General features: G+C 43.3%; 4 protein-coding genes across 8 annotated transcripts in view; 3 read left to right on the top strand and 1 right to left on the bottom strand.

The window, feature by feature from the left end:
• wwc1 (WW and C2 domain containing 1) overlaps positions 1-12868 on the top strand; it is a 28582-nt gene extending 15714 nt beyond the window's left edge. The window contains exons 9-22 of the mRNA XM_017492205.3: positions 626-868; positions 1643-1732; positions 2610-3130; positions 3378-3495; positions 5058-5225; positions 5732-5924; positions 7419-7559; positions 7702-7760; positions 9315-9510; positions 9654-9821; positions 9922-10014; positions 10865-11095; positions 11987-12105; positions 12648-12868. Of these exons, the coding sequence (XP_017347694.1) occupies positions 626-868; positions 1643-1732; positions 2610-3130; positions 3378-3495; positions 5058-5225; positions 5732-5924; positions 7419-7559; positions 7702-7760; positions 9315-9510; positions 9654-9821; positions 9922-10014; positions 10865-11095; positions 11987-12105; positions 12648-12714 (2407 nt within the window). The 3' untranslated portion in view covers positions 12715-12868. The remainder of the gene's footprint in view (positions 1-625; positions 869-1642; positions 1733-2609; positions 3131-3377; positions 3496-5057; positions 5226-5731; positions 5925-7418; positions 7560-7701; positions 7761-9314; positions 9511-9653; positions 9822-9921; positions 10015-10864; positions 11096-11986; positions 12106-12647) is intronic.
• Positions 12869-18183: 5315 nt separating this feature from the next.
• On the top strand, positions 18184-24509 carry cnot8 (CCR4-NOT transcription complex, subunit 8). 4 transcript variants are annotated; one of them, XM_017491795.3, is made up of 7 exons: positions 18184-18279; positions 18912-19109; positions 20470-20663; positions 20847-21008; positions 21302-21446; positions 23003-23113; positions 23615-24509. In XM_017491795.3, the coding sequence occupies exons 2-7, from the start codon at positions 18993-18995 to the stop codon at positions 23741-23743; spliced, it is 858 nt and encodes a 285-aa protein (XP_017347284.1). In that variant the 5' UTR covers positions 18184-18279; positions 18912-18992; the 3' UTR covers positions 23744-24509.
• Positions 24510-26370: 1861 nt separating this feature from the next.
• On the bottom strand, positions 26371-42776 carry gemin5 (gem (nuclear organelle) associated protein 5). Its single transcript, XM_017492204.3, has 28 exons — positions 42491-42776; positions 42247-42401; positions 41049-41230; positions 40723-40874; positions 40519-40617; positions 39112-39244; positions 38220-38382; positions 37271-37483; positions 36823-36908; positions 36639-36721; positions 35826-35959; positions 35487-35560; positions 34130-34311; positions 33782-33921; positions 33281-33452; positions 32944-33159; positions 32707-32817; positions 32080-32202; positions 31781-31876; positions 31025-31162; positions 30417-30564; positions 30209-30328; positions 29209-29419; positions 28809-29066; positions 28546-28708; positions 28045-28456; positions 27373-27463; positions 26371-26701 (listed from the first exon to the last, which is right to left on the bottom strand). Exons 1-28 carry the CDS (start codon positions 42630-42632, stop codon positions 26519-26521), a joined length of 4380 nt encoding a protein of 1459 aa, XP_017347693.1. The 5' UTR covers positions 42633-42776; the 3' UTR covers positions 26371-26518.
• Positions 42777-43146: 370 nt separating this feature from the next.
• On the top strand, positions 43147-45352 carry mrpl22 (mitochondrial ribosomal protein L22). 2 transcript variants are annotated; one of them, XM_017492210.3, is made up of 7 exons: positions 43147-43217; positions 43330-43372; positions 43781-43907; positions 44050-44115; positions 44622-44699; positions 44807-44876; positions 45077-45352. In XM_017492210.3, the coding sequence occupies exons 1-7, from the start codon at positions 43190-43192 to the stop codon at positions 45283-45285; spliced, it is 621 nt and encodes a 206-aa protein (XP_017347699.1). In that variant the 5' UTR covers positions 43147-43189; the 3' UTR covers positions 45286-45352. The 2 variants fall into 2 exon arrangements, with proteins under 2 accessions (XP_017347699.1, XP_017347698.1); XM_017492209.1 differs by having other exon boundaries at positions 43175-43238.
• The last annotated feature ends 25022 nt before the right edge of the window (positions 45353-70374 follow it).

Raw genomic sequence — 70374 nt, 5'->3', positions numbered from 1 at the left:
TGTTTTCCTGACCCATTCTAACTCTGTATGGCCAAAAGTATGTGGACACCTGACCATCACACCCATATGTGGTTCTTCCTTAAACCGTCGCCCCAAAATTGAAAGCGCACAGTTGTATAGTCTGTCTGTAGTAACGCTGTCGCGTCACCATTTCCCTAAGAACCCAAAAGACGCCCAAACACTGCTCCAGCACCACAATGCCCCTGTGCACAAAGCGAGCTCCATGAAGACATGGATTGAAGACAAGGTTGGAGTGGAAGAACTCGAGGGTTCTGCACTTGAACACCTTTGGGATGAACTGGAAGTGGAGCCTCCTCACATCGACATCAGCGCCTGACCTCAACCTCGCTAACGCTCTTGTAGCTGAATGAACTCGAATCCCCGCAACCACGCTCCAAAATCTAGTAGACAGCCTTCCCGGAAGAGTGGAGCGCATTATAGCGGCAAAAAAAGGAGGAGTAAATCTGGAACGCGATCTTTGACAAGAACATATACTAAGCGTGACGGTCAGGTGTCCACAAACTTTTGTCCACGTAGTGTGTTTTTGCAATCATTGCAGAATTATTCTTGTTTTTGTTGTTGTTGCTTCTTTCCTTATACGCGTCCGTCTCGCCGCTCGTTTCAGGATCGCAAACATTAAAGTCCAGATCGCCAAGTTGGACAGCGAGTCGTGGCCCGGTTTGCTGGATCCCGAGCGAGACCGGCTCATCCTCATCAGCGAGAAAGAGGAGCTGCTGAAGGAACTACAGTACGTCAAACCCTGCAAGCGCGCTCCCAGCGACGCCGAGAAGATCGAAACGGAGAAAAAGCGTCTGGAGCAGGACCTGCAGGCGGCACGCGACAGCCAGAGCAAAGCTCTGACGGAAAGGTGAGGGGAGCCCACCCGTACCCCGGAGAGGATAGATAAAAACGCAGAGGCGCAGGAAAAACTCCTCGAGGGTGATGCGTGACACTTCGGTATTCGGGATTGAGTAGAACGCTACAGCGAGGGTTGCGTTAAAGCCGGTTATGGATTCTTAACCCTATGGGGCGGTAGGACGGAGCAGCTGTTATGGAAGACTGAACTCATTTGGGAATGCTGCTGATGTCGCCTGGGGAAGTAGGACATTCGCTTTCAAAAACAAGGTCAACTATCGCAAAAATACGTCGAATTATCCGCTCCTTTAATAACCGAAGCGTGCCGGATCGCAGTCGTCTCCCCACGGCTTCCCGAGAGCGCAGACGCCTGCACCGTCGGGTCAGGTTTCCGTAATGAGAACGCCAATTAAGCGCTCTTTGTTCTTTTCCTTCTTTGTATCTTTCCGTTCCTTCTGTTTTTTTTTTTTTTTCCCCTCGCTCCTCCTCCTGGATTATTTGAACAGGCCGCTTGTTCTGCACACTAGATCCCGTATCCTCGTCCAGCGCCCTCTCTCTCTCTCTCTCTCTCTCTCGGTCTCTTCCTGTAACCCGAGCCGTAGAGGAGATGTAGGTTAAACACAACGGCCGCCTTTTCTTCTTCTTCCAGGCCTTCCGCTCTGCGGCATTCCACCGTAACTTCACCCAAACGTGAAGGAAGGACAGAATACAAACGCACCAGCGGAACGAATGTCTTCTGGAATATTATCACGGACAAATAACGCTTTCTTATCCGCTTTTGCCGCAGGTTGACGTTACACTGCAAGAGGAACAAATTGGTGAAGGAGCTGGAAGATGTCGTGAGGCAGGCGTCCTCGCTGCACACCCAGCTGAAGAGGTTTATACCGTTCCATTATGCACACAAAAATACAACAACCCTGAATATCCAGAAACGTACACTACCGGTCAAAAGTTTAGACACACTCGTTCTTTATTATTATTTATTTCCCCACATTTTAGAATAATAATAAAGACATGAAAATTTGTGGAGTAACACAAATGGAACTATGAGAATTATGCCGTGATAAAAAAAAAAAATCCAAAATAAATCAAAATAATTTGAGTATTTTCGCATCTTCGAAGTCGACGCCCTTTTCGACGAGAATTCCCAGAAACGTATTCTCGGCGTTTTCTCGCCCGATCTCTTGAGGAATTTCCCCGAGATGCTTTTTAAACAGTATTAAAGGAGTTCACACCGACGCCGGACACTTATCGGCTGCTTTTCGGAATGTTTCGCTCCGAGTCGTCCGTTTAAAAACAATATTTTTCTGTAAATAAAATGTTAGTTTTCTAATAAAAGAAACGAATACGTCGGCACGGTTATATTTTTGTCTACGACACCGATTTCAAACATTTACTCCTACACCTTCAGATCAAAAGGTTTTTAACATCATGAGAAGCAGTTCAGTCGAGTGTCCACAAACCTTTGACCGGTAGAGAGAGAGTGAGTGTGTGTGTGTTTTTAAGATATGTAAATAAGCACAGCGTTGGCTTGAATGAGGTTTTGTTGCTATGGTTCGTTCTCAGGTTCTCTGCTCGTTCTCTAAAGCAGAGACACACCTGTGTGCATGCGGCTAATGAGCCTGCCGCGCTTTAACGAGCTTGTTTTCACACCGAACGCATTTTAAGTTATGGAGCCAAAAATAGAGTCGTATCCCTGCTACGCTTTCCGAACTGACGCCGCTGTTTCTTCTCCGCTCTGATTTCTGTCTTAGCCTGTCTGCTAGCACGCTGTCCTGTTCGTCGGGCAGTAGCCGAGGGTCTCTGACGTCCAGCCGTGGCTCTCTGGCCGCCTCCAGCCTCGGCTCGCTGTCGTCCCTCAGCTTCACCGACGCCTACTTCGAGCACCAGAGCGAGCTGAGCGACCCGGATTTCCAGGTCAAGTTGGACTCGCTGCTCCAAGAGAGCATCTCGTCTACCTACAGGCCCTCCAGCTCCATCCCCACCATCCACGAGAACGAGGTGACGTCGGGGCCGGCCGCCGGCGCCGCAGGTCAGGGCGCAGGCTTACGCGCTCACGCTCTACGTCTGTCCGAGACGCCGCGCTCCATGAGCTCGCTGTCTCCACGCTCGTCGCTCTCCTCGCTCTCTCCGCCCTGCTCGCCCCTCGTTCCCGACGCCTCGTCGCTGGCCGGAGAGACCTTTTCAGGATCGGCGTCCCAGCTTGATCTGGAGCTGCAGGCCCGGCTCAGCGAGCTCAGCCTGCAGGGGGACGCCAAACAGGACGCCTCTAAAGGTATGCATCACCAACAAGCGTAAATGTACGGTAAATATATACACGTTCAGAATGGGCTACAGTGAACAAACATTGATGGATGTGATGACGGCGGGAAGGGGGCGGGGCTTCCATGTGGTGTTGTTTAATATTGGAGAACTCGGCACAGTAACTCAACACCGAGCCAGTAAAGTGTCAGAGACCGTACCGGCAGTGTCACATTTCTACTCTTCTCTCCGTGTGTGTGTGTGTGTGTGTGTGTGTGTAGATCTCGATTCCCAAACAAGGGTCCCCGGTTCCGGCTCAAAGAAAGCGGGCGTGACGTCGGCCGTGTCGGACGAATCGGTGGCGGGAGACAGCGGCGTGTACGAGGCTTCAGAAAAAAGGTTAGTGTTCAGTTTTGAAAAATTTCTTAAGAACCACGGACGCTTCTATAATCGATGGTAGACGAGTCAGCCGGAGAATTATCGCCACCCTTGGTAAAGACGGGTCTAAATCTTAATGGTGTTGCCGTGGATTTGGATGGATGGAGAAAAAAAAAAAAAAAAAAACGAGCTTAATATTACATACAACCCCAATTCCAAAAAAGTTGGGACGCTGTGTAAAATGTAAAGAAAAACAGAATGCAACTATTTGAAAATCTCATCAACCCATATGTTATTTGCAAAAGAACCTAGAAAACACATCACATGTTTAAACTGAGGAAATTTACCGTTTTAATAAAAAAAAAAAAAAAAAAAAAAAAATTTGCATTCGATGGCCGCAACACATGTCAAAAAAGTTGGGACGGGCGCAACAAAAGGCTGGAAAAGTAAGTGTTCGTGAAAAGAAACAGCTGGAGGAACATGTTGCAGCGAATCGGGTTAACTGGCGACAGGTCAGTAACGTGATCGGGTATAAAAAGAGTATTTTAGAGATACAGAGTCTTTCAGAAGTAAAGATGGGTACATTTTCCTCAGTTTAAACATTTGATATGTTTGCTGTGTTCTATTGGGTTTATAGGATTTGCGAATCAGTGGGACAGCGTCCCGACTCTTTTGGAATCGGGTTGTACATGAGGGAACGCAAGCCTACTTTCCTGTTGACTGACCCCATTTTCTCTCTCTCATGAATAATTTTTATGGACTACTTCTTAAAATTAACAATCCGAAAATAACCCCTTATTAATATTTACTCGGGTAGCAGTGGTGGATAAAACACACACACACACACACACACACACACACACACACACCTGCTCCGGGTTCCTGAGACAAGCAGATCATATTTCTTTAGCAAAAACGAAAGTTTCTGTTTAAACTAAACGAGCGAGGTTCGCCACGTCCATGCTAATCGTTCTGCGTCCGATGCTGGACGGACGTTTTTAATTTATATCAAAAGATTTATAAATAAAACTCCTGAAGCAGATTCGATCGAAGTTTTCTACTCATCTGAATCTTTTAAAATTGTAAAAACAGCGTTCATTTAAAACAGCTTTTGTTTTCAGCATTAATTACATTGCCCCCCCCCCCCCCCCCCCCCCCCGAAATAAATGACTGGTTTTATTAAATGTTTTGTTGTTGTTTTTTTTTCCGTTTTTTTTTTTAAATGGAAAAATGTACGCCGTGATGCGTACCGTGCGTCGTAGAAACGCCTCGAAAATATCGTGATATGACGCTGGTAAAATCATTTAGAAAAGCGAGATGATTAAAGCGGGCCGATTAAAGGAGCCGTTATAGCGCCAGCTGCAGGTATAAAGCGTTACGTTACATCCGTATGCGCACGATATCACAACTTTTTACTTTTCTATAAATAATGACTAATCGCCGAGAGTTCCTTTAAATATCTAATGACGGACGTGATGTAAATTCCCCTTGATGAACTAATCCAATCCGAATAGGGCTTTAGACACAGTACTGTTTCTGTAACTTTGTGCGTTAAGTGTTAAACTGTTCTGCTGACCGAACAGGCCCGGAGTCCCTGCCGAGCAGACGTCGGGCGACGAGGACGGGGGATTAGTCAGCTGCGCTCAGATCAGACTGGGCTTGAAGTACGAGGCTAAAGAGAAGCGCTTTGCCATCTTCGTCATGCAGCTGACCAACTGCAGCACGCTGTCTGTTCCTGCCAGCCAGAACATGTACGTTCCCTTTCTATCGTTTCAGCTTCTTTCCGTTTTTAAGTCTCGCCTCCACGTGGTACGGTAACAGCTCAGCTGTAATGAGGAGCCGGACAGTAGCTTTCAGATCTTCCGCCACCTAAAGCACTCGAACCCTGTTGTAGTTTATAAACCGCACTATGTGTAAAGTTGATCTATTGTTCAAGTTACAATTCAATAAATAAATAAATGATCATTTCCCTAAATCGTACTCCGTACTAATGCAGTACTCGTAGTATTCTAGATCTGAACTAGCGCTCTTCAGACGACGCCGCTACAGTCGCTCTTCCTATTTACCTCCTTCGTTAAACCTGTTCTAGATTTACTCTGAGTAAGCGAATACGTGTGTACTGTATGTTTATGGATCTAAAGTAAATACTTGTGTGTGTGATGTTTACCGTGAGCGGCCGTTTTGATTCGACCTCGCTTGCCGAACCCGAGGGCGTGTCGAGTATCTCGCGTGAACGCCACCTCGTTCCTGTGCGCAGGTACGTCCGGGTGGTGGTGCTGCCCTGTCCGGAGGCCACCCGCTGCCTGTTCCGCACACGCAGCTCACAGGCCCACGACGTGCTGGAGCTCAACGAGGTGTTCGCCATGCAGCTTTCCCCCTCCGCCTTCAGACAGAAGACGCTCCGCGTCGACGTCTGCTCCACCACCGAGTCCAGAAGAGAGGAGTGTCTGGTAGGTGTCCTGAAGACCACAGGTTACCTCGCTGAGAAACGCATGCAGGACTGTTAAGTGTTGGTGTTTGGGGGTCAGTAAACCTGAAAATACCTAAAGTTCAACTCACGTTGTGAGGTAAAGGGTGCGGCGATACGATTAACAATATCATGATGCGCAGGTTTGCCTGCAAAACAGTGCAGCCTTAAACATTCATGATACTTTATTTAATGTCTAGGTTATTTTTTTTTCTTGTATAAATATTTTTAAAAAAGTTTTAAATGTAAGCAATTTTAAATATTTGAACTAATATAATGTTAACATCAAATCAGCTTCGAATTAATTTAGTTTTAAAAAATTATATATAATATCTCACGATATACGCGATGTTTCAGAAAAGCGTGTCACGACATTGTTTAGCGTGATATCGATGTCATATGGTGAAGTCGTTCGGTTCTAATAACAGCCTGACTAAGAGTGAGGCCCAGGGCTGGGGCGATATGATGGTGTAATATCCATATTGTGATAAATTATGTCACGATACACTTTATATCGTAGGTAATATCGAGATATCGTAGGTACATTTTTTTTTTTTTTTTTTTTTTTTTTTTTTTTTTAAGAGCAGTGACAAACAGCTGATCTGATTTTTTTTTTTTTTTTGCATGATTAGACTGTAAAATAATTTTTTCTAACTGTTATTTAAAGAATTCATTAAAAGTATTTGCATTTTTTTAATTAAACTTTTTAAGACAGTTTATTTTCATAGATTTTTAAAAAAATATTTTTTTTTACAAAACCTCCTGTGATGCTGTTTTTCAGTTACCAAACCTAAATATCGTGTATCAGAAAAAAGCATCGTGATACAATATTTTTGTCATATCGCTCACCCTTAGTAAGAACGTACGTACGCAGGTACGTAGCTAGGTGAGCTGCTAGTTAACCGATATCATCGTCGCAAATTCCCACAGTGTGTGTCTATATATATATATATATATATATATATATATATATATATATATATATATATATATATACGTTTTTCTTTGTTTTCTTTATGGTTGTTATTTTATCTTCACCATTTTTTAAAATGGCTCAGTTTTAAAATCTGAGCGGAACTGTCATTCGGCATTTTACACAGATTCCACGATTCGCGAGTGGCGTTCCGATCCGGGAAAATCTCGCCGCGTGCTGGGTTTAAAATCCGCGTGAAACGTTCGGAACTCTATCCGTTAGATCTCCACGATAGGACCCGATAGTTCTTCAAATCAATTCCATATAGCTTGTGATCATTTTAAAAAAATATTAAACCGTTATAAAAACGTATCGCGATGCCACGACGTACCGTGACGCGATTTATCATGATCCCGATATCATATCGTCGTATTGCCCAGCCCTAATATCTACAGTCTCTCTCTCTCTCTCAAAAAAAAAAAGAAAAGAAAGGAAACCCAAATTTAGTTAACGGTGACTGTACATTTATTTTTTTGTCCTTTTTTTTTTTTTTCTTTATTAAAGGCCGGTGCTCAGATCAGTTTGGCTGACATGGAGTGTTCGGAGGAATGGTATACCAAGTGGTACAACCTCCTCAACTACATGCTCATCCCAGACATGAATGGCAAGAACAAAGAGCTCAAGGCTCCCACGCAGTCCGACAAGGTGGCGCACACACACACACACACACACACACACACACACACACAAACAGGGACCTTTCAGACTACATTTCAAGCTACAATCTGTCTTTAATGCTCAATGATATAATATATGTGTGTGTATTTGTGTCTGTCGCATATTTTAGACAATAGACGGCTCCTCAGAAATCCAAGCAGCTAACGTGAAGACGGCGGAGACAGACTGGTGAGTGGACGCGTGATCACTGATAAAACCGAGACGTCTCATAGAGAATAAACGAACGACCCGACAAACCTGGAGTCCCTGCTGAGCAGATAAAGCATGCGAATTAATCATCTGCAGTCAAATCGGTGCGAACCTGAAGCACAAAACTAAAGACAATAATAATCATTAAAAAATAATAATAAAGTGGATTAGGTAGTAGCAAGCGAGGAGTTAGTTCCCCAGAGCGCAGGAGAACAACGAGCGCTTGTCCGTGCCGAAGCGGTCGATGGATGGAGAGTCCGTGCTACAGCCACTTCCTGTCTCACGTCACGTAACGTCATCTGTCTGGTCGCCCCGATCACGAAGACGCGAGACAGGCCGGGTGAATTTCAGCCCGCACTTCCTCTCGTTCCTCTCTTTCCTCTCATCCTTCATGCTGCCTTTAATACCCGTCGTTCACAGGAACACCGTCGTTCTAAAGCACAAGCATTTGTCTCTTTTTATCCATCTACGAGACAATCTCAAAGCGCCACTCGCCATTACGGAACAGGGCGCGTAACCGACTTTAGGCAAAGCCGTGAATAAATAAAGGAAGGTTTAGGTTTAGGATTAACGATGTCACTATTCAGATTATATATTCAAGGCGTATGTTGTGTGCTTCTCTACAACCCCGTTACGAGCATCATGAACTTCTCAAGTCGGACCTTAATATCAGATCAGCTGCTTCTGTTCGGTTCGGTTTGGCTTGTAATAATTAAATATTAAAAAGTTATTCAGAACGTATATGATACCAAAGAGGAAAAATCTCAGCGTACTAGATTTAACAACGAACGCGTCGAAGCAGTGGTGTTTAAGGCTCTGGGTTACTGATCGGAAGGTCGGGGGTTCAAGCCCCAGCACTGCTAAGCTGCCACTGTTGGGCCCTTGAGCAAGGACCTTAACCCTTTCTGCTCCAGGGGCTCTGACCCAAACTTCCTGACATGCTGGGGTATGCAAAGAAAAGAATTTCACTGTGCATATGTATATGTGATAAATTGTCATTATAAACTCGTTTAAAGTGTCCGAGCGGCCACGCCTTCCCGACTTTCCTGATCGGAGGGCGAGTTTTATTCCGCCAATCAGCGTGTTTCTTTGGGAGGAAAAAAAGGAGTGGGGAGGGAAATTCCTCATTTGAGAGACGCATCTCAGTAAATAAAATACCTTTTTTTTTTTTTTTTTTTTTTTTTAAATTGAAAAACGCCTGGAATAATATTGAGATAAACGGATATAACGCGCTAAGGGAATGTTGGATGAAGACAAAATTTCATTTGGAATTCTAAAACATCCAGGTATAACTTTCTAAAGAAAAAAAAATCCTAACTTCAGGAGGTTTTGTTTGAGTTCACAGTTAAAAAAAAAAAAAAAAAAAGAAAACCCAACTTGTTTCTGGAGTTTTTCTAAAAATTCTAGATAATTTATCCACTCTCAGACCAAAAAAAGAATAAAAATTGGGCCTTTAAATTAGCTAGGTTGAATAAAAGTTCTCCTGTTTAAAATGATGTATGGCACTTGATGCTGTGGATCGTGTATCGACAGGCGAACGGAGCCTCTAGAGGGCGACGTGTTTGTGGACGGTCTGGGCAGCGACGTGGAAGGGGAGGAGTTTAACTCGGAAGGCTGCCAGTGGGAAGTGGAGGAGGAGGACGAAGAAGAAGAAGTGGTGGAGGAGGAGAAGCAGCAAGCGGCGCCAACCAAGCCTCCTTCAAGAACAGCGGCGGCTATTCCCGAAAAGGTTTTAATTTTCCCCTTAATTTATCAGGATTACTCTTTCTTACAAAAAGATGTCTTCGAGATACATTAAAGAGACTTCAGTTTCACGTTCGATCTATTTGCAGTCGTTTTGTCTGAACGCAGCATCTCACGGTCCTTCCACAGGTGAATAAAGAGACGAGCATGGAGGGCCTCCCTCACGCCGCCGCCTCTGTGGTCCGGCCCAAAGAGCGACGGCTTGAGCTGAACCAGCAGAACCTTTTTGTCAGGGGTAACACTATAATCCGCTCCAAGACCTTTTCTCCTGGTCCACAGAGCCAGTACATCTGCAGGGTAAATGCACGCACACACACACGCACACACACTTGGAAGCACAGGATTTCAACTTCCTGTACATTTGCGCTCACTCCATCTCCTTTACCCGCGTCGTTAGATCAACCGCAGCGACAGCGACAGCTCCACTCTTTCCAAGAAGTCTCCTTTCGTCCGGAACGCCTCCGAGAGGCGCAGTGTCCGTATTAAAAAGGTAAGCCTTCCGAGAAGCTCGGTTAAATATTCGACGAATGCTGACGCTCCCTCAGAAGACGTACAGGTTCCACCCCTGAGGGCTACCTGTCCTCGTACCTGAGCGCAGTCATACAGAAAAGCATTAGCGCCGAAAGGTAAGATTTATCGACAGTGCACACGTCTCCTGCTGACTCACGTCTCCCCGGCAGTGCTGCACGTGAACACACTGCAAAGACGCCCGGAGATCTCGTCCTCGCCGCGGTTTCTCTTCCGTATTGCACGCGTACGGATATTTTTGATATGGTGAATCTTGTAATAGGAAACCGCTTAACGTTTTATCATCTTTATGCCGATTCTTCTGATCTGTGAGCATTTTCTCGGTAGCAGGGTGTTCCGACCCGATACGTCATGCCGTTAGATAAGAATATACGTGAGGACCCTTTTTGTCAAACGATGAGCTCAGCCTCTCCGGGACGCGTTATCGCGTTAAATAATATAAAAACGTCTACGTCGGGTAGAAGAGTTGCTCGCGTAGGCATGACATCATCCATCTTTTTTTTTTTTTTGTTTCGCTTTTCTCGTCGTCTTGCCATTTTTGAAATAACACAAGAAATTAAGGCAAAGTTTTTACCCCTTATGGCGAATATTAAACACCGAAATGTACCGAGGTCAGTTCCCATCATGCACCTGCCTCAAAATGTTAATTGATGCTCATCACATCTCCCATCCAGCTCCAACCTCACAGTTATAGAAATAAATAAATGAAATCTAGAGCATGATGGTTTTTTTTTTTTTTTTCCACACTTGGAGCGGAAATGAATCGGACTGGCGTCGGTCGGTTTACGATTTCTATTGATTGTATTCCCCAGCCTCCGACGCAGACGCACGGCTCAGACGGTGTGATGCGCACTCCTATGGACCTGGAACTGGAGCTTCAGGCGTCTCGGACGCGCCACAGCCGGCTGAACGAGGAGCTGCGGGTGCTGCGGCAGCTGAAGGAGCAGATGGAGAGCGCGAGGCAGCAGGGCCAGCGCAGCCTTCCCGCATGGGTTCAAGAGGACGAGCGCTTCCGATTGCTGCTCACGCAGGCCGAGAAACAGGTCTGTCACGTTTACACGTCTTCACGAATCACGTGCTCCACCAAGGGGTTATTGTAAAAGAATTATACAGTATATTCTCCAATACTGCACCATGTTTGTTCGCATTACTTTCTATTTAAAGGAGTACTAATTTTTAGTAAAGATTTTTTCCCACTGTCTAAAGTTATCGTTGGTAATAAAACACAATAATCTGCATTGTTTGTTTGTTCAGTGTCCTAACGGGGTTAGTAATAAAACAAAGCAATTCCAGCAATTTTTATAATGCTACTTTCTTTTAAATGCAACAGTTATAAGCTTATCACGCTTGGTGTTTAGCTTCGCGGGCGTGTAACGATACACAGATTTCACTTATGATACGATACGATATGATAAAACGTTATCGACGTTATAGAAGTACAATAATAAAAACTGTTCCAAATGAAATATTGGCTCTGTAGCCAGGTTTTCGCTGCCGTACAGGGTTGCCAGGTCTAAGCAAAATTTCCACCACAAGGATATTGGACCAGAAACGTTCAGGCATTGGAAAATCTTTTTTCCAGTCTTTGTGCCTTATCCAATTTTAATTCGTCCTCCTCGTTTATGATGAAACTATTAGGAACCCCCCCCGCCAAATTTATTCGTATAATCCGTATACTAGTGTGATAGTGTGCGAGGTTGTTCCGACGAGGGAGCGTGAGCTCGATTAAGTTTAAAAGTTGACATGACCGACAGCTCACTTTATTCAGAGTCTGGTACCGTACGAAACGATACACGACATCGTTACGCCTCAAAAGGTTTGAAGACACGAACAAAAAAAACAAACGAAAGTGCCGTTAAACGATCGATTAAATATTTACGGACCGCTTTCCACACAGTGAAAGTTTCGACTTGTGTCACCGTTGTTTACCGTAGACTCAGGAGGAACAGCTGCAGGAGCAGAGAGTGGAGAAGATGATGCGAGCGGCAGCTAAGGAGGTGCACAAGATCCGAGGACAGAGCCGCAAAGAAGGTCCCGAAGTCCAATCCTTCAGGTGACGCTTCCACGCCCATTTCTGCAGTTTTACTTTCACGCTTTTTAACCAGGAATTCCATGGCATCTTGTATTGTGTAATAGTTTATTGGGCCGCCTATGTTACCTAGCGTATTTTACCTAGCGTATGACCGCATGGCACGTGCACTCGCCGGACGCTTCGTTCGTTCTCCGCGATTCTCCAGACAGCCAATCATGTTGCAGCAGGTTCCTGTTAATGTTCACGTCAAACATCAGGACGAGGAAAAATTCTCAGTGATGTCAGCCGTTCGATTGGTTCAGGAACGGCTGGCTTCTTTGGATTTTCACTCACGACAGTAATGTAATGGCGCGTGAAACAAAAAACAGCAGTTCTGCATTAAAGACGACGGACAGACTGGTTCGAGCTGACCGGTAACTCGAATAAATAGCTACTCTTTACAGCCGTGCTGAGCAGAAAAGTACGTCAAGATGTTGAAAGCATGAGTTGTATGAAGTTCAGGTGAGTGTATATCTCGATCCACATCTCTATTAACACCTGTGCTTCTCCACCCCCCCCCGCAGAGAGAAGATGGCCTTCTTCACACGAGTAAAGATAAACGTTCCTGACCTACCAGCTGACGACGTATAGACCGCAAGCAAGAGTCTAATCTGCTGTTTCACTGAAGAAGAACCTGACCTCTGGTGGTATTATGAAGAATGAAGAATTATTACTGCAGAAAATTATTAAGTGTATACTCCGTAGGAAAAATGTCCATTTTAATACACTGGGTTTTTAGCTCTCAGTTGAAAATCTGTAGATTATTTCTCCTTTTTTTTCTTTTCTTAAATTGTACCAACAACCACATTTTTTTTTTTTTTTGTATCCGTAGCAATATTTTGTTTTTCTTTTACTACTAAAAATTGTATATTAGTATCTGTATTAGTTTCTTTTTTTTTTTCTTTTTTTTCTTTTTTTTTTTTGATAGTCGATCATTCCAAAAACACCAGAGTGTTGTTGTTGTGTTTTTTTTTTTTTTATATATATATATATAAAAATAACACAACTAGAGGGAGAAAAAAACTCGTCGAGTCGGCTTGCTATAACTCGATTATGTGAATACAGATCCTTGAGGTACTTTTATGATTGATAGCACAAGGTTTTGGAAATCACTGTTTAGATGTATGTTGGTTTGGGTAAATTAGGTAAACAGAAACAACAACAACAACAAAAAAGTAAAACCGATACGCCAGTGATGTCTCAATACGAGACCGGGGCGTGTTTAGTCGCGCACACGCGTTCAACAAGGCGCGTTCTTTTTAAACATTTAACACTATTTACAAGAAAGGGAAAAAAATTTCAAAAACGATCGAAAGTACAAACTAACGGTAGGCGAAATCGGTTTTTAATGCGTAGTTAGCTCAGTGATAGCTAGCTGTAACTCATGATCAGCGTCACTACGTGCTGGTTCTGAGCGTTTGTTTGTTTGTTCTTAGAAGTATAAAACTTTTTTTTTTTTTTTTTTTTTTTTGTCCACAAGGCACAGCACACAACGCAGCGTCCATAATCCCAGCAATTATATTTAATCTGCACTTAGACGTCCCACAGCCTCTCAGGTAGAATTTGGCTAGTTCATGCACTTTAATAGCTAGTAATCAGAGAGTGAGGAACGCAATCACGGCACGTTGTAACTATCAAGCACAAAAAAAAAAAAAAACGGAAAAGAAGGCGGCCTGATGCGTGCTCTCTCTGATCTTGAAACGAGAACGGAGAGAGTCGTTTCCGATTGACGTTTCGTAATAGAAAAATGTTTTCATTTTTGAAGTCCCTGAATTTCTTTCTTTTTCTTGAAAAAAAAAAAAAATTTTTTTTTTTTTTATTAAAGGCCAGATTGCTTCTAAGACACTCGTCTACTCCCTCTTCAGCTTCTCCTCATCCGAAGCTGTCGCTCGACTTTAGGAGCAGATCACGTTTCTCCCCGCTTCATTTCTGTGCTCTGTCGTGCAGAAGGCTGTGATCGCACAGCTAGTGAAATATACCCTCACCGTCACCGGCCAATCGTGTGGTAGCAGCGCAATGCATCAAACCGTGCAGCTTCAGTTAACGTCCATGTCGAATTTCATGACGGGGGGCCACATCTGGTACCAACACCCATGCCACGGTTAAACTCGCAGAGATCAGATTTTCCCCCATTCTGATGTTTGACGTGAAGATTTTATGACTTGTGCTACTGCCACATGTTTGAAGGATCGGATAATCGCATAAGCGAGCAGGTGTACAGGTGTTCCTATTAAAGTGGACAGTGAGTGTAGATCAATTTGATTGTATTCAAGGTTTTTTTTTTTGTTTGTTTTTTGCAGTGCTTCCTTATATTCTTGCGTTTTGAGTTTTTCCCCACACTACTAGACTATGAATGTTTTTTTTTTTCCTCAACCTGCTGTCCTTCCAGCTCTTAAAGACCAAGATGCTTGTTTAAAGCACTTCCATCACATCATCTCCGTCTAAAGTGAGCACTTTTCGAGTACTTGCGCCGCAATCCGCCGGACCCGGAACACGATTTTTCACCCGGGTTCGGATCTAAACGCGCCTGAGGCTCAGAGCGACGTCGTATTCGCGTGCCTAATCTCTGAATTCGCTTAACGGATCGATCGAGATGTGTGTGAAACGATTTCTCCGTGATCGGAAACGTGGAAACGACCTGGCGTCTTCCGGAGGCGTCCAAATCGACGGAACCGCGTTACAAATCTAAACGTCCGAAGTGTCTCCCAACACGTTTTCGCCACACAGAAGCCGCACGTCAAGTTAAAAACCAAATTCTTTCACGTAGAAAACGACGCAAAGGGAAAAGGTCGCGACGTCAGCCGCGTTTATGTCCGACGTGGAGATGTTGCCCGAGTTTCGTTGCACTTTTCCGTAGGTCAGGGTTTTTTTTTTTTTTTTTTTTCTTTTTCTTTTCTCCTGGAATTCCCAGTATGACGGATTGCACCATTAGGAACGTTTGTGATGCCTGTGCTGCACTGTGACCTTTTTAGGAAGTGGGGAAACTTAGTAATCGCGATCGCGGCATTTTTTTCGACGTGCGTACGAGTTACGGAAAAATCGGGAATAAAAACTTCTCGCTCGCTGAACTCAGTAGGAATTCGGATATGATGGGGGGGGGTGTTTTCTTTGTTTTGTGTTTGTTTGTTTGTTTTTTTTCCTAGCTTCATTCGAACAAGACGGATCCAAAAAAATAACCTCCCCACACACACACACACACACACACACACACACACACACACACGATGAAGACGTGATGATTGTTACATTCAGGACTGGACGGTTTAGATGTAGCGCTGAACGACGTGCCTTGATCCCAAACGAACTCTGAACTTCTTACTTATTAACCGAACTAAGTACCGCCCCCCCCCCCCCCACCGCGGTCTTCCGTCGCTCTGCTTTGCACCTTGAGATAAACGACAAACCAGCAACGACCGTCTCGTCAGCACCTTTCTATTCCAAATAACAGCAACCCCGGCACGTCCCGCACGAAGCCCCGACAGCGAATCGATTCTGAAAAGCTTTACATATAACCAAATATCTCGTAGTTTGCGACACCCCTCCTCCGCCGCGTGTTACGCATTTCATCCCGCGACTCAGTGTTTCGCTTTCCGAATGCTCCGTTAATCCGTTCCGTTCCATCCTGCGCCCCGTTTCGTGCGGTTCTCTCCGCGATCGGCCCGAGTTCTAGCGCACCGAGGCCGCTCGTGGATCGCCGCGGTACAAAAACCTACGAAACAAACAGCGTAAACTGGAGTCTTTTATATACGTGTTTTAAACTCCCGTGTGTTTCGGTTGAAGACTGGAATCTGAATGTGTGGAAAAGCAAACGCTTTCCTTTCAACAGCGTGCACTGTATCTGTAGCTGAGTTGTGAATTGTTACATGGAAACACTAAGGTATCTCGAATTTTTTTTTTTTTTTTTTTTTTTTATAAATAAACTCAACTGGAAGTCTTACCTTGTAGAAGAGCCGGTCTGGAGGAGCGCCACGCTACACAGGATGTAATCCAGACATCGGCCGTGATGGATTTACCTCCTCGGTGCTCTTTTGCTGTCCGAGACTCTGACGCGAGGCGCTTCTCTAACGTTCTGATCGTTCTAACTGTTGGAATCACGTCAAAACATGTAGAACTTTTTTTTTTTTTTTTTTTTTAAAGAGAGAAATAAAAGAAAATCACGACATGAATGAGTTGTTATCAATATAGACTTACGATAGGATTCCTGTTTTGATGCGTTTGATGTTTGTTTGATTTTTGTTTTTTGTTTTTGAATCCAGCAACGATGGAAAAAGAACCGGGTCTTTCCACTAAAGGCGAGGCGATTTTTGAGAAACGCAGCATGTATTTATTGCACTTTTGTGATTTGGGTGTGCTATTTTTATTTGTATTTTTTTTTTTTCCTCCTCCTTTCCTTGTGAGACTTATGAAAGCTGTGAATTTTTCCCATCGACACTGTACTGTCAACGAAAAATTGTAAATATGTCACCAGCACAAGAACATGTTTTGTAGTTTCACAACAAATATAAAAAAAAAATGGTTCTTTGCCCTACGTCTCTTTCTTTCTTTCTTTCTTTCTTTTTTATTGTTCACTATACTATAGATATACAACAGCGGTGTCGAATTCTCGAATCTGATTGGTCAGAAGGTGTGGATCGATTGTAATGACGGGTTTGAATAGGTTATCGTTTCTATAGTAACAGCTCGTCCACAGAGATTTGTATGGAAAATGGGCGACACGATCTAAGATATAATGATCAACGTCTTATTTAACGAACAAAAAACATAATCGGCGACGTGGTGTTTTTGGAAGGAGTCTCCAGTGTCAATGCTTTGTAACACAGCTGCGAGGACGTTTTCCGGATGGACGGTTTTCCGCGCTTTGTTTCCACGATGAGGTTTTTTTTCTTTTTCCTTCATAAATAAATTACAAATAATAATCAGCAAATTGTGTGGACACTGGATCATCGCACCCATATGAGGTTGTTCTCCAAACTGTTGCCATAAAGTTTGAAGCACACAATTGTAGGACATGTCTTTGTATGCTGTAGTATCACCGTTTCTCTTCACGGGAACTAAGAATCCCAAAACATTTGGATTCCAGCATGACGATGCTCCTGTGCACAAAGTGAGCTCCATGAACACATGGAAGAAGAAGGTGGAAGAACTCGAGCGTCCTGCACCCCGACCCTACTGAACAGCATTGTGATGAACTGGAACTAGAGCTTCCTCTCAATCCCGACATCAGTGCCGGACCTCGACCTCGACCTCGGTGACGCTCTTGTAGCTGAACGAACACAAATCCCTACGGCCACGCCCCAAAAATCTAGTGGAAATCCTTCCCGGAAGAGTGGAGCGCATTATAACAGTGAAGAAGAGAATAAATCTGTAATAGGATGTTCAAGAAAAACACACACTCACCGTCCACTTTAATAGGAACACTTGTACACCTGCTCATTGATGCAGTTATACAATCAGCCAATCATGTTGCAGCAGTGCATGAATTCATGCAGATACAGGTCAAGAGCTCAAACATCATGCTTTCTGTTTTTCACAGCATCTTATGTAAACTCTAGAGATCAGGAGATCAGCAGGTTCTGAAATAATCAAATCGGCCCATCTGATACCAACATCCATGTCACGGTTAAAGACACAGAGATCTTCACACTTCACACTTCTCCCCCATTCTGATGTAGACATATATGTGTGTGTGTGTGTATATATATATATAAATATATATATATATATATATATATATATATATATATATATATATATATATATATATATATACACACACACATATATATATATATATATTCATACATATACATGTATGCATATATATATATATATATATATATATATATATATATATATATATATATATATATATATATAAAAGATTTATTTAATATATGAACAAATTCACTACATATTCATTATATATAGTATATATTAAAGAGTCCTTATCAGTTCGTGCTTTTTAAATTGATAAACTTGTTTGTCGGTTTCATTAAAGATTAGCTTTATTTATTTATTTATTTTTAATAATTAGCGTTAGCGGTGGTGTTTTTTTTTTCCCACAATCCTCCATTCCCGGAAGTGCGCGCTGAGCTTTTATTGAACCAGACGCTGCTGAGCTTTTATTGAGCGTCGCTACAGCAGGACTCCTGCCAGGTAACTAACACCGCTCTTTATTATTTAACGTGAATTTAAAAACAAAAACAAACTCTGTGCTAATCACGTGCTTGTGTATACGATTATATGTGTTTAGCTAGCTAGCTAGCTGCTCAGCTTTGGGTGGACGAGTTGAGTTTAGCGGACTGGTTAGCATCAGCTTAGCTGCCCGTGAACGATGAGGCTGAATCCCAAATGGCTTCCTAGTTTCTCTTTAAAGTGCACTGTATCAGGTAAGAAACAGCACGTGCGCCCTATGCAGTGCACTCCCTTAGTGTGGAGGCAGTTTGGGATTTAACCCGGAAACTGAACGCAGGCCCCTTTTTGCGCTCGAGCGGTATCACCAAAAGAGCTATTGTCACATTATACTTAATTTTTGTTTGTTTGTTTGTTTTATCCTGTTAAAACTGTCCAAATGTGCAAACCCGAATGATGTATGGAGAGTAAAGATGTCTATCTAGTAACGCACTTAAACTAGCTGGGTTTGTTTTGGGTTTAGAAACCTCAGGAGCTTGTTTGGTCTCCACCACGCTTCTTCTGGACTTTTTGGTACTACATTGGTGTTTGTTTGTTTGTTTGTTTGTTTGTGTTTTTGTTTACCCAGTCTGACTGACCATCTTATCTAATTCCAGTGCTCTTGATTACAGAGTTCCCTCCTATTACCTGCTGCCTGCTTGCCACCTCCTGTGCTTTGGTCTTCGTCCTGAACCAAGATGCCAGCTGCACTTGCAGACACCAGTCAGATCATCTGCGAGGTCTGGGCCAGCAACGTGGACGAGGAGATGAGGAAAATCCGCCAGATCGTTCAGAATTACAACTACATCGCTATGGTGGGTATATTTGTTTTGTCTTCTGAGGCGCAACGAGACCGCGTGCGGTATCGTACCGCCCGATACGAAGCTCGCGATTTAATACGTCCGTTAAATCGAGCGTTCGTGGAAGGCCGTCCGTCGTTTTTTGCCGGAAACAAACGTTCGATCTAGGTGAACGCTGTATCGGAAGAAAGGTACGCCCATCGTACGCAGGTTAATACAGTAAACAATCGTTCGATCGGCAAATTTAAATAAATAAACGCAATAAAACGTGAACGCTGGACTCGGACGGAATTTTAAAAGCCAAATCTGTAAGCGCGCCGGATAACGATTTCCTTTAACGCGAACTCTTACGCCGGTGCTGTCATACCGAGTATTATAATTGATTGTGAGAGCGACGTCGCTTTTATACGACGGCTCTTATCTATCCACGCAAAATATTAATTAATATCTCGTAAGTGACGTTTCGGACGCGATACCGCCAGACGTTTCGTTTATTTTCCCGCCGCTAGTGAAATAGATCCTGAAGAAGCTCTGCTCGTTTTACGGAACGTCGATTTTGTACGTTCCCGTTAAAGGTGCTTCCGGTAAAATCGGCGTCCATTTTTTTTTTCCCCCCATCTTGTCATCGTTCATATTTTACGGCAAAAGACGTCCCTGAAAAAAGTGCCGTTCGGCGTGTCCGCCGTCGCTGTCTCTACCGTAGAAACCTTTCCGGACTAGGAAGTGGTATCTTGCTTGGCGGACACGGAGGAGCGGAGCGATACACACGCGGTGAAACGTCCCGGCGCGGTTATATTACATATAAACACTCTCGGAACGCCGCTCGACCGATCGGATTAGTGAACTGTCGTGTAATGAACGTTTTAGTCATCGATTTCCCTTTTCGTTAACTCTGGAGTAACACAGATGGAACTATGGGAATTATGTCGTGATAAAAAAAAAACCCCAAATAAATCAAAATAATTTTGTGTTTTAGCATCTTCAAAGTCGACGCCCTTTTTGCCGAGAATTCCCAGAAACGTATTCTTGGCGTTTTCTCACCCGATTTCTTGAGGAATTTCCCTGAGGTGATTTTTTTTTAAACAGTATTAAAGGAGTTCCCGCCTGCGCCGGACTCTTATCGGCTGCTTTTCGGAATATTCCGCTCCGAGTCGCCCGTTTATTAAAAAAAAAAAAAATAAATAAAAAAAATATTATAATATATATATATATATATATTTTTGTAGATAAAATGTTAGTTTTCTAATGAAAGAAACTAATACGTCGGTACGGTTATATTTCAAAGATTCCAAACATTTAATCACACACCTTCAGATCAAAAGGGTTTTAAAGCTCATGAGAAACGTTTAGTCGAGTGTCCCCCAACTTCTGATAGGACACGGAGTTCCCCGGCGTGGTGGTTCGACCCATCGGAGAATTTCGCAGCACTGTCGATTATCAGTATCAGCTCCTGCGCTGCAACGTGGACCTGCTGAAGATTATTCAGCTCGGCCTGACTTTCATGAACGAAGACGGCGACTATCCACCCGGGACCACCACCTGGCAGTTCAACTTCAAGTTCAATTTAACGTAGGTTCTTGCGATTAAGTTATGATCAGGTGATGGACAGTGTACTGAGGCACATTTATTATTATTATTATCAATATTATTGCAGAACACAATATTCCAACATCTCAAGTCATCTTTAGTCGTGTAATGACTGTCTACCGAAGTTTCTTTCTCTGTCCCCCATCCCCCCCCTTCCTTTTCCAGAGAGGACATGTACTCCCAGGACTCCATAGACCTTCTGCAGAACTCGGGCCTTCAGTTCAAGAAGCACGAGGAAGAAGGGATCGATACTCTGTACTTCGCCGAGCTCCTCATGACCTCGGGTTTGGTGCTGTGTGAAAACGTGCGGTGGCTCTCCTTTCATAGGTAACGAAAACGAAAAAAACAAATCTTTCAAATCAAAGACGTTGAGGTCCAGGGGGTGGATCTGGTGCTGGATCTGATCCAACTCCTCCTCCTCCTCTAAGCTTAACCCCTAACTCCTAACCCCCTGAAACACACTCCACTCCTCGGACTTTTGGCTCCACACAAAAAAGGTAGGAGGAGCTGGATCAGGTCCGACTCCACCCATCCCCCCCCCGTTCTGCGGCAAATCTTCATTCTACGTTATCTAGTTTTTGAGAACGGTTCACTAATATCTTCTGGCGTGTTCCGGGCAGTGGATACGACTTCGGCTACCTGGTGAAGCTCCTCACGGACGCTCGGCTCCCGGAAGAGGAGCACGAGTTCTTTCAGATCCTGAACCTCTTCTTTCCTGCCATCTACGATGTGAAATATCTCATGAAGAGCTGCAAAAACCTGAAGGTAAACAGAACCAAAAAAAAATAGGTTCTTCTGTAAATTTCTTCCAGAACACTGTCTGGAAATACGTGCTTCATGATACCTTTATAAGGAGGGAAAAGTTTATATAAACACTTTATTATTACTCGCTGTACATAATATACCTTTCAATAAGTGTAGTAGATTTCTGAACCTGGATCAGTCCACCCGCTCGTCTAAATTACATCTGGTATCAATTTAGTCCGTATTTCACGGCGAGCAACGCGGTGACGTCTGTGTTTACTCTCTGTACATTGTGTGTTTTGTCTTTTTGTCCAATAAACGCTTTTATTACGTTAACCCTGAATATTCAGTAGTTCTTCTGCAAGAACGTACGGTGCATTAAGAGTGCGCGATTTGTATTTGTAGAAATTGTTTTCTAGCTAAAGGTTTAGTACCTTAGACACGTTTGACACGAGGAAACTGCACAATATCCGGAGGAGCTCGCGATCTTTCAAAATCATTTCCCACAGATTCGGGCCGAGACGCGTCACATGACGTCATCACGACGCGCGTACGGCCAAAACCGTCTCCGGTTCACGTGCGTCGAACACGGATACGGCTAGAACGTCTCGTTTACCGGCAGACATCGCCGCGAAAGGACGAACATTTCTCGGTCGAACATAGGATATGTGCATGGTTGAACAAACCAACAAACATCACTGCGAAAGAACAATTCCGTGCGAATGCGATTTCGCCGATTCGAGTAGTTTTCCGCGAGGAGAAAAAAAAAACGCAAAAATCTCCAATGTTCCATCAATATAAATAAATAAATAAATAAATAAATAAATAAAAAAAAAGCCGCAGCAAAGTCCAGCGTTTTTGTTGCAGTGATCACCAAAAAAAATCAAATCAAATCCTGCGAAATCCCGTACGGACTGAATAATACCGGCGAGCTGAAATAACGTCCGACGAGTAAAAGGAAAGGCCTGGGGTTGCATGTGGATCTAACCTCTGATCTAACAGAATAACTGTTTAATAAATAGGTTTTATATAAAAGCCTCTGCTGTAGGAACGTCACTTCGTTACAACGAAAGCTTTCGTACGAAACCGTTGTAGCTTCTAGCGCTAGCTAACGAAAAGCTCATCCTCCGGGATCGGTTCCGTCAAATGAAGCCGTTCAATTGGAGTCGGATCGTTTTATCATAGTCGTAAAGTTAACACGCGCGTTTATCCTCCGTCAGGATCTGTTTCTGCCGTCGGTCTCAGCAGAGCAGAGGGTTAAGGTGATCTCATCTTCTATTTCAGTCCTGTCTAAGGAAAAATACACTTCACGAAAAGGCTGTAACATACAGAGTGAAATAACGAACATCTCGGCCCATTTACATCTTCGGTATCGTTTACTGTAACTAGATAAAAGGTTCTGAAGAGAGACGCGGCGTGCTCGCTTTCTGTCACGATAAAAAGATCATTACGGTGATTTTGTTTAAAAAATAAAATAGTCATTGTACGCCTGACTTAACTATTATTAAATAAGAAAATAGTTAAAAGGCTGTGTGTGTGTGTGTGTGTGTGTGTGTGTGTGTGTGTGTGTGTTTTAGGGTGGACTTCAGGAAGTCGCAGACCAGCTGGAGCTGAAAAGGATCGGGAGACAGCATCAGGCCGGCTCGGACTCGCTGCTGACCGGAATGGCCTTCTTCAGGATGAAAGAGGTGGCGCATAAATTAATGGATAAAAAAAAAAAAATTCCATTTTTATATTATTGCTTTTTTTAATTACATTTTTTTAATTCATTCATTTTATCCTTTTGATTTGTAAAATTTAGGAATAAAAAAAGTAAATAAATAATAATGAAAAAAAAAAACCCTATATAAAATTTATGTATATTTATTTATTTATTTATTATTATTCATGAATTTTACAAATTAAAGGGTTCATTTAATGAATAAATAAGCAATAAAATATACAATTCAGACCGGTGATTAAAAATGAAATGAAGATATTTCAAATGAATATTAAAACATTTTATTTATCCAAGTTAGTTTTTAATTACCGGTCTCACTTGCATATTTCATTTATTTATTTATTTACTTACTTACTTACTTACTTTCAATGTTTAAGTCTTTCATTCTATCCCTTGATTTGTAAAATGAACGCTTTTGAATGTATTGATCGATTTGAGGGATGCTCTAACGGTTCCATCTCGTCCGCAGTTATTTTTCGAAGACAACATCGACGACGCCAAGTACTGCGGGCGGCTCTACGGCCTGGGCTCGGGTTCTTCTCAGACTCAGAACGGCATCTCCAACTCGTCGCAAGATGAAGCCAACAACAAGCACTGACCTCCGACGCCACCACGCACTTGTTTTTAAATCCCTCGGAGCAGAGAAGAGCAGATACTGGGTTTATTATTATTTTTTCTCCCTCCATCCCTCAACCACATCAGGACGGTGGAGAAAAACGAGCAGTTCCGCTCTTACACCCGGTCCTTTCACCCAAACAAACAGAAACGTCCCGTTACAGCTCTCCCGCGTAGCGGCCGTCTCCCGGCGCGTCATTCCTCCCGGACATTTTATTCGTTTGTTTTACAGCATTAAACAACTGAAACAAATCTCTCTATATTTTTTAAGCACAGGACTAGCACCTCGTATCTCACAGCTAACAAGATCCACAGCATTTTTAATATGCTCCACCAGCAGTTTGGCACAATCTCGTTTCGGATTGCTTTTCTTAAATAAAAAAAAAAAAAAAACGAAAAAAAAACGAGGCTTGAAGAGATCCGGTGTCGTACCTACAGGCAACGAGGAAACATCTGTTCAGTGCTGTGATATTTTAAATTATGCTGCGAAGTATTGTGTATTAAAATGTCAAACTTTCAAAGGAGCCAATCTTTTAGCATTTTTCCTATGAAAGAGAAAGAAGAAGAAGAAAAAAAAAGTGTTTTAAATCCGGACATCTTTGTTATGGAGTAAGGTGCAGGGATACACTGGTTCTGTGCAGAAACGTCTTTTAATTTGTCCACCATGAAATAGATTGTTTGTGGTACGTGTTGTTTTTATTCCATCCGATGTTTCAAACTCTTGTATATTAAAATGTTTTCTATCAAAATATGTTACTTTTTCTTTTTTTCTATAAAAAAAACCAAACAAAAACAACTAAACGAAACGTCTATTGCAAAGCGGCAACACCAGTCCGAGTTAAAAGAAGCTGACGTCTGGGATTATGTGAGTGATGTTGTGTGATTATTAAAAGAAAATATTGAGTCATTTTATATTGTACTTTTAATTTTGCACATTTTGTTTTTTTTCATTATTGTAAACATGATGTATGAGAGTATCTGAGCCTTCATGTGAAAAACCTGTCAGCAATTTAGGGTGAGGAAAGACTAAAAAATAATTAAATCTTTAAAAAAAAAAAAAAAAAAAAAAAGGATGGAAATCTGAAGTAAACTGAACACTAAAATCTAATAAATCAAAATAAAATGTTTTTTTAAAAAAATGTTAAAAAAAACAGCTAAATCTAAAACCCAGACTAAATCAAAGTGCTGTTAAAAAATGAAGGAAAAAAAATTCGAATTAAATAAAAAAAATGTATTAAATAAAAAAATAAAAATCATGCTAAACCAAAAAAAAAAAAAAAAAAATCTAAACTAAATCTAAAAATAATCAGAAATAAACCTAAAACCCAGACTAAATCACAATTTTGATAAAGAAAAAACAATCTTAAAAAATTAGAATGACCTTTTTTTTATATATATCAAAGCTAAATCTACTAAAAATTTTTTAAAGTAAAAATAATTAAAAACTTCACCTTGTCATAACGCTTTGCTAAACGCAGACCGATTTGATCAGACGCTGTTGATTAATTTTCTCTAACCTCTGCTACGAGATTATACTAATACGTTATTGCTTCTATAGCGACGCCGCGTTCACAGGGACCCGGACAGCGCTGTTTGACGTGTAAATAATGTGTGTGTTCTTCTAGCAGACGTTTTGAACATCATCTGAGGAAGAACGCTGACACACCAGGGTTGGACACCATAAATAAAATTCGCTATCCATCCATCCATTGTGCAGTAGATCGCGTTACCACCTCACAGCGCCATGATCTGAGCTCAGGGTCCCGTCTGTCTGTCCGTCTGGCGTTCCGGATGTTCTCACCGCGTCCACACGGGTTCCTTTGGGTTCTCCGGTTTTCTCCTACTGTCCAAAAGACATGCAAGTAGGCGTACTGACTGCTCTAAATCGTCTTATCCGGTGTTCTGGTTAACGAGGACGCACGAACAAGACTGCAGATGAGATTGAAGAACCCCCGAGGTAGACCGACTGGAAACTTAGACGAACATCACTCAAACCCCAAATCCAGTTAGCGTGGTCGCTGCCAAAGCGTCTGATCGAATCCTGCTCACCGTACGTCGCTCTTTCCCCACACGGATTTTCCCTTCGGGCTCAATACGATGCATCCATCTGCTGAAATCTAATCTAACGAGCCAGCTACTTCATTAATGCCTAATTAACTACCGAAAACGAACCGCCGAGAGGACAATTCTGTGTACTCGTACTCCTCATCCTCTCCCGATCAAGCCTCGGTATTAACGGAGACGTACGATCGTCTCGCTCCGACCCGTCACAATTTCCGCATTCCGTCATCGTCTATTAAAACTAGTAAACGAGGTTCCTACCGACGATCAACACGCGTCCGTGCCCGATGTGTGTAGTGCAGCAGGTCGTTCCATCATGAAATGTTCGAAGCGTATTTTATGGAAACGTTTAAGTAGAAATTGACGTAGGGTGTTTTTTTAAAAAAATTGTATTTCTCGGGGTTAACTTTCTGTTAATTAAACTTAGGGGGGAAACCCCCCCCGCAAAACAGAACCCAAATCCGCACGTCTTGCGTCAATTCGTATCTTGCTAGATTTACATCCTGCGTCTTTGACATTAAGAAATACACCACATCATTTCTGTTTGTGGGGGGAAAAAAAAAGGTTTTATTAAGGTACAGGCAATGTGATGTAATATAATATAGCTGACCGTGTGTGTGTGTGTGTAAGATTAATTTTACACATTAAACAAACAAACAAAAAAAAACAATGACGTATTTTATTCAAGAGAGAATAACTAAGTGCTGCCGTGGATTCCTAAAGAGAATCTCTGCCGCGCTTTGTACGGCGAGCCCGAGGTCGCGTACGTCAGCAGTAAAGCCGAAGCCCTCTCGCGGTGACGGCGTGGGACCCCGCCGAAGTGCTGATCCGTGTACGAGAGGACGAGACAACATTCCAGCACGTCCGGGAAGGCGTAGTTCTGGAACAAAGAAAGAAATCCTCCGTTATGCAAAGAAAGAACGAGCGCCGAGGACCGGGTTACCGTGGTAACGGTGCCTGTTCGAGGAAAAAAACAAAAAACAAAAACATTTTCATCGTTCATTTTTACGGATTTATCTTCTACAAATCTGAGCGGTTCCCCAACACGTGAACGTGACCGGACTGTCCATCACGCCGGGTGATCGTCACGTAGGCTACGCCGTGACGCTCTCGAATCCGATCGGTCGGAAGGCGTGTATCGGGAAGTAGTCCAGACTGGAACGTGAACTGAACCGACGTATATTGATGCGCTTGTTCTAATACCTTCTCGTTCCTATAGTAACGGCAGCACATCATCGAAGACTAGTGATAAACTTTTTTTGATTTCAAAAACATCATTGAACAAAGAAAACATAATCGCAGATGTGGTGAAGTTTTTGAATGGAAGGAGTCTCCAGTGTCAGTGCTTTGAACAGTTTCCCAGCACAGGAACGTCTTCAGGATACAGACTGAACTGAGTGAATTTATTTTCCGCCAGCTTTAATAGCAATCATTTCTATTATTATTATTATTATTATTATTATTATTATGATTGTTCTTTAAAGTTTAGCAGGGATATTCTCTAACACCGTCACCCGAATAACAGCACAAGCCTACCACCGGACGACTTACTTTCACGTGGTCAGGAATGGCAGCGAGTATTTTCTGATGCTCAGCGACCTGCGTGACCAGGACGGGAAAAGACTCGGCATCTGCAGGAGGCCTGAGAGAAACAGAAAGGAAAAGACGTCAGCGTATAACCGGTGCTGTAGCGGTTACGTCAAGGAGTAAATCAGCTCCTTTTAAGGACATGAAGAAGGGAAGCAGGTCAATTTAAATAAATAAATAAATAAATAATAAATAATAAAAATAAAAACGTCAGCACATGGTCTGATTAAACTGAGGAGAGCAACGTGTGCATTTCCGGGTCGTAGAAGTGCTGGTGGCGGTGTTCGGAAACCATCATTTAATTACTTAAGGCACCACGTGAACCTGATTGGTTAATCCCGTTTCACTATATATCAGCCGGTAGCCAATAAAATGCGAGTCTAAGGGATCAGTTTGTGGGAAGTTTACGTACGGAGGCACTCTGTTGACGTTTTCCGATGGTTAGCGCAAAACAGCGCTCTTTAGCGGGGTTAACTGCAGGTAAATAAGTCATTTTAACCGTCTATTTCGGTGGGATGTATCGGAAGGACGGCTCGACGATACGACGACGTGAGATCGACAAAAACGTGACTGCGGTCACGTTTCCAGCTTTAAATCCTCTCAAAAACATTTCATTTACAACATCGACATCTTTACCTGGACTCTGGATGTCCCCGTCCTTCGGGGGTGTTTTGCTCGTACGTGAGATCGCCGGACTCCTCCTGAAGGTGGCGGTGTTGTTGGACCAGCACGGCCACTCTGCTCTGGACGGCTTCTAAAGCTCTTTGTCTGGACTGCAGGGCGGCGTGAGGCTCCGAGAGAAGAACGTCCCAGACGTCCTCGCCTGGAGATCCTTCGGCGTCATCGAGAGCGGGTTCGCTCCCGTGAGCGGCGTCTCCGTTCTCTACCGGCGTCTGGTGGCCGTTAAAGCGTTTCGCGCCGCCACTACATCCCCACCAGTTTCTATACATGAGCTGGTAACAGACGAGAGCTTCCAGACTCCGAGATGCGGCCGAGCTTCTTTCGTCGCTCTGCAGCTTCTGTTTATAGACCGCCACAGAATCCGTACCTGCGCGGGAGGGGGCGGGGCTTTAAAACCACAAAACATCATAATACTCGAATCGAGCTCAAGTCTCTTCTTGCGAGCGATTCTCTTACCTCCAGGGAGGAAAAGCTGGCACATCTCGGCCATGAGAGGAAAACGATTGGCCTTGAAGACTCGACTCAAAGCTCTCAGAAGCTCCTCTACCAGCGAGCCCCAGTCACCCAGAAGCTCACTGAGTGCACAAAGAGCTACGTCCAAGGCCACGTGAGACAACAGCTGCAGGACGGAAGCACATCGCACGTTTACATACGCATACTCCTATACGTCATGACATTCGTAGAAGGAGGAGTCTCGACACTTCCGTACTCCACGGTACCTGTTCTACGGGTGCTCCGGCAGTAGCGGGCGGGTTCTCCACGGTTCTCAGCTGCTGATGGAGCGTTCCGAGCCGGTCCGGATCTGCAGAGTCGAGCCCGAACACACTCCTCCACACGCTCTGTACGGCACTGAGGAAGCACTGCTCGTCGCTGGGTTTAGACCAGGCGTGACATGACGGCGAGGTCCAGGTCACCAACCCGGTGTGTGACAGTCTCTGAGTGAGGAGCTCACACACACAGAACACAAGCCTGTGACCCTAAACGGAGAAGAAGATCGGAGATATTGGGAACGTTCTGCACACACACACACACACACACGAACTTTACCTGACATTTACAGCGCTGTGTATTTTCACCCAACAACTCATTCCATTTACTAACCACCAAAATCAAACTGACCAATAAGGTGTCTTGCATGCTGAGGATCTCTTGCGCTGCCAGCCAATCCTGCGAGTGCACGAGGTCTTTCGCACATCTCAGAGCGAGTGAGTGGCACAGGTCTCTCTCGCCGGCGAACTTCGCAAGGTTGGCGGCCGTCTTCAGTGACGTCACGTCCCCTTTCTTAGCGATGACCTTGGCCGCGTCAAAACCGGAGTCCGCGGCGAGATAGCTGTAGGAACGAGACAGTTTGGACTTCAGGACGCAAGTATTCCCGTTTTTTTCCCCCTCCCATCACAAGACACCTTTACACCTCTATTTCAAATATTAAAATCATAAACCTGGATACGGACATAACCTGGGGTCTCGTTTATCAGCAGTTTCTACTCGTACGACGTGATTCGCGCATGGCCATGTTGTATGTAGAACCCCCCCGCCCTCTAGTGGTAGAAACGTGTAACTGCAGGAAACTCTTTTCTGTCCTGTGCAAATGTAATCCTTTTCAATTCTAGCGCAAATCAACAGGAGACTTGAGACCGTGTTTGGCATTTCCCAAACCACCGTGAGCTGAATAATCACACGCATTTATACGCGTTCATATCGTTTCCAAATACTGCGGTGGATAAGACAACGATAACGAAGGATTTTAACATCACTGCAGGGTTTTTTTAAAAAAAAGAAATGTAATTGGGGCAATTGAATGCTTAAAATAAAAACATTTTCTAAAAAGAATAATTTTGGATTCATTTCTTAGACAAACCGCCACTAGAAGTGCCAAATAAACCATTCTCCACTCCGTCAGTGTCAGCAAAGTGACAAAGCCATGCCACGAACGGTCGTTTACCATATATGGTGAACCGGAGGCGTTTCTTTATGCAAATGAGCACATCCATGAACAAGCACAGTAAATGAAATGTGTCGGTTTTATTAAAACTCGACCGCGTACAGAGATTCAGAACCCGTCCTGCACACGCTTTGAAAAACGAGACTTTTCCTCGATCGTGTCGATTTTTTCGCTCACCATTTAGCGGCGGTAGTGTAATGGCCGTCCTTCTCCAACACGGCGCTCCAGCTCATATAGAGATCCTTCAACACGGGGTCCTCAGGCTGCAGTCTGGCTTTGGCCAGGGCGATGGCTTCCCTGTCGATTAACCGCAAACTTTAGTCCTTTTTGAAATGCCGTAAAGCAGACGAATGACAGGTTAACGGTTTCAAAAAGCCGACTTCACCTGTAGAACTGGTGAGATTTGAGGAGGCCGATGGCTTCGTAGAGCTTGTGGACGGACACGAGGTGCGAGGCGGCTTTGAGGAACTGCTCCTGCATACACAGCTGCTTCACATAAGCCTCTACGGTCCTGACCCACACCTGATAACCGGCTAGAACGACCAGAAAAGAAACGATTACATGGCTCAAACCGCTCGTGTGGGCGGGGCTTAACGGCAATTGACTCAAATTGGCTAGTGAGATCTGGATCGACAGCTCGAGTGTCCGGCTGAGGAGGACGATGAGGATAATGACGATGATGACGACGACGCCGACGCCGCCGCCGCCGCTCCTGTGAGCTCGTCTCGAAAAAATCGTGGTACGAGACTTACTCGAACTTCAAATATTAATTACGGACTCATCCTAATACACCGACTCGGCAAGCGAGTCATTTCCACTAGCAGGTTCAAACGCTATAACTATACAGAGAACCGCATACGGAACGCTCTCCAAAATCCGCGCCTCTTAAATCTTTACTTCCTGGTCAGGGAGCTGTCCGTCCTTATCTCGCTAGCCAATCAGAGCTGCCTGCTTCATATAGTGAGCGAGGAGAAGGAGAGAAGGGACGCCTACCCGTAGGTGCTAAGCTCAGTAAGTGGTCAGTCAGCTGTCCTTTCTCTGTGGCCAGTTGTAGAGCTCCGATCAGGTCTCCTTTCCACAGCCTCAGATACATCATCGAGTCATAATGTCCTGCTTCCAGGTGACTGTCCTCTGCACGAACAGAGCGAACAACCAGGGGTTTTAAAAAGGTGCGAGCTCCGATCGCCTCTCGAACGGTTCGTTCTGAGGAACTCGTGGACAAAAGGCGTCGATGTCGGACTCTACACGCGATCTGTTAGGAGACGTTCGTTTAACGGTAATGGTAAAGAGAGTGACAAGCTGAGGAAAATAAAAAAAAAAAGAGAAAGGAAAAAAAAATGAGAGAGAGAGAGAGAGAGAGAGAGAGAGAGAGGCCGGTGAGGGAAAGACCATTTATAGCTGCTATAACGTCCGTTTTCTGCGGACGTTCCACAACGCTAAATGGTGTGAAATCGGCAAATTACTGCGCCGTGAAGACGAGCAAAACACTTCAGGGTGTGCCGATATGGGAGAACAATCGACTCTGGCTCGGTTACGGCCACGATGTGCCGCATCACGCGATCGCTTCGTTGATCGTTTTCCTCTAAAAAAAAAAAAACCCACTCCGTCTTTCAGTGCTCCGTTATTTGGAAGAACCTTTATGCGAGACGTCCCCGTTTCTGCTCCAGAAAACTGTTCACTAGTACAGAACGTTAGCCTCGACGCTACGCCGCCCTCATGCTAACGACGAGAATGTATCGCATCTCTTACCTTCCTCCTGGAACATCCTGTACAGGGCTTGTCTGTCTGCGAATAAACCGAGCTGGATGTGTTCTCCGGTTCCCGGTACACAGTTCTCTGTCTGACCTGGAAGAGGAAGGGAGTGTGAGGCCGAGTCACGGAGTAACCGGAGGTTCCTCCGGGAATCGAAGGAAACGCCGCAATACTCGCGGGAGCTGGCGTTTTCTCGGAATTGACCGCAGACACGTATCACATATTATAGAAATGCCTGAAAGGAGCGTGATATAATATTTATGTCACATCGCTTCCTCGCCGATGCGCTCCCTGACCCTGTGTGTGTTTGACGGCGGCCAGCGTGAGGCAGTCCCGCTGAAGATCCTCTTTGGCTCGGTGGTCCATGGAGGTGCTGAGAGGCAGGATGGAGCGCGGCTTCCTCTTCTTCATGCTCAGATCTAGAAAAGCAAGACAAATCACGTTCACGTCCCAGCGTTTTCACGAACAGATCACGGGCTAAAAGTACCGTAAATGCTAAAATGCTGTAAGAGAGGCGTTAGTACAGCGACGAAAACGGGTTCGTTTGTTTTCATTTGCAACGAGCGCTCATTTAAATCGAGATTCGGGTCTTTAGTCTTCATAAGAAGCCTTCTACGTCCTCCTCGTACCTTTATTAGACTCGTGTCCGAGGCCTTTTTCACGTGTCAGCACTCGGGACGTCTTCCCGATGATCATTTCGATCGTTATGGAGGTCAAACCTAAATACTGCTGCTCTAGTGCGTTCTTAAATCTATAGCGTAGGCCGACGTGTATGCGGGACAGACGGCGTCATATCGGGAAGGCCCATTAGAGGGCGCTGTATTACGTGTCAGAGGAGTGATGGAGATCTGTTTTTTTAAGTCACGTTGTATGTCTTGAGCTGTTAAAGAAAATTTAAAAAAAAAACAAAAAAACAAAGAGACCTGATTTATCTTTCTTCTTTTCATCCTTCTCTTCTTTCTTCGCAGTTAGAAAAGATTTCTCGCCGTTCACGTGCGCTCTCTCCGCGACCGGACCGGCGTCCTGAGACGAACCTGTACTCGAGATAAAAACATCTTTAGACATCCTAGAGCAATAAAATACACTGAGAAAAATAAAACCCCCATTGTGAGATGATGATGATGAGGAGGAGGAGGAGGAAGAGACGAGTGAAACGTTACCAGTGACGGCGGAGACGACGTGTTCTCTCTTCTCATCTTCTGCTTCATCCTCCGTCTGTCCTTCATCCATTCCGCTGCCGGTTCCTCCTCCGGCTTCCTCTCCCATCGGAGACTCGTTCTCCTCCGTCTTCGCCCCGCGCTTTTCCGCGACCTTCTTCTTCTTCTTGGCTTTCTTTATCGGTGCTTTCTTTTTCTCCATCTCCACACGTCTCCTACCTGTGCCAAAAAGCGTTCCTTCTGATCAACTAGGCGGCACGAGCTTGCAGAAAAATCTGTCACGCGTCACCGAAACGAAAACTGTTTCCGGGTGTAGATGGTTAGTGAGATTGATACGCACTCTTCGGAGGTTTGACGTGCTCCTGTTTGGACACGGCCCACTCCTGCACCGTGAAGTCATCGGCGCCTGTCCAGATCAGGTCGGGGTCAACGGGGGACCACTGCACACACAGCACACGTCCGCTATGACCTCTGTAGTTACACACCGGCTCCTGCTTCGGCACATCCCACACCTGCAGCGGAGCACATCAACATACACACACGTACAGTTATATACATATATAACCAGGTAAGATATACCCGGGGTTCAATAGCCGAAGCCTTATTAGCGAGCGAGTCCGCTAGCCGGGTTTTCAATCAGGAAGTCTATCATGTTGTAGTTATCATCAATCCAAATGAACACTACGAGTGTCGAGTACAGGCATCTCAAATCCATCGTTTTTAGTTTTACAGCAAGACAGCAGTGGCAACATAAACATCGGCAAATCGCCTAGACGACGCTTTATTAATAACCGTGACCGTAAACTGAAAAAATAATCTGTAAACACAAGAGTAGACCTGCCTGAGCTGTTCCGTCGTAGCAGACTGTGACCAGGCGAGCGTCGTGGTGAGGACTCCACGCCAAGCCCGTGATTTTGTTGGTGTGACCAGACAGAGTGCGGAAGGCTTCGGTCACCGAGACCGGGCTCTCGGACGGGTTCTCTGTATTAAAATAACCAGATATTCACCCACACACACACACACAAATTAAATCAGACATTCTGAAAGAAATTACCTAAAATACCTACGCGTTTACGTTTCTGTTGACGTATGAACCTTGAGAAATGAGTGCTGAAGCTGCCTTTGCACACCCCAACACACACGTATATGTATATGTATAGGAGGAGACACGTGTGTGTGTGGCGCTCACCGATAGCGCCGCGCAGGTCGTGGATGTAGATGAGGGCGTTACTGGAGCCGGAGGCGAGCAGGCAGTGCAGCTCCGGCTGGGTGGAGTGCTGATGGTGCCAGCGCAGTGTGTTGATGAGTTTATGGTGCTGCTGCACGGTGCACAGAAGCGTCAGACTCGGCGCCTTGTACACTTCTATAGAGCTGCGAACAAATACAACAGCTTTGTGTTTGTGTGGATTAAATCGGCTCGTGCGTTTAAAAGAAAAAAACAACAAAAACGTAAACGTAGCGAGCTACGGCTCCGGACTATTCAGAAACAACGGTAAAAATCCTGAAACTTCCCTTACATAACATTCATTTCATAGAGATATTTGGCTTTAAATAATATTATTTCATTGACAAATTGATTGTTATTGTTATTATGTTATTATGACGCTCACAGGACATTAGACAGACAGAGTTTAAACTCGACCCCCCCTGCTGTCTGTTCGGTGAATTGCGATTTCAATTAAATCATCCACAAACTTTCATGTTTCCAACCAATCTCACCTAACCAGTTGAGTTTCATTTGATTTACTTATTGCTTTCTTAAGGGAAAGACGCCGAGCCGAGCGTCTAATATCCGGGTGTGGGCGGAGCTAACTTGCGAGCCAGAAAAACGTGTCCCCCCGAGCCAGAAAAAACGTCTGCATGAAATCAAAACGGAGCTTTTGTGGTTTTTAGTACGAATACGTCCTCCGTAAGGTCATCTATACGCTAGTGCGCTCCAAAACGATGACGTCATCCTGCACGTCTCATGAGATTTTCCATCCAATCAAACGCTTTCTAGAATGTGAAGTGTCCCGCCCCCGACACGATAAAAATCCACGCAACTAACTGTAGTCAAGTACGGCTTAGCCCAGGCTGCGAGGACAGATGAACACTATAGGCTATTTTAAATGGGGGAGGAGCCACTCGATATGTCCCGCCCTGACTTCCTGTTTCAGTGGAAATTAGGTCAACACATCGAATAACGCAGGGACTTTATATTAAAAAAAAAAAAAAAAAAAAAAAAAAAAAACCTCGCCAGATCCATTCCATGAGCAATTGTATAATAATAATAATAATAATAATAATAATAATAATTTAAAGTAGCATAATATTCTGAATTATAATACTCACAGGTGGGATAGAACTCTACTGCTAACAACTATGTAGTCACCTCGAGAGAAAATAAACACGCTAGGCAGGCTGGAATCATTTTTATCGCCTAGATAACCGTGTTTCTAGGAAACCAAAGCACAGCAAGTGGGGGTTTGACTTCCCGATTAGTTTCGAAACAGGAAATGCATCCTTCGTATAAGCGACTGTAAGAGCACCGCGTGGAAACCGCTCACCCGTCTTCATTTCCGATAGCCAAGACTTTCCCATCCGGCTTCCAGCTCAGGTCTGTGTGAGGAGACAGTTTGTGCTGCGGATAACAGACCACACTTAATCAGCCGTACGCACAAAACATTGAAACCACTGAGTGAATTACAATCTAAACTATACTGTTCCTCCACCCCCCCCCCCCCCCCCCCAACCTCCCCCACCCCCCACCCCACCCCTAGTTTATTAGGTGCGACATTGATTGCAGTTGCACTCATAATTCTAGCGTTATAATGATATCATTAATAAACCACATCAGGTGTGTGCGTGCGTGTGCGTGTGTGTGTGTGTGCGCACGAAGAGCTTACTTTAATGTCGTTCGTGTCGCAGATGAGTTTATCGATGTTGCTGGCCTCGTCCGACAGCTTCCACGGGTCGTGCTGAAAGATGACGCCCTCTCCGGCACAACTGTACAGCGTGTAGTCAGGTTTATCTCCTGCACCTGAGAACGCACACACGAGGGACTGACCGGAGGTGATGGGTTTTGCCGATTTGAAAAGAAAAAGTCCCCGCCCCCCGAAAATAAACAACGATGCAGCAGAACGTATTTCTGGATCTCTGGTGACGTGCGTGCGAATCCGCATCTTCTGTCGCAGCCTTCGAGAAGTCGATAAGAAGCCGGACGGAAGCGTGTCGTCTTCCGTATCCCCTCAGGCACGCGCTCGGACCTCGATTTACGCCCGGATAAACGGTCCCGTGAGAAACCCCCGAGAGTAAACACATTAACATACACAAAACCCGTCGCCGCTTTCGCCACTGCGTCGGCGTCTCTCTCAGAACAAAAAGCAATCATCTCCTCCGCCCTCCGGCCTGACGACGGATAAGAAGCGAGAAGCGGTACGAGGCCGCAGCCGGGCTGCAAATGAAGTTTCTGCTCCTCCATTTCCCGGCTAAAATGCCCGTAAGGGAATGGGCTTGTACATAATCTCTCTCAATTACGCAGTCCGCACGAACGACGCTCCGGGCGATGCTGCTCCATGACGGATGATTATTGGCGCCGGTGCTATTTCAATATTTGCCAGCTCGGGAGTTAGGGTGTTATGGATGAACTGATGGATGGAAGAGAAAAAGAAAAAAGAAAAAGAAAAAGAAAAAAAAAAAAAAAAAAAAAAGAGACTCACCGAATGACAGAGGCGGTACTGCAGGACCCCAGTCCAGAGAGTAGACCGTTCTACGGTGGTACGTGCTGGAGATCTGTGGAGGTCTACACACACACACACACACACACACACACACAGTCAAAAAACCTGCTATTACGCTAGATGTGTCAAAGATTTAAAGACAAACACGTGCGTGTGCTCTTACTTGTTGGAATAAACGTCATAGATCCCGACTTTTCCGTCGTCTGTGCCGAAAGCTAAAGATCCCTCCTTCACCGGATGCCACGCCAGCTGCCGACGAGCAGAAACGAATAACGTCTGATAACCAAATATTAAGGTCCAAACGTGAAAGAAAACTTTCCCACGTTTCACGCCGAGTTTCCAAGGTTACCGCTAGAGTCAAATCATCTTTCATCGAGTTTCGAGTTAGTTTAGTTAATTCGGGGAACAAAAACGACGAGAAATTTCCCAAAATTATCCGCCCGGCTAAAAAAAAAATCACGCCTTCGAATCGCCCCCCCCCCCCCCCCCCCCCCCGCAAACCCCCGAAACGTGTATATAATTCAAACGTTCGTATTCAAAACGGTATAAATACAGCCGTCGTGTATCCGCTCGTGTGTCGTGTTTGTTTCTGCGTGTTTTCGGTGACTTACGGCCGTGACTTTGGACTTGATCCCCTGCCAGTACGTCTTGGTTTCGTACGGGTTCTGGATGGACAGGGTGTTCCACACGCGGATCATGCTGTCCCCGACCCCCAGCGCCAGGCGGCCCGTGGCCACCGGAGAGAAGCTCATCGAGTAAACGAAGCCTCCCATGGTGGGTAAAGTCCAGCAGCACTCCAGAGTGTCCAGATCCCAACACTTAATCTGGACACAGCAGAAACGCACACAACCAGACTGAAAATCTCACACCAATACTCATTACATCGACAGTTCTCAGCCATGCGGGCGATCCGGAACGCGTGGCAGGAAGTCGAAATGATACGCGATATCTATCCGCCTCGCGATGCTTTTCGGCTCGTCACGTCTGTAAAGAGTGGTTACTCGACCTACTACCACAGCCATCTTATCAGCTCGACCCGGTCTGACCGATCCCCGATCGACAGGTTCTGAAATACTCGGATACGGTCCGGGTCACGGGGCCGAGACTCACGTTCGAGAGCGCGAGTCGGCTACGGACGTATTCTACGAAATTTTCATGAATACTCCTTGCGTAAATACGCCTACGGACCATTTACGAATAAATCCTTCCGTATTTGATAAACGGGGAAGTTATTCGATCGGCACTCTTTAGAAAACACTCCGCTTTTCTAATTTAATAATAATAATAATAATAATAATATCTTCAGAATTGAATCAGAATCCTGAACAGTAACGTTTTCCTGCTGCCAACTCGTTTAATCTCTCTTACACACACACACACACACACACACAGCCATTAGCACGGCAGAATGTCCCAAGTATGGGTTTTCTCAGTTATAACGATTCGGCTTTACGTTAAAACTCATCATGAACCCATTCCTCCTCCAACGACATCGTACACGTGAGGATTCTCCAGCTACCGGACCACGACGTTACGGAAAAAGCCAACAGCGTATCTCACGTCTCTGTCCATGGACGTGCTGACGAGTAGCTCTCGGTCCGCCACGCACACGGAGCTCATGTTGAAGACGATGCGGCTGTGGTTCTGACCGTCTGACGCGCTGCCCAGCAGAGTCCACTTCTGTTTGCCCGATTTGGTGAGGTCCCAAACCACCAGCTCTCCGCTAAACACACGGCAAAATATATATTAAAAAAAAAAAAAAAAAAAAAAAAAAGAGTCATTCATGTGTTAATTCGAGTGTGTAGATCAAGCGAGTCTGCTCATTAACAGAGCGCGTTAGGTGGACACACAGCAGTCTTAACCTCTTACCCGATCCCCTTTCTTCTGGATCTTTGACGATTCGGTGTAAAATTCAATAAATAACAATAAACGTCATATTTACGATTCTAACTTCGGCTGAAGTAAGTACAAAGCTAGCGTACAGTGTGTGTGTGGCGGGGGGGGGGGATAAGTATCGGACGCGTCGACATTTTTTTCAGTAAATATATTTCCACCAGACGTCAGTATTAACTCGAAAAACGTGTAAATATAAAGAATTCACAACGTTAAAGTCCATAAATAAAGTTATGTGTAATAAAGTGGAATGACACGGGAAAAAAGCTCCGAACACACTAGTTCTCGAAGGCGAGGTGAGGCAAAGAACTCGCTGAAATCTGTAAGTAATTACACCCCCTATCTGTGCAAATTAACATCAGCTGGGTTAATACACTGACGGTCTATAAAAATGGTCCGTTACGTATTATTTCCCCCACTGCTCGTCGAATGACGTTCTAAACATCACGTCTTACCTTTAAACAAGTTACACCGTACATACAGGCGTGTGCTATACAAACACTACTAACCGTGCTCTTTAAACACCGTAATAAACATCCAAAGAGCAAAAATTCCTGACCCAAAGCAGCTGGAGACGACTTGTGAAGATCTTCCTTTAGGCCAGTGCACCGTGAGCCAGAGTCTCTCCTTCACCCCGGGGTCCACTCCCGTGCCTCGCCTCTTCAGGAACGGCAGCTTCAGCGTCATGACACCTACAGTACAGGTGTGGATACGACGGTACACGGCGATAAAGAAACCCGAAATACGTACAACGTAAAGCGGCGCTTTCATATTATTCTAGATTCGTCGCACAAAGTGAAATATTTCAAGCCTTTTTTGTTTGTTTGTTCGTTTTTTTTTTTTACGGCTCACGGAAACGAAAAATCCAGCATCTCAAAATGTTCGAATGGAGAATTTATGATACGGAAATATCGACCTGAGACGACTCTAATCAGATAATTAACTCGAAACACCTGCGAAGGTTTCCTGAGGCTTTAATCTCTCGGTCCGGTTGAGTACACGACCACAATCACGGATTGGAAGATGGAAGTCGATGTTGCGTTTCATTTGGAAATCAAGGTTCCAGAGTCTGGAGGACGAGTGGAGAGGAACAGAATCCGAGCTGCTTGAAGTCCAGAGTGAAGTTTCCACAGTCGGTGATGATTCGGGTTGCCATGTCACCTGCTGGTGTCGGTCCAGTGTGTTTTCTCGAGTCGAGAGTCGATGCAGCGTCTACCAGGAGATTTTAGAGAGCTTCATGCTTCTAGTTGCTGACGAGCTTTACGGAGATGCTGATTTCCTGTTCCAGCAGGACTCGGCACCTGCCCACAGTGCCAAAACTTCTAGTAACCGGTTTACTGACCGTGGTATTACCGCGCTCGATCGCCCAGCCGACTCGCCTGACCCGAACCCCACAGAGAATCTACGACAGACACCAGACCCGACGATACAGACGAGCCGAAGTCCGCTATCAAAGCGACCTGGGCTTCCAGAACACCTCAGCAGCGCCACACGCCGATCGCCTCCACGCCACGCCGCACTGACGCGGTCATTGCTTCGAAAGGATTTAAAGCCACGACCGAGTATCAGCTCATAAATGAACATACTTTTCACAAGGTCGACATTCCTGTAGTATAAATTCTTTATTCGAATATTTTCAGATGCTGGATTTTTGAGTTCCGTGAGCCGTGAGCCGTAATCATCGAGACTAAAACAAAAAAAGGCCCTATACACACACATATATATATATATAGTTCCACTTTTTAAATTAAATTACGGGAAAAAATTTACTTCTCTAATTTAAAAAAAAAAAAAAAAGGTTAACCTGTGTTATCCATTTTTTTATTATAGACAGACAGATAGATAGATAGAGATATTATACCCATGACAGGGCGTTGGGGGCGTGTCTATAAAATGACTGACAAGACACCAATCCAAATATAAAAACAAGTATTTTTTTCCCCCCTCATAAATATCTGTATCTCACCTTTGCCTCTTGCCGTGCTCCAAATCCGAACGGTCTGATCCCGACTACCTGAAGCAAGGTATCCACCCCGCTCGACTTCTGCCAGCCCGCTGGACACGTCTGCAGAGAAGGACAACAAACACGGCTGAGAAGGCCAGGAACTTTACACATCCGGCTGAAACGTTCAAATCGTATATTTATCAAAGCTTTGTGAAGATACCATACCAGCGTTGTCCTCAGTTCGACTGTACAGCGTGTCCTCCTGGGGATCGGGACACCAGGCGAGAGCGTGGATCTCCTCTTCGTGACCGCGCAGTCGATGCATCACCTCTCCTTTCTTGCTGATGTCTATCAGTACGATCATTCCGTCCTTGTACCTTGGAGAGAAGATAGAGGAGTGTCAGAAGATCGCCGGGCAAAAGAAATGCCACGTTCGTTACTAAGGAAACATCGTGAACCCGGTAGGATTCATGAACCCAGAACCAGTCCATTACAAAGCATCACAAGGATTCAAAAAGCAGGCCTACACACAGATCTAGAGGAGGTCTTACCCAATGGCGACGTGGTTCTCAGTGTGTGGCGAGCAGGACAGACAGAAGATGGTTCTGGGTTCGGGGAAGAAGCTGCGAGTGTCTCCTCTGCCAAGCCAGTGACACACCACAATCCCTTTCTCATCTCCCGACACCAGTAACGCTTTCTGCATCGGAGACCAGTGGAGGGCCGAGATGGTGTTCTACACGTACACACACACACACACACACGCACGCACACAATTCCAGCACCACCACGTTGTATAAGCGAGAATTTATGCAGTGTATAAAATGACACCCTACTTCCTCACAAGCACCAAGGTGCATTATGGGTACTCCGGAGATGCCAAGCGCACGCTCCACCACTTTTAAAATCTCTTTCACCACACTCCAATCACTTGCGATCGTTCCTTTTCTGGATCTAGCCGTGTACGTATACTCAGATGAGGCTCGGGGGTTCAAGTCCCAGCACTGTCGAGGTCCCTTAACCCTCACTGCTCTAGGGGCGCCGTATCATTTCGGACCCTGCGCTCTGACCCCGACCTCCTAACAAGCCGGGATATGTGTGACCGGTTATTATTATTCATTATTCAGACGCACCTGCTATATACAGTAGTAGGCAAAACACACGTATTTCTATATACTATACAGTAGGTAAGTACGCGGTTTGGGACGGTTGAAGCCCACGGCTTCAATCGGTCGTCTATTTGCACGTATATATCCCCGACGAATAATTAACCGCACTCGAAGCTTCCGTAAAATAAAAAACGAAAACACCCAAGACCGTATACGGTACCATAACGAAGACGGACCCTACGTCGATACGTGAAATTCTAGAGGGAACACCGGACGGCGTGGGGAGGGGAGGGAACGGCGGACGGCGTGGCGTGGGGAGGGAACGGCGGACGGCGTGGCGCGGGGAGGAAACGACGTGAGTAGTTAATCGATCTACGTTCTATAAAGATGTATAAACGGGAACATGAAAGGAATATTCTAAAAGCGACTCATGTAAACGGCTTAATCAGAATACGGTCTTATTCAGAATAAGGTCAAACAGGATTTATGCCGTCCATCATGTAAATGTAGTCAATGATCAACTAAAAGATGAAAAGAAAATGAGCTACGGGATTTATTTTAATATAATATAAATATAATAATAATACTCAAGTGCAAGATGAGACAGAACTTCCTGTCCTGTACCGTACCGTACCAGTCTTACCTGGTGCACATTATGCTCCTCTAACACCAGCTTCTGCTCAACGTCCCAGATTTTTATTGTCTTATCATCTGAACAGCTGGCGCAGATGTTTTCCTGACCATCATGTCTGCAAAATGAGAAGCCAGACACTCTTTCTGTGTGACCCCTCAGCTCACCTGTGGATGGAGAAATGATGACAGTGATGACTACAAGCATGGACCCAGGGATGAACTTGCCCAAGCACAGAGTCAGAGACGCTTCCTACCGAGCACTGCAGCCGAGGATGCGCTCACTTTCAGCAGGTAAACTGTGTTTTTAGCTCCGAAGCCCAACACGCCGTGGCTGTTCACGTCGCTGCAGCGCGAGCAGTACCAGTTCGGCGAAGCAGGAAGAAACCTCTCGTGCATCCTGGCTGTTCTGAAGGCAAAGCGATTTCTAAAAAAAAGTCCAACTTCAACACCGAGACACTTCCAGCTCCCAGGCAGCAACTCACACCTTTCATTCACCCATGCTGCTTCCTTGTTTGCCCACCCGTCCTCTGTAAAAACCCGCCTCCTCACCTAGGATTGGCTAAAATTTCCCGTTCGCGACAGTTCCCTAAACAGCATCCAATCACGTTGCGATGATGCACCACTGACCAATCAGGGTGCGGTACAGGAATGCGGGTGGGAACGAAACGATACGCTTTGCATCTCCATCAACAATGTCGTCTATCGATGAAAGGTGTCGCAAAAAAATTCTATCTATCTATAAGCTATATCAAATATGATCAAAATGTCATGTTTACTGGTATGAAAGCTCAAACAAAGTGCACTCTTAGAATACCAAACTTGTTAACTTATTGAAAAGTAGCATTGTTACATTGTAAGTTTTTTTTGCTGGTCAAAATATCTTTCATACAAGCAGCTAACGAAAGCTAGTCACTTTGCGACACTGCCGGAAAAGGTGGTATTTTTGTTCAAACATGGCGGCCTCCGTTGTGACAGCGAGTGGTAAAAACGAACTAGCACACTGTATATCTATTTTAAGCGATTTGCGTCAGAATATTTTCTGATTAAATTAAATGTTTTGGGGTTTTCTTTCTCTCTCTCTCTCTCTCCACAGGTGCTACACTACTCGGTCGTTTGCTCGGACAAATCCCTTCAAGGTGTGTAACTAATTCATCTCCTTTAGACAGCTAAGCTATCCTACTGAAGGTGTCCAGGCATCAAGGACAAAGATGTGACTGTATTTAATACCAGTAGACAGCAAATTAAGGTCTATAGATTATATGTATTATTAAATAAACATATATCTTATTTATTTAGGATGGGTTTTTTTGTTTTGTTTTTTTAAATATCACCTTAAAAGTTGAGCAAGAAATTAAACGTTCATTTAAATGTATTTGTATGGATTGTTGTTTAAAATGAATCATAATATTAGTTTCTGTACACTGGAGAAATGTGTAACGAGACATTCTGGTATTTCTGGTGCATAAAAGAATGAGAGGAGAGCTGTGGAACTTGTACGAGCGTTCTTTTCTGTGTGATGATGGCTGTGTGTTCTTGTGCTCCAGGTTTCTCACGCCGTTCTCCCAGACATCCTGTCTTCACACCAGTACAGCATTAAACACCAAGAACTGGGAGAGGAAAAACCGCATCTTGTATCCGCCTCAGGAGAACGATGAGCCCCGCAGACCGGCTGTCAGTGACACCTCTTTTTTTTTTTTTTTTTTTTTTTGCTGTGCTAAAGCGATTTGAGTTATTTATTTATTTATTTATTTATTTATTTATATCTTACTGTTCTTCGTGACTTGTTTTTTTTTCTTTTTTTCCCCCCACCCAGGAGATCTTTCATTGCAGACGTCAGATCAAGTACAGCAAAGATAAAATGTGGTACTTGGCTAAGTTGGTAAGAAACACAGCAGGACATCCGAAACATATTTTTTCTTACGTATTTTCTTCAGCTTGACGTATATTCATGTACGTGAGGGATGCTTTTACCCGTTTACATTTAAGGCATTTTGGCAGACGGCCTTATCCAGATCCTTATTTATACAACTGAGCAGTTGAGGGTTTAGGTCCTTGCTCAATGGCCCAACAGTGGCAGTTTGGCAGTGGCGGGATTTGAACTCGTGACCTTCTGATCAATAGACCAACATCTTAAATACGAGCCTCAATTATGACAACGTCGTGGTGTTCTCTATTCTGATCCGTTTCATGACAGCATTACGAATCGTAATTTTTCGAACATATCTTTTGAAATGATATCATTTATATAATTAATAGAAGATGACCAGGAACTCAAAGGAAGTTTGAAAGAGAGCTAGCTGCTTTCCATCGTGAAGAGAGAACGCTTCAACACCCTCACTTTCTTCTTCATCAGCTAACGATGAGTTTCCTTCTTCCCGGTGACAGATCCGAGGCATGACCATCGACCAGGCCCTGGCTCAGCTCGAGTTTAACGATAAGAAAGGAGCCAAAGTCATAAAAGAGGTAACTGTGGAATCTTTTAACTGTACCTGCGTCGTCATACCCGATCACCAACCGGGTGGCGCGTTTAAAGCGCTGGAGCTGGATTAAAGTATGGTTTTGCACAACAGGTCCTTTTGGAAGCCCAGGAAATGGCAGTGAGGAACCATAACGTTGAATATAAATCCAATTTGTACATCGGTAAGTGTTTATGTCATGTCTTGAAGTATCCCGTTTTGTTTTGTTTGTTTATTTATTTATTTTTTAAAAGAAATAAATGAACTCCGCTCGTGTGAAAGCTAAGAAATCTCTGCGAAGATTCATATTTCAGATGAGCTCGTCCTTGTAACGGCGATCGTAGGGTCACGCCGGCGCTAACGTCTATCTTCTGTTCTCAACAGCCGAGTCGTTCGCGGGTAAAGGCCAGTACCTGAAACGGATCCGTTACCACGGCCGAGGCATGTTTGGCATCATGGACAAAGTGTACTGTCATTACTTCGTGAAGCTTGTGGAGGGCACGCCTCCCACGGCGGAGCAGAGTACGCCGTTTGACCAGGCCAAGGACTACGTAGAAGAGCTGAAGAACCGGACCATCATCTACTCTCTCTAACTCAATAATCCTACAAGAACCGTTCTGTTTATGTAAATAGTACCGGAATAAAATGATTGAAAATGTACGAGTTTTTAAAAAAAAAAAAAAACTTTTTGTGAACATTTATAGATTGTGTGTGTGTGAGAGAGTGAGACAGTAAAGCAGAACATGCCGCAGAACCTTCATGGCCGACGCTGCTCTGCATGACATTTTAGTCCATGACATTCTTCATTAGCTGGATGATGAGTATGGCCTCTGCCTTTTTCTCAACCACTTCATGGCACTTTTCTCCACGATTTATATTGCCACGTGCCCTTTAGCTTCATCTCGATTAGACTTGTTCCGCTTTCAAACGTGGACAGCAGAGCAGCTGATTTCTTTTTAAAAATAAAACCTGCCACATTAGACGATTCACCAAAAGCCTGCCTTTTTTGAAAAGGCCGAATTTCTTAAGCTGAGCTTAATTGGGATAACGACCTTATTATTGCGTGAGATAATGGCAGTGACCGGAACATTCCGAATCATTTTGACTGTGACGTTAGTACATTGGGGGCGGGGTGGGGCGGGATTTGTGAAGGAAAAAAAAAATTCGCAAGCGAGTTCAAAACAAACCCCCCCCCCCCCCCCCCGAACATTCCAGTTATTTCTGAATTGTGCGACTGATTCATTTTTACGATCTGTACGGCAGCAGGGGGCGTGTCCTCATGAATCCACATGATTTCCATTCATTAAGGAAATGACTCTCATATTTAGAGTATACCTCTGTATCTGATACGATACGACGCGTCTTCTCCGATCGATACGTGACCGGCTTTGTTCAGAATCACGGATAGGCTTCGAGTTCATTTATGAACGCTGATGGCGTAGAGAAGGACCATTTGAAAAAGGATCGAATTCAAATGTTATCGGTAACACACACACACACACGCAACCACACACAGTACGACGTGCAGTGAAACACTTTGCCCCCCCCCCCCCGTTTGGAATGTAAAGTAGAATTGACGTAAAGCAGAATTTCACTTGTTCACACGATCCCGCCAGGATCCCGTGATTTTTCGATTGCGGAAATGAACGCAAAATCGAGCGATATTGGGAGGAGCTCGCGGTTTTTCAGGATTGGCGCAGGTTTTCCACAGGTTCGGTCCGAGACGAGGTGTTCGGTCGAAGCCGTCTTCGATTCACGTGCGTCGAACACGGGTAGCGCTAAAAGGTCACGTTTACCGACAACACTACGAAGGAGCGCACAGAACAATTTCGTGCGACTGCGATTTCGCCAATTCGAGTAGCTTTCCACAGAAAAAAGCATAAAAAACTCCAAGAAGTCCAGTACGGACTGTATACAGGTAGAAAAGGAAAAATATAATGTAAGGGATGTAAGAGATGTAAGGTGGAATAAAGTGCAGTTGTTTGTGCAATATAATGCTCTACTGCATTATATCGATTCAGGGCCAGAACGGCTTGTGGGAAGAATCTCCTCCTCTTTCTCTCTGTGTTGGCCTTCAGCTTCACCTTTCTAGTGTTCAATTATTTACACATCAATTAAACCAATATGAATGATGTTTCACACACCAGTCGTGGGTCCTTTTCCGGTAAGAACCCATTTATTCATCGTTGCTTTTTAAACAGGCGCACTGATCCGAATCGTCAGTTGTTACGCCCCTAATGGAAGTTTTCACGACCACGCTGGAATGGTTAAAGTCCGGCGCACCTCAAAATGTTTTCTTCATAAAGACCGGCATTCGAGTCGATCGCAGATTTCAGCGAACCGAATCACGTCGCCGAATCCCGGCAGCATTAAACGAGCCCTCGGAGCCACTTCGCAAAGTTTCATTATTCCCCTCATTAAATTAGGATGAGTCTGGAGGTGAAACTCGGCCTGCTCTGTCTAACGGTGCGTGACGAGAGAGAGGAATTTTTTGTCCCTTTAAGAGTAGGTGGAAATTTTGATGTTAAAGAAGCTTAAAGAGCACTTAAATGTTTTTTTTTTTTTTTTAAAAAAAACATCACTGGCTTTAATTTTTTTGTTTTTCAGGAACACACCACACACGCCCTTTGCCGTAAAACGCATCAAACGTCAAATCCCAGTCGCCTCTGTGTTTTATGAGAATTTTCTTAAGTGTAAAAGTGCGTGAAAAGGGAGGCGGCTTTTAAACCGTGGCTTTGCGGAGAGTTTCTAGCTTCCCCGACAATTCCACGCTCTCATCTCTGTGTCTGTAGTGTTCTCAAATAAAATGCCATCACCTCGCCTCGATTTAAGGAGACAAGTGCCCCCAATTTCAGCTCAGAGCCCTGAGCTATCCCAGATCGCAGAACTGAGCTGTGACAAGAAGAGCAACTGTTCTCTCTCTTTCTTTACATGACTCTGGGAATTTCTAAACCTCTGCTGAGTCGACGCATAGTTGACTAGAGCGGCTGCAGATGGATATTTTCGATTAAATTTGACATTTCCGCTGAAGCAGAAGTTGTCTCGGCAGCGGCAGTTAAAACGCTGTGTAGTTTTAGTCCTGTGTAGGTCTTATTTAGTCCTGTGTAGGACTTATGTAGTCCTGTGTAGGCCTTATGTAGTCCTGTGTAAGCCTTATGTAGTCCTGTGTAGGACTTATGTAGTCCTGTGTAAGCCTTATGTAGTCCTGTGTAGGACTTATTTAGTCCTGTGTAAGCCTTATGTAGTCCTGTGTAGGCCTTATGTAGTCCTGTGTAGGACTTATGTAGTCCTGTGTAAGCCTTATTTAGTTCTGTGTAGGCCTTATGTAGTCTAGTGTAGGCCTTATGTAGTCCTCTGTAGGCCTTATGTAGTCCTGTGTAGGCCTTATGTAGTCCTGTGTAGGACTTATGTAGTCCTGTGTAGGCCTTATGTAGTCCAGTGTAGGCCTTATGTAGTCCAGTGTAGGCCTTATGTAGTCCTGTGTAGGCCTTGATATAGTCCTGTGTAAGCCTTATGTAGTCCTGTGTAAGCCTTATGTAGTCCTGTGTAGGCCTTGATATAGTCCTGTGTAAGCCTTATGTAGTCCAGTGTAGGACTTATGTAGTCCAGTGTAGGCCTTATGTAGTCCTGTGTAGGTCTTATTTAGTCCTGTGTAGGCCTTGATATAGTCCTGTGTAAGCCTTATGTAGTCCTGTGTAGGCCTTATGTAGTCCTCTGTAGGCCTTGATATAGTCCTGTGTAGGCCTTATGTAGTCCTGTGTAGGCCTTATTTAGTTCTGTGTAGGCCTTATGTAGTCTAGTGTAGGCCTTATGTAGTCCTCTGTAGGCCTTATGTAGTCCTGTGTAGGCCTTATGTAGTCCTGTGTAGGACTTATGTAGTCCTGTGTAGGCCTTATGTAGTCCAGTGTAGGCCTTATGTAGTCCAGTGTAGGCCTTATGTAGTCCTGTGTAAGCCTTATGTAGTCCTGTGTAGGCCTTGATATAGTCCAGTGTAGGCCTTATGTAGTCCAGTGTAGGCCTTATGTAGTCCAGTGTAGGCCTTATGTAGTCCTGTGTAAGCCTTACGTAGTCCAGTGTAGGACTTATGTAGTCCAGTGTAGGCCTTATGTAGTCCTGGAGGAATGTTGTTTCATTTCACTCTGTACTGTACCAGCTGAATAACGTTGAAATGGCATTAAAGCTACTTGACTTGACTTGAAGTTATTTCCTGTTATCTTGTTATCCTGTAAACCCGTCAGAAAACAGCGCTGACACTGGAGACTCCTTCCATAAGTGTTACGTAAACGTCTCCTAAATGTCCTGAAAGAAAAGGTTTTACCGTTACGTCAAACGTTGTGGAATGAAGTAATAATAAACGATTAAAAAGTGTTACTAAATAATAATAAAACGTTGGATCCGTGGCTGTGGTAGAAGACTAACACTTCGGGCTGTACTGTTTCTGACAGTATTAGGCTTAGATTATGTGTGGCGTCTGGCGTACGACTCTGAGCTGTTACTATAGAAACGATATATGCTACGGCAGGAATGACCAGATCAGAGTCGTGCAGTTATGGAAAATTTATCCACACCTTTTTTTTTTTTTTTTTCTTTGTTTTTTGAGATTTGAGAATTCAAACACAGTGTGCTAGAATAATAAATGACCTTCACCTCCTCACTAAATCCAGTCCGGACACCTTTTGGCCCAAATCAGAAGCTCGTTTGCGCTTGAGAGCGAAACACAGACACGGTTTCATCGTTCGTTTACCGCTCACTTTTACTCGGCCCTGCCTGAGAGGAATAATTCCAACCCTCTCCACGTGACCTACAAATAAAATGATTTGTGGAGAAGTGACAGACAAAGCAAGACCAGAGGCGGTGCACAAAGAGTGCGTTTGTGATCCAATTACTCTCTGTGTTTCCACTTCCTTTTCAAATCCGACGGAGGAAGGGATGAGATCTGGTGCTCTGCTTTGAATTTAAAGACAACAGAGTGCTGGCGGTGGAAATATCTAGGCTATCTATTACAACTAGGTCAACAAGTTCACCGGTCGTGAATGAATTTTTTGCTAATTATTGTACTTTTACAGCACAAACTGCCTGATAATTTGCCCTAAAATGACGTACAACAGTTTAATAGTATATAAAACAATATGGGGTTGGACAGCATTCGATGCACGGTTATTTTTTTTGTAATAGATTCATCTTTGAATATATGAAAGGACCTATAAACATTTCAATTCAATTCAATTTTAACGACGGACGTCGTCTCAGAGCAGCTTTACAGAAACATATAAACACAGGATGGAGATTTTAAGCGTGTGAGTTTATCCCTATTGAGCGAGCCGGTGGTGACGGCGGCGAGGAAAAACTCCCTGAGATGATACGAGGGAGGAACCTTGAGAGGAACCGGACTCAGAAGGGAACCCGTAATCATCTGGGTAACAAAATACATAAAGACAGTTCTGAAGCTGTTGGAACGCCGAGCCAGATGAACCTTCTACTCTTCTGTTTTGGTTCGACGTGAAAGACACTGTTGGTTTCACATCTGTAGATGTCACTGTTGCTATTTTGCAAAGCCGAGTGAATTCTGGAGTGAGAATAAACGCTGATTTGTTGTGGCACACATCAGAGATGCTTTAAGGCAGGACTGTTTTACAGTGTGTGAATCGTGAGCTAGGACTCATGGTCTTTCTGCCTTTGGGATGATTTGGGCTCCTCGTCTCGTTAACGCCGGTCTCTCGTGTTTCATATTTGACGTTTTAATCTGCCAACGTCGCTGCGCTCACGCTGGTTTGTTTCGGTCGAATTAGAAAAAAAACAACACCCCCAAACAAATAAACAAAAAAATGACACCCCATCAATCCGGAATCCCTACTCGGGAACGTCGGTGAAGGTGTCTGCAATCCCTGAGTTCAGCACGTGACGTCAAATCAGCATGGCTGCTCGCACGGGGTCGCATCTGAAAATGATGAAAACGATGTATTTCCGAACACAGCATTCAGATTAGCGTCTAAAGTCACCAGCCACATTTCCCCCCTGCTGTAGCAACAGATTACAGAGATAAAAGCCGGCGTTTCGAACATACAAACGTACGGCCTGTGACCCAGAACTGTCCCTATATGGGTTCTAATCACGCACATCAAAAATAAAACTGGTTCTGAATTAAAATCGTCATCGAATTGAAAGTTTTGATACAAGTGCTATTCTCTGTCATTCCACTAGGGGGAAAAATAGAGCATTAAAATGAATTTCTTTAGCAAGCAAAAAAAAAATATATATATATTTTGACGCTTTCCAAAAGAACAAATATAGGGGTTTCACATTAACAGGGGTGAATAATTATGCGATCACAAGGTTTACATTTTATTTGTAAATAATTTAGCAAATTATACTCATTCTCCACACTTTAATATCACAGACTGTTCTCCTACGACAGATACCAACCTCCGAGACACATACGCCAGCCAACCAGATCTGTTCGAACTGCTGCTCATGCTGCGTCACAGGGCAGCAGAGGAAAGTGCTATCTGCCCTCTTCCACATACATGATCTCACAGATATGCATGATTGGCTTGTATCACTTTTTGAGTGACAGGAGAGAGAGCGTATGCTCCTCCCACTCAGAGAGCAGAGACGATTATACCCCCTCGCTCCTGGCCGTGAAAGCTACATCAGCACAACAATCTTGAATCTTGAATTTAAGCAGGATTAAACAAATCCCCAAATCTCTGTTAACCCCGTAACTTCCCAGGAACCGTCAGTGGGTCCGGACGTGGCGTAAATTCCTCACTGACTCCATGGAATGACATTCCATGTTAGTTTTCTAATAGTTTTTCCTTCACACGGCATGGAGTGTTCCGATACGACATGATCGTGTTAACCGCCTTGCCGTATCTTTCGAAAATGTGTTTCCACGGCCACGGTTCGTTTTTCGATCTTCCGCGTGGTATTTCGAGACGCTGAAACCTGGCAACCCTGGTTAAGGAGGAACTGTCGAGCGCATCCTGAGCAGATGCATCACTGCGTGGTTCGGAAATTGCACCGTATCGGATCGCGAGACCCTGCAGCGGAAAGTGAGGACAGCTGAGAAGATCATCGGGGGTCTCTCTTCCCGCCATCGAAGACATTTACATCACACGCTGCAGCCACAAAGCCACCCGCATTGTGGATGACCCCACACACCCCTCACACACACTCTTCACTCTCCTGCCATCTGGAAAAAGGTACCGAAGCATTCAAGCCCTCACGACCAGACTGTGTAACAGCTTCCTCCCCCAGGCCATCAGACTCCTCAATACTCAGAGAGTGGACTGACACACACACTCACACACACACACACACACTCTGAAATGAACACCATCCCACTCCCACTGCAATATTTGCACATTTCTTCATTAACTCTATTGAATTTCGTATTTAATTTCTTGTCACTATTACACACTTTACCTGGCTGCCACCGCTATATCCATATTTGGTATAAGCGAATCTGCTGAATACTCAGACATAGCATGTTATGTTTATTGTATTTACACCGTTTTTACATTATATCGATACTCTGTGACACCTGCTCTGTGACACTTCCTGTGCCTATTGTCCTGGTTTAGTAGTACTGTACTGTACACGTCTGCACGCGCACTTTATGTAAAAACGTGCAGATCTTATTTAGTTCTGTGTCGTCTCATGTGGTTAGTGTGTTGGTTTATGTAGTGCTGGCCCAAATTTAGCCTATTACCCCAAAACACTTACAATTCAACATAGAAGCAAGTACTCACATCTCCGAACCCAGTTGGAGATAGGAAAGAAAAAAAAGAAAGACGCCAGCCGTGAGTGAGAAGAAGCAAGGGTCCAGATTTATTGGTTCCGTTCCACCACACGAGATCCAGACCGATGAGAATTCTCAGAAGTGATCTGACCCCCGGCGCTCAAGCTCCAGTATTTATACTGTATTTACACAGTAGATAACCCATATATTTCAGAAGGACTAGGATATCAATACCGATAGGGTTAAAAAAGAGCTCATCTACATTGCCGTTATGTTTTGAAAGAGGCCTTTCCAATTTACCGTTATGTTTTTGAAAGAGGACTTTCCAAATCCCATCAGGCTCGAAAGTGGAGAGAGACAAAACAATTTAGAGAGACCTTGGTCTCACTATTATCTCGCGGGGGCAGCTTGACTCAGCCACGCTTATAAATGGCTCCTCATGGTTTTCTCTTAAAATTAAGACCTTCCTTGCGAGACAAGAATCTTCACCATCTGAATTATGAGTAAGTTACATTTTCCTGTATTTCTGGTTGATAATTTATTTTCATATTTGCTCTATATCTCTATTTCATATATAGTTATACTGCTCGCAAAATGGTTTACTGTACTTCCTACTTCATAATATCATTATATTACCCTTCTACTATCCTACATATCCTACTACTCTTTATTTTATAAAGAGTATATATTTTATTATTATAAGATATTACCCTTATAATATCTTAATACTCCTGTTTATTATTCTTATAAAGTTATAATGTTATGTGTGTGTGAGAGAGAGAGACAGAGAGAGTGCGTGTGTGTGTTATGTCTACATGCCCGCCCTCGACTGTACGAGAGTGTGTGTGTGTGTGTGTGTGTGTTTGCACTCCTCGGGTCTTATACTTCTTTTTGACTTTTTGACTAATAAACCATAGTGTGTTACTCTTAAAAGATCTTAAAGTGTGAGTCCAATTCGTCGACATCCGCCTAATACCGCCTCTGTGTGTCTAGGCGCCCGTCGTCATTTCTTCTATCGATAAATCGAGTGTGACAGCGACTCGATCTCGACCATTTTGTTTGACGCTACGTCGCGATTAATGTCATCACATTTGAACAGCGTATGTTGCCGGCGCGGCATCCGAAGCGTCTCTTAAGTTCGTCAGGAGTCCTTTTCCGATTCTTGCTGTACGCCGAGCGCAGACGTACGTCTCAGGGGCCTGGCCATTTGCGTTGGTGTTTAAATCAGAATTTGAGCGTCCTTCGCAATTCAGGACGCTCGTAAAGTCTCCACTTCTGCTTAACGTGCTGCGATGGTTCGGTGTATTATTACAGAAAGATATAAACACAGGATGGAGATTTTAAGCGTGTGAGTTTATCCCTATTGGGCGAGACGGTGGCGACGGCGGCGAGGAAAAACTCCCTGAGATGATACGAGGGAGGAACCTTGAGAGGAACCGGACTCAGAAGGGAACCCGTCCTCACTCCACCCTGGAAGTCATCAAAAATAAAGCCTGCACAAATTCTACACTTCAGGTGCCAAATGTTTAGCAGCAATGATCTGAGACAGTGACGACCATCCCATCCCTGACCAAACCGATCAGCTATCTTCAGCATGTTAACGATCTACAAATTATAATACACGACCCAAACATGTGGAGATCTCGTCATTTTACAGCATCTAACATCTAAATTGCAGAACCACGTGTACAGGTAAGCGGTTAGCTGCGTAGCTGAGTGAGCTAGACTAGCGCTAGCCAGATCTCTTGATGTTCCAGGCTGCGTTCACGCCATGTCGGAAGTACCGTGATTTCCAGACGACGACCCGGACGTTCTCCACGGATTTCTCCACGTCTTCGGACTCGTTTCGGAATGACGTTGAGCTGGATTGTACGTCTTTTCTTTGTTTACAGGTTAACCTCGCATGATTAAGACATTAACAATAGTCAATTCTACGTTTACTCACATAGAAATATTACGAGGTAACCACTTAACTACAATTTACCGCTGAAGCCGCCGCCATTTTGAGTGTATCCGCATGACGAGCTCCACGAGGACGTGAATGCTTTTTACAAGTCTGAATCTCGTAATGACAGTAATTACGACATGGCGCGAAGCCAGCTTTACAGTAGGAAAGTAAACGTGAGATTTGTAGGTTGCGTTAAATATATCTAAGCGCTCCTACATGCGTAAGGGGATTGTTTGCTCGATAGCTAGAAACCGGTAGGAATTAACATTGAAACTACTACCTACTGAAACCTTACAGCATTTGGCCAGCTAACGTTAACCTTTCGGTAAATATTGTCGATAATGGAGGTGGTGTTCAGTTCAGCGTAGCTCACGTGGTCATGCGTTCCTCAGGTATTGAACATTTTCCAATGCGGTGTGTCACCTGTAGACATTTCGACCGGACGACTTATTTACTTTTACCTCGATCACTACTTGTACAATTCAGTTCAATTACTGCTACAGTACTCACGTCGGTATGTTGTGTTTATGTACTCTTTCCACCACCGGGATTTCCTAACCCACAATATTTCTTTACATCCCCTTGGCACGGAAAGCCCAGCGTGAACCATAAGGATGCTTTTGTTTTAATTAGGCTATCCACCGCACCACATGGGCTACACAAATGGCAAAATCCCCAGTGCTGAATCAACACCCTCAATGTTGAATTAATTTTTTTGCAGTGTTCATTAACGCCCAGCTGGATTTATTATAGCAAATTCAGCACCTCTCTCTCTCTCTCTCTCTCTCCGCCGTACATGTAAATGTAAACGCGCTGTCTTATGAACAGAAAACCAAACGATTCCCTTCCGAAAGGATGTTCGTTTCATTTCATTTCACTCCAGTTATCATGATCGGAAATGCTCTTCGATAGGTTGCAGAGAAACCCCTTTGACTTAGTGAATTTTGCGCCGACATCTTTCCCCCGTCCCTCCCTCCGTGCTACAGGTGTCGGCGTTCGTTCATTAAAATCCTAATTGATTTTGAAATGTTGCACAACTTTGGAGAAAGGTGGGAATGCAGACGCTTTGTGCCATGCTCACGTTTGAGACGATAATTGGGTGGCATTTAGGCTAAGAAAGACTCTTAACTACGTTGATGTTGTTGGAGGCCATATGGCATTTAGGCGAAAGAATCATTCTGCACTAAAAGGTTCGGTAATCGAAGCTGTTTTGATTCCGTCCGTCCGTCTGTCCGAGTTTGATTATGTTATAATGTTCTGTCTTTTAATTTGCGAACCAAACGGTTTGTACCAAATGGTTTTTGTTTCCTGATTTGGCAGGATGTACTTCGATGGACCATTTTATTCATTGTTAGGAAAATACTACAGCTTTTAATAGCATCCCAATATTACCCACAGTTTAAGGTCAACAGCATTTAAAAAAAAAAATATATATATTTCTTCTGTATTTATGAAGCTAGTTAAAGCTGATTTCTATACGATTTCTATTCTCACCTCACACGCAGTGTTCCCAGGATAGGCTCAAGCTTGTAAATTTACTATTTAAAAAACAAAACAAAAAAAACAAACCACAATGAACGTTTTAATCAAATATGGAAAATACAGAAAAATATTACTGTACCGTTTTGGAAGATTTTATACTTTACTCAAGTATTGCTGAAGCCGAATAGTCTTACTCGAGCACATTTCCGGGATGAAAAAAAAACGTACGACTTTCCTCGTTATGTTTTCATTTCGACCTTCAAAACACTTGCATCGATGTCATTTGCTGGAGTTTGTCGTTCATACAGGGTGAGACGTCTCCTTTGAAATATCTTCCGTTAAAAATTTAGCACCAAATCTAAAAAAAAAAAAAAAAACAACAACCAAAAAAAAAAAAACGTATGGTGGTTGAATGGTAAATTAGCTACTTTTATAATGTAGCAAGATCGCCTAGCTAGCTGATTATGTTTTCTAAATTATTTAAGCTAGTTGAGTGCCTTAGCATCCATTCCAATAGGATTATTAAACATTAGCTACCCGGAAAGCCAAATTCTAGGTTTGTGCGCGTTAGCGGAATATTTTCTTTATTATCGCTGATCGCGTAACCCTCCTGTTATGTTGGGGGGGGGGGGGGGGGGGGGGGGTTACATCCATTATGTTAGGGTTCAAAATGACTTCCGCAGTTGAAATACACACAAAAACAGCAAAAGAACGGCTTAAAACAGTACACTTATTACGTAAAACCTTTATCACGGCTCGTCCGAGACATACCATAAGGAGAAATATTTACATGTAAGTTCATGACCCTGAATGAGGAAAGTAAAAAAATTTCAAAGCGAAAAGGAGATATTAAGCAGAATTTCAGACATCTCAAATGTGATAAATGGGTCAAATCGACCCGTAACGTAATAAGAGGGCTAAGCGAACTCTAGCTAGTCTAGACAGTAGCTAGTCATGCAGGGTCAGGCATAACGAACTGGAGGTCAGCTCTTTTCTTCACCGGAGTACAGATATGTGTATGTTAAACTATTTCACTGTAGTACATTTTTGGCCATTGTACCGTCTAATAACGTTCCAGAAAGTGCAGGTGTGAATGTGATGTGAATCAAGCTTGCAGTGGATCGGTGAGACATCACCTTAGCCCTCTTAATCATTACACTCTCGTCCAGAGATCCTGCGTCCCCTTTTTAGCCTGTCCGTAATAATTTGTCAATGACCCCTCTATACTTGACCCTTTGTGCATGTGTTAATGGTCATTTGTCACGCCCTGCCCGGCTTGTCAGCTCGCACCCTGGGAAGGTGAGTGGGCTGCTCCTGTACATATGTTAAAGGACTACGGGTTAGGAGAACAGAAACATTTGTCAAGTGTCTTTGCCCTTTGTCACAGGACATTCAGAGAAATTAATCACTTTGTGTATGCGTGAATAGAAGGCAGGATGTGCACTTATGCCTTTGTTCCATTTAAACCTGCAAACGGTTCTTAGGCATTAGTTCCTGAGTCAGCTTTGTTCCTTCTCGGAAAAGCTTCACCAAAATGGAAGGTTAATTTCTAACTCAACCCTAACGCATTATGCTCATAATTGCTAAGTTTCACACTCAGGCCATGATTGTGTCCTTGCTAAAGATTTATACACACACACACACACACACACACACAAAAGCCAAAACAAAAACAAAAACAAGATTCAATTTACGGTTCAGTCTGATTCATCTGTCCATTGGTTGGACTCTGATTGGACATTATGTGCTTAGGCCCTGTTTACACTGGTGCGTTTTAAAATGAAAACGATCCTCGTCCACACTGGCGTTTCCGGCGTATTTCAGAAACGATCTCCGTCTGCACGACACGACAGAAAACAAAAACGCATGTCACATGACCGTCCGTGCACGCTGGGCATACGCGTACAAGTGTAAACAGGAAGTCGGTTGCTAGTCCATACCGGCGTTCCGTGTAGGGCTTACGCCGCTTGAAATGAGATCGGTTGCCGATCGCTCTAACCGTAGCTCGAGTCTTGTTATAAAATACAGAATTTAACCGCACAACGGCTGCTAAGAATGACGACGAAGCCAGAAAAGCTTGCGGTTCAGTCTCCCTGTGTTGTTGTGTATACGATCGACGTAGCGTAACGGTCGTACGGTACGGGCTTGACGAATCAGAGAAGGATACGCGACGATCCAGAAGACCCGATCAGGGAGCGAATCTGGGCGGAGCCACGCCTTCATTTTCAAAAGTCTTCAAAACGTTTTCAGACTAAACCGGGGTCTTCGGGCGTTTCCGGAAATCTCAGTTTCCGAGCGTCGAAAACGCCGGAGTAGTGTAGACGACAGGCGTAACCGTAGCAACAGTTATGCGTTTTAAAACAGAAAACGCACCAGCGCAAACAGGGAGGGGTTAGTCTATCTACTTTGAGTTTCTCCTCCTCCGAATGCACTTCCAGGTGAAAAGGATGAATAAGTAGTTAATCCACTACTCTACATACTGTACGTATGTCTTCCTGTCTGATTCAGCAGGCGTGCAAATTTCAGACCGGATTAAATACATCCTGCTAACGCAAGGCAGCATTTTTGCTAGCATTTTGTTATTTTCTAACATCCCGTGAAGAAAAGGATGCCCGCACAGACGTATCAGGCCTCGAGGCGTATCACGAGATGTGTTTGCCGAGCAATACGTATGCAGCTTGTGGGAATTTCAGAATTCAGTCTGACATCCCTGCGCAAATAGCAAATAACAAATAGCACGTTTATTGCTTAAAGACTTGGCATCATTCGTCTGACACCGGCGCAATTTCACCACCGTCAAGTCGATCCCTGCGCTTATTTACTCGCCTGGAGCATACGCTCTCCTTCTGCAGGTTAAAGGGGCCGCCATTTTACCACTCGAACCAGACTCTTATTACCGGAGTCACTAGCTAAGAGTTGCAAAAGTTCCAGGAGTGGTTAAGTCATTTTCTTTAAGTAGGTGAAAGCAGAGTCTGGGTCGTTAATATTCCGTCTGCGTGTGGCCCTCTTGATGACTGCTTGCAGTTTTCTTCCATGCTCTTTCTCGCCAGAAACCCAGCACAGGGTTGCAGTAGAAAGGCAGCGAGCCACGGCACTCTGTGAACTCTCTAATGCAGCGCGGTGCACTCGGCTTCTGGGAATTACAGCACACAGATGAGGACTCTCACCTCAATCCTCTTCTCGTTACCTTTCGGAATGAAAACGCGGCAAGATGCGGTCGGTTCAGAATTCGTTAACCAGACAAGCGCGCACAATGTGCACAAAAGCCAGACGTCTGAAATCGAGGACTATCCACGTTTACTCGCAATGGTAGAAAATATTCTCCTGCCTTTTTTTTATGGCGTATAATTGTTTCCATTCCTCGTATTGAGACTTTTGAACAGATGACAATGCCATAGCTAGTTACCTCCGTAGCCAAAACTTAGGATTACGGCAGGGGTGGACAAATCATAAACGTATTAACTAGCCGAATGAGCGCTCCGGTGTGCTGCCCATACGACTCCATGAGCTAGTGAACTAGCTATTAACATTAATAACAGGTTCATTAATAACAGGTATATGTCCGGGCAATGTTTTTTCCAATCTTTAGCTGTACAGTTTGGGCGATCCCGTGCCCACTGTAGCCTCAGATTCCTGTTCTTGGCTGGCAGGAGAGGAACCCAATGTGGTCTTCTGCTATTCTGCCTTAAGTTTTGGTGTGTTGAGATGCTTTTCTGTTCACAACGGTTGTAAAGAGTGGTTATTTGAGTTACTGTAGCCTTCCTGTCAGCTTGAACCGGTCTGAAATTCTCCTCTGACCTCTCAGAGGAGTGCAGCAGAGGGTGCGTTTCGGGAAAAGGACCGTGCACTAGTTACAGCACTGAAGTGAGTCACAGCACCATGTAGTGCATTAAATAAAATGTAAATCTGTATCTTGTAAAAAGTTCAATTTTGGTGGTTTCCGCCCAGAAATCAGCTTGTCCCAGCTTATGTGTTATATATTTTAGTCTTTTAATATTTTGAAAAGTTAAAACGTTTTGTTGCATGTTGTACAGTTATAAAGTTTTGTATTAGTAAAGATTAATATGTTGTAAAGTTGTTAAGATTATTAGTATCTTGCAATGTTATAAAGTTTTGTAGTATGTTGTACAGTTTGTTAGTAGTAGTAAAGATTGATAGTATTTTGTAAAGTTTATTGGTAGTAAAAATTTATAGTATGTTGTAAATCTATCAAGTTTTTTAGTATTTTGTAAAGTTTAGTAGTAATAAAGATTTTTAGTGTGTTGTAAAGCTATAAAGTTTTGTAGTATGTTATAAAGTTTAGCAGTAGTAAAGATTTATAGTGTTGTAAAGCTATGAAGTTTTGTAGCATGTTGTAAAGTTTATTAGTAGTAAAGATTTATGGTGTGTTGTAAAGCTATAAAGTTTTGTAGTATGTTGTAAAGTGTAGTAGTAAAAAGATTTATCGGGTGTTGTAAAGCTATAAAGTTTTGTAGTATGTTGTAAAGTTTAGCAGTAGTAAAGATTTATAGTGTTGTAAAGCTATGAAGTTTTGTAGTATGTTGTAAAGTTTAGTAGAAATAATGATTTATAATATGTTGTAAAGTTTAGCAGTAGTAAAGATTTATAGTGTTGTAAAGCTATGAAGTTTTGTAGTATGTTGTAAAGTTTAGTAGTAATGAAGATTTATAGTGTTGTAAAGCTATGAAGTTTTGTAGTATGTTGTAAAGTTTAGTAGTAGTAAAGATTTATAGTGTTGTAAAGCTATAAAGTTTTGTAGTATGTTGTAAAGTTTAGCAGTAGTAAACATTTTTAGTGTGTTGTAAAGCTATAAAGTTTTGTAGTATGTTGTAAAGTTTAGTAGTAGTAGTAAAGATTTATAGTATTTTGTAAAGTTTATTAGTAGTAAAGATTTATGGTGTGTTGTAAAGCTAAAAAGTTTTGTAGTATGTTGTAAAATGTAGTAGTAAAAAGATTTATAGGGTGTTGTAAAGCTATAAAGTTTTGTAGTATGTTGTAAAGTTTAGCAGTAGTAAAGATTTATAGTGTTGTAAAGCTATAAAGTTTTGTAGTATGTTGTAAAGTTTAGCAGTAGTAAAGATTTATAGTGTTGTAAAGCTATGAAGTTTTGTAGTATGTTGTAAAGTTTAGCAGTAGTAAAGATTTATAGTGTATAGTAAAGCTATAAAGTTTATTAGTATGTTATGAAGCTGTTAAGTTTAGTAGTAGGATTTCATGATAAATGCTCTGCTATCAATCATTATTAAAGAATATAGTAGATTACTTATTAAGGTTTAGAAAAACAAAAAGTCAGGTCTCCTACCATTATACTGCACTATGAAAATGTGTAAAAGGTGTAATGGATTTTCATAAATAATTATAACATTGCGTATAATGCCTTATAAAAGCCTTGTAACATTCTACCTTATACAGTATATCTTTCTATGATATGATCTTCCTCATATACCTTTAAAATATGAGCTACAGTAGAAGAAAAGTTTTCAGTCAGGTATGTGAAAATGTTTCTCACTTTCAAAGCTAAAGCCCATAGTGGTTAGCCCTGGCCCTGGATCTTTAGAAGAAGAAGAAGAAAAAAAAGTTCCTTTGATCCCCTGACTTTGGTCAGAAAATAGATCAGGAAAAGGTAAGAGAGGCCACAAGTCTAGGCCTCAGAACTCTGGGAAAGCTCGAGTGCAGTAGTGTGAGTCTCTGCTGAGAGACAAGAAGCTGTCACAAGCTATTTAAGCTGTAAAAAAGGCCGGCTCGAGCTTTAATCTGCTTTGGGGTCTCACCAGCTCGTGGTGACTTCCAGCTACAGAGAAAGCAATCATCCAAAATGTCCATCAAATGCATTTGTTGTTCCTCTCGCATCTCCTGAGCAATATAAGGGCAGCCGTCCGATTGCGGCCAGTCACAGTCGATTAAATATTGACTATGAAAGTGGCTTCGCAGTTCTGCCAGGGGGGTTTTAATCAATGGATGAAAGACTACATAAATACCGACAGAAATTTTACAGAATAGAGTTCATATGTTTAGGAGCACAAAGCGCTATTTATGCAGTAGGACAATGTGCGTTTACTTTCATGCAACTTAGCATAACGTATTAGCAAAACAAGCGTGTTAATATAAACCTGTGATTTGCCTCGTAGCCAAAGTGCTTTCCAAGAAAACGCCTTCTGACCAAGGAATAAAGGAAGAAGGATTTTTTTTTTCCCATCGTGGTTGCAAAAAACTATTTTAGTCAGGATACAGATCGGTATTTTTGATTTTTGGCGAGATTGCGTTTTTTCCCCAGCCGAACCCTTGTGCTGAGACGTCCTTTCCCTCCGCCAGTAGGAATTAAACCGAAAACAACATTTCACTTTGTATTTCACAGATTCAAGGTTACAGAGCCATTTGCGTCTGTTGTTTCATAAATCAGCGGATAATGTAATTGCCTGAGATCAAGCTATGGAGACTATTAATTCGTTGCACTCCTCTAGAAGCACTTAAGGTGGCATTATGAACACTTGAAAAACATTATCTCAGTCAGTTGACTGGCTGCATCTCCCATCTCAGCAGCGAGGAGGGATAAGTAACGAACCGTGCTCTCTGCAGCCGGCTTCTTATCTCTATCACTGTCAAAAAAAAAAAAAAAAACGTATACAATTAATGTATTTCTGTCATTTTTTCTTTTTCTTAAAAAAAAAATAAAAAATCGACTGGAACCAAAAAATGATGCCTGAATCTCATGGGCCCAAATCTCACTGAGGGTTGTATTTATTCTTGCGACTAACATAAGTCTTTGTCCACGTTGATCCCGATCGATCTGAAGTTTAAAAACGCTCTCCTGTCTACACCGGCGTTTTCCAAAAATGGCTCGTCCACACTGAAACACCCGAAGACGCTCACATCCCTCCGTTTACTGCGCATGCGTGGAAACGTAAGAAGCTCTGGCCTGCGTCGTTTGCGTCAAGTGAATCTTGAAGGTTGTGCAAAGTGACATTAATCTTTAACGAACCTATCAACCTGGATGGCGTTCACAACGACTGCAGTACAACGTCGTCCACCTTCTTGTTGGTTTTGAGCGGAACGGGTCACATGACCGCGTCACATGACTGCGTATCTGAACGTTTCCGTTTTCTCAGTCCATACTGCGATGTGAAAATGGCGTTTTTCGAAAAGCTCCGTTGATGCTGGACAAAAACGCCGTCTCGGTGTTGACGGAAGGCCAAAATACAGAGAAAAGGACGCGCTTCCGAATTTATTAAGATTAAAGTGGATATGGCTTACGTGCAACCCAATTTATTGTAAAACCAGTACATTAACTAATTCCTCTTCCTACAAAGTCTCTTGGTAAAAGAAACATTTAAAAAATATATACAGTATATACACAATAAATGATTATTTTTTCCCATCCATTTTTTTTTTCCCTTTCTCCATCAGTTGGAGTTGTTGTCATCATTGTTATTGTCCTTTTCCCTTCTCTGTTTTATTATTATTATTATTATTATTTACTTTTCTTTACTTTTTTGCTCTCTTACAGTATGTTAAAAACAATATTTGCTTCTTATATGTCACCTGAAACTGCACTTTTAAACGTAATGCATCCTCCTTTTTAAAAATTATACCCTAGGTGTAGGTCAAATAAAATGATGAACATCTGTCCATCCATCCATCTTCTATACCGCTTATCCTGCTGGGTCGCAGGGAACCTGGAGCATCGGGCACAAAGTGGGGTGCAGCCTGGACGGGGTGGCAATCCATTGTAGGGCACACTCATATACGCATTCACACACCCATTCATAGACTAGAGACGCTTTGGACATACCGATCAGCCTACCATGCATGTGTTTGGACTGGGGGAGGAAACCGGAGTACCCGGAGGAAACCCCCGCAGCACGGGGAGAACATGCAAACTCCGCACACACGGAGTAGCAGTGGGAGTTGAACCCTCAACCCTGGTGGTGTGAGGCGAAAGTGCTAACCACTAAGTCACCGTGCGCCCAACTTATAAACATGAAACTGTTAATAATTAATAAAAGAAGAATTTAAAGGAAATCTACAAGGCCTCTAACATCCGACTTTTAGCTCAGGATTAGCACGGCTAACATGAACGTGAGCAAACATCTTGTAAAGCCATGATTTTCATGATGTCTCATCGCTACAACTCTTCACCCACAGCCGGATTAAGACTAAACCTTGACCAAGCACTTTTCACACCATCATTTATATCAATTAGCCCATCAAGTGCTAGGCTGTTAGCCTTCAGAAGGGTAATGTGCCCTTGGTTGGTACTTTGTCTCGCATCCTGTATCCTCTGCAGTTAGACCCTCTTTACTTCTTGTTCTCAGTGCATGCTTACTCATTTCCTTTCCTGCACATTTCCCCACCCCATCAGCCTCCTTCAAAAAATTCCCCTGTGATTCAGTGAAGTGACAGCATTCTGTGAACAGATGGAGAGGAAGGGGATCAGACTGGCTCTGGGAGAAGATTAGCGTTCTCCCCACCTTCTCCCCGGACCTCTGTGCTCATTTTCGTCAGGGAACGAACATAAAAGACTGCAGTACTTACTTTTTTTTCTAGCTGGAAACATGATTATGAATCCCAGTGGCATTTTTCAGGGTGTGCTACATCTTCCTTAGGCTAACGTACATTATGTATATTAGAGACGTAACTGAGTACGTACGAACACATTATCCGTATTAATGAACAGATAACGTGTTCTAAACAGATACAAATAGAGATATGAATTGGAAGTGCACCACGAATCTGGTTGAAACTAGAGGTGTGCATTGGAATGGGATCCTGTGCTTGTTTATATTTTGGGAAATACAACCATTAAACAAGTACAGATAGTGTCATTATGTTACACCCTTCTTGCCTCTTCTGATGATTCTCCCATGCAGGAAAAATCCTTTCGCACAATGCAAACACAAAAATGTGTATAAAAAGTTCATCATTTGGAGTAACTGACAGATGATTACAGTGTAGTTTGGCCCAACCACATGTACACTTGACTCATAGCGTTTCTTTTATTTTTTTGAAAATCAGTCTGCTTTCAGTTTTCAATTTTAATCTCACCTAAATTCAGTCCGAAAGACAAATAATTCCAGCTAGCTACATTAGCTGTAAGGCCTAACAAGCCACATTGATTGTTCAACACCTCTGACATTCGCCCATTAAATCACGTTAGAGGTGATTAGAGGTACGGCTGAGAGTTGTCTTCCGAGGCTAGCTTTCAAACGCTAATCAGACAGGGTCAGACTGGCTACGTCTATATAACTCCTGGGGTATTTCTCACGGTTGTCCATCCGTCCATCAGTCTGTCCGTCCTAGATTCCCGCAAACACTGAACGATTAAGTTCAATGTTTGCAGGATTTATATGGAATTATCGTTGTAACCAGCAGATGAGCTGATTACATTTGGAAATTGATCCAGTCAGGGATCAATCACATCACAGCAAGGCCAAATGTCTGAAATTGTTTTTCTTCAATAGCTACCTTCCTGTCAGAAGTATATTTTAAGGGTATTTCAGGCATACACATCAGTCACAAGAACGGATGATCTTGTTGGTGGCAGAGCCGTCCACGTCGACGCCATTGGTGTCAAGGTCTGCTTGTTTGAGCTTGAACAATACGATATTATCGAAATCATTTTCGCTAATTTTATCTTCAGTGAGTATATACCGTGCGCAATGGCGGTAATACGACCAGTACAGGATGGCTGTGAATCACAGGGAACAACACTCCGACACACTCATTCACACCTAGGGCCACTTAATGGCATTACTGGGAAGAATTCAGAACAGCTGGATGAAACCCACGTGGAAAACGTGGTGGCAAACTCTGTCCAGACACTAACCTGGAGCTCAGGATTCAACTCATCAATTCACTGCAGTCCTTTAGAGACACTCCTCATGCTTCTAATTCTAATTTATCAGTGAAGTGCCAACACTTCCTGCTGGCCAAATATCCCGGTCTATATGTGAAAGAATTTACAGCGTTTCTAAAAACAGTTGCATCCAGGGTATTAAAAAAACAACAACAAAAAAACAACTAAACACTAAATCCTAATGGTAATGTAGTGTTATGCAGTATATTATGTGCACAGTTATCCACTTTAAGCCTCAGTGATCTCACAGGATGATTTGTTTTAACACCCTGCATTTATTTCAGATATATTTCATCCGAAGCCTTGTCTCCGTCTGCCTCTTGTCACATTCACCCTAGGAAAATGATTCCCATGCATTCAAATGCCTTCATAAACATTAAATTATTGCATAAGCTTCCATTACACCTTTTGGCCATGTTAATCCAGAGACCGTGGTGGACCTCACGGCTGCTGAAACCACTCGGTCGACCGTACGCATGACGGTGTCCTAATGAGTCCAGCCACTCGCATGCTGAGCAGGTATGTGCAGGAAATATTTCTGCACGAGTTTTTCCCCTTTTGGTGATGAAGAGGTTAAGTAAAAGTTTTGTCAAGACCTTTCTTTAAAGATTTTTGCACTCGGTTCGTCCTAATCTTAAAGAGAGCCAACGTTTTATTGCCGGCGGCAAAGACTTTCCATTGATATATACGGATGCCACACTTGCCCCTGGCAATGACGGGCATGATCTCCATGAGCAAAACAGTCCCTCGTCAAAACAAAGGTGCCTCCATCCAAACGTCAAGCATAAATTTAATTTAAAAACTGCTCATTTAGAGACACACACACACACACACACACACACACACACACACACACACACACACACACACCTCTCTTCTGCCTAGCATTTCATTATTTTAACAAACTGCATTGTTTAGGTGGTTTTTTTTTGTTGTCAGGATCCCCCCCCCCCAGAACACTCCAACAGAGTTGAAGTGGAAGTGAATTGATGGGCTGGTGGTGGTTCAGCTAGGACATTCTTCACAGGAAGCCATTTCCTTTCCACTCCTGGAAAACTACAGACAGAACGAACGCGTTTATTTGCGTATTTGTGACGTGATGTACTGACCTTGCTAGTGACCTGTTTCAGTCACGTGACCTTTTTCTCATAGCCGCCATATTTATGACCATAATTTATGACTATCTGCAATATATATATATATATATATATATATATATATATATATATATATATATATATATATATATATATATATATATATTTAAATGAAAAATCATCAGGGAAGTGACACCTACAAGAAGGTTGATATTTGGTTTTGATCCCGAAATGACCAACCAAATATCTTTGATTTTTAAAAGAGATATGCTATAAAAGCAGACTATAACATCATTTTGAAAAAAAAATAAATAAATAAAAAAATAAAAAATAAAAAAGGTTTATGTGTCAGGCAGTCACAGATGATGCAGAAGGAATAGAAGCTTGACTAGAAAAAGGCAACAAAAAAAAAGAAAAAGGAGAAGAGGAGTTCTTGTCAAGTTGTTGCTTCTGTTTGTTGATTTAATAGAAATGGAAAAGGTTATTGGCTAATTTGCTAGCTGGCTAGCATCTAGAATTCTGTTTATTTTGCATATAAACAACTATCAGCTAGCGTTAGCTAATACCTAGATTTAGCTAGTATGAATAATTAGTACCTAGAGCTACTGTAGCTAGTCTCTAAAGTATGCTAGTATCTAGAGTTGGCTAGTTCTTAGAGCTAGTTAGTATCTAGGGTTAGCTAGTTTTTAGTGCTAGCAGTATGTAGAGTTAGCTAGTTTTTAGACCTAGAAGTATCTAGAGTTTGCTAGTATCGAGTATCCTGTTCAGTTGTTTTTATTTTATTGCTAATTAAAATGTTTTCCCTCTCATCCAAGTTCATAAAGTATAGATCGTGTTAGCTAGCATCTAGAGTTAGCTAGTATTTAGAATGAGCTAGTATCTAGAGTTAGCTAGTATCAATAATTAGTATCTAGAGCTACTGTACCTAGTGTCTAAAGTTTGCTAGTATCTAGAGCTGGCTAGTTTTTTGAGCAAGCTAGTATATAGAGTTTGCTAGTTCTTAGAACTAGTTAGTATCTAGAGTTTGCTAGTTTTTAGTGCTAGCAGTATCTAGAGTTAGCTAGTTTTTAGACCTAGCCGGTATCTAGAGTTTGCTAGTATCGAGTATCCTGTTCAGCTGTTTTTATTTTATTGTTTATTAAAATGTTTTTCCTCTCATCCAAATTCATAAAGTATAGATAGTGTTAACTAGCATCTAGAGTTAGCTAGTATCTAGAATTGGTTAGTATAATTGGTATCTCAAACTGTTTATTTTGCGTATAAAGTAATATATTTGGTCTGAGTGAGATGTCATAGTGACAAAATCTGATGAAAAACAGTTTCTAGAAATATCAGCTCTACTCATGCTGTTCGATTTCCGTTAGAGTTTTGTCTGTAATAAAAATGTCTGCTCTACGATAAAACGCTAGACATCTATGATTGAACAATAGATTTATTTACAGAAACCTACAATCATGACATTGTGGCAGAAAGTCGAATATAAAGTGTGAGGCTTTGTGGGAGGTGTAGCTATCATATTAATGTAAGATTTAATCCTGCAGCATCGTGGACTTTACTTTCTTCTTTCTTCTTTCTTCGAACAGAGTCCCAGGAAAGATGCAATAACAGATGATGTAAACCACAGCAATTCAATTTGAAATACAAGATTTAAATACTAGTTAAATTGAAGTGCTTCCGTACATGAAACCTCTTGATACAGACGAGTGCAAACGCTTCAGAAATGCTTTTGTTTTATAACTGAGCTTTCTTTCTTTTCTTTTTTTTTTTTTTGCACCATCATCAAATTTGTCCCCGGCACTTTTCCAGGCTGTCCTCTTTTTTAATTACTCCTACAGTGAAACTGTATTCTTCTCTTTTTAACCTTTCTGTTGGCTTCGTACATGCGACGCTGCCCACTAGTGGACATAGTCATCCATCCATCCATCCATTTTCTATACCGCTTATCCTTCAGGGTATTTGGGAACCTGGAGCCTATCCCAGGGAGCATGGGTTCACAAGGCGTGGTACACTCTGGACAGGGTGCCAATCCATCACATACATTCATACACTACGGACACTTTGGACATGCCAATTAGCGTACCATGCATGTCTTACTTCTTTAAGAAATGACAACAAAGTCAGCTGCCTTTTGCTTGTCATACCCTTGATCTAGTTTGACTGATAACACGCATACGATTACTACGATTACTGCTTCATGAGCCGATTGTTTCAGCAAAATGAAAATTGTTTCCGATTTTGAGAAGGGAGGTGACACAGAAAGAATCGTCGTTGCTTTAAATGTTCATGTTCCGGGCGTAATCCGGCACAAACGAAATCCGAAATAAACAGAAAAATAAGCAAGGCCTCAGTTTTCTGTACAGGAGGACTCCACGTACCTCCATTCCACTCGCCAGTGTAGCGAAGGCCATCCGGATCTGTGGCGGTCATAAAGCCCCAGACACCACTTAGGTATTCATCAGAGGCTGCGAGCTCAGGCAAGATGAAATGCCGTAATTTTAGCTGCTCATCTGTTTGAAGTGAAAACAAAAGAGTCTCTCAGAGCTCAGTGACACAAGATTGTTTCTCTTGTCATAACCAAGCAGATATTATTCCACCGAGAGCACAGGGAGGCTTCGGGAGGAATAAATAAGAAGCGATCAGATTGCTTAACTCTGTTTAAATGGACTGTGGTGGACGGTCACTGAAGACAGTCAAGACGCTAGTTTGTAAGCAGTGCGTCCGCTTGGGGAAGTTGTGGAAACTGAGGCTTTCTCAGTTATAATATAATCGTAAACAAAACAAAAACGTTAATTACATAAAAGCATTAAATGCTCTATAGTCAAATGTTCCTCACCCACCTATCACACATACTACATTCTTAGATTTACTTACACTTGATAAGAATAAAGGCGGCTAACACATGGACATGCATGTACATAAAAGATCTGTTCACTAAACAGGAACCATTTCTCCTCATTTCCTTCCTCATATGGGTTAGTTTAACATCTATTAAATAATTACAGTTCTTGTAACTCCATGCATTTTAAACTCCATCGAAATACTAATGACCAAAGATAAAAAAAAAAAGTAACGTTGCTACTTGACAGATATAACCTGATGTTCTGTCGATTCTCCCGCCTTTCTAGATGTGTCCCATTGAGTTCCATGGAGTTATTATTGCACCTAGTGGTCAAAAATGGGAACTGCGACAAGCGATAATACCTAGAGGCCCATTGGGGCGGGAATCACGCTGCCCCATGCTCACTTTATGTACATTTTTTTTCAGTGGAGGAGGAGCAGCGGACAGGACGGTTAATGACAGGGTTGTCAGGGTTGCATTTGTATGGTAAATTTGATTAATTCAAAAATAATCACCTGCAAGCAAGTGCTTGGTTTAAAGCTTGTATCAAATCTGATAAATTTCCGCAAACAAAGGCAACGCGTGAGTGCAGACAGTTTGTCTATGATGTACAATACCATTTCTATTGTATTGTAAGATATACTGCACAGTTTGTGAGTTACTCTAAAAATTCACTAGAGAGTAGCTTACAACATAAGTCAAGTGTGATAGTGTCCTGAATT

Source organism: Ictalurus punctatus, chromosome 18 (assembly GCF_001660625.3).
Source record: "Ictalurus punctatus breed USDA103 chromosome 18, Coco_2.0, whole genome shotgun sequence".
NCBI classification, from domain to species: Eukaryota; Metazoa; Chordata; class Actinopteri; order Siluriformes; family Ictaluridae; genus Ictalurus; species Ictalurus punctatus.
The sequence above is the reverse complement of the archived record's forward strand: the minus strand, read 5'-3'. Positions and strand labels throughout refer to the sequence as shown.

Coding starts and splice junctions, on each gene's coding strand:
- gemin5 (XM_017492204.3), bottom strand. CDS start 42,632: ATGCACGAGAGGTTTCTTCCTGCTTCGCCGAACTGGTACTGCTCGCGC. Junction 28,457..28,545: donor CCAGCTTTTCCTCCCTGGAG/GTAAGAGAATCG, acceptor CCTCCCGCGCAG/GTACGGATTCTGTGGCGGTC. Junction 27,464..28,044: donor CGGGGACATCCAGAGTCCAG/GTAAAGATGTCG, acceptor TGTTTCTCTCAG/GCCTCCTGCAGATGCCGAGT.
- cnot8 (XM_017491795.3), top strand. CDS start 18,993: ATGCCAGCTGCACTTGCAGACACCAGTCAGATCATCTGCGAGGTCTGG. Junction 21,447..23,002: donor AGAGCTGCAAAAACCTGAAG/GTAAACAGAACC, acceptor TGTGTGTTTTAG/GGTGGACTTCAGGAAGTCGC. Junction 23,114..23,614: donor CCTTCTTCAGGATGAAAGAG/GTGGCGCATAAA, acceptor TCTCGTCCGCAG/TTATTTTTCGAAGACAACAT.
- mrpl22 (XM_017492209.1), top strand. CDS start 43,190: ATGGCGGCCTCCGTTGTGACAGCGAGTGGTAAAAACGAACTAGCACAC. Junction 43,239..43,329: donor TAAAAACGAACTAGCACACT/GTATATCTATTT, acceptor CTCTCTCCACAG/GTGCTACACTACTCGGTCGT. Junction 43,908..44,049: donor ATGAGCCCCGCAGACCGGCT/GTCAGTGACACC, acceptor CCCCCCACCCAG/GAGATCTTTCATTGCAGACG.